The 71,610-nt window shown below is 53.0% G+C and overlaps 2 protein-coding genes across 2 annotated transcripts; both read left to right on the top strand.

Annotated features, from left to right (window-relative positions):
• The first annotated feature begins 13,128 nt into the window (after nt 1-13,128).
• Nucleotides 13,129-59,889, top strand: LOC119098010 (homeobox protein abdominal-A homolog). Its single transcript, XM_037220942.1, has 5 exons — nt 13,129-13,191; nt 21,457-21,727; nt 30,568-30,673; nt 50,050-50,191; nt 59,842-59,889. Exons 1-5 carry the CDS (start codon nt 13,129-13,131, stop codon nt 59,887-59,889), a joined length of 630 nt encoding a protein of 209 aa, XP_037076837.1.
• Nucleotides 59,890-60,994: 1,105 nt separating this feature from the next.
• Nucleotides 60,995-69,565, top strand: LOC119098009 (homeotic protein antennapedia). Its single transcript, XM_037220941.1, has 4 exons — nt 60,995-61,114; nt 61,616-61,778; nt 63,597-63,707; nt 67,400-69,565. The coding sequence occupies exons 1-4, from the start codon at nt 60,995-60,997 to the stop codon at nt 67,657-67,659; spliced, it is 654 nt and encodes a 217-aa protein (XP_037076836.1). The 3' UTR covers nt 67,660-69,565.
• The last annotated feature ends 2,045 nt before the right edge of the window (nt 69,566-71,610 follow it).

Here is a 71,610-nt window from a genome sequence, read left to right as displayed (position 1 = left end):
GGTCATAGTGGTCGAGGCCCGAAACAATGCCAGCTTCGCTGATTCTCTGGCTACAAATGCCAGGCCTTGCACGTTTTAGTTACCAAAGCATAGTCATTGTTAAATTCACGCGTAAACACTACATGCCAGTGCATATCTGTCTCCTACAGTTATCATTCAGGGATTGTATGTACTGAAAGGGTGAACCCTTTCTGTGTATACATTGTTTGCATCTTATGCCACAGAACCAGTTCACCGAACCATTAATACCGATGAATATCCATCCGTGTAAAACATTCCCATTGTTAAAAGCCAATGCATCTACCTGTATTTTGTTCATTTCATGCCGAACTTTTCATAAACATCGCGCTCTTGGTGAGCAACAGACAAGCAAGCAAATAAACAGGAACTGCCGTCCGACTGTGGGTTTATTCTGCGTTGGAGAATAAGGCTGCGTGTGCCATCACTGTAATTTGAGCGAAATTATTTGGTTTCTTTATTACTTGGTAAGCAAACAAGCACCGTAATAATATAAATAAAGGATGATGATGAAGGATACGAAACAGATGTCCATATTCTTCATACAAGGGTTTGATACGATTGTCTACAAAGGTTGACACTGAAAGTGTGACCAGCTACGTCGTGCGCGAGCTGGCGACTAGAGTCCAGTGCAGACAATTTGGCGTCACAGATGTGTTATGCTCGTGCAAGAAAGTGTTGACAAGGCTGAACTCATCGCATTTGATCGGACACAGCAGCGAACGATTCAACGCGATCAAAACTCTCGCGTCCACTTCACATAACAATCGCAGTATCTAAGCTAACAACCAGCTTCGAAATCCATTGGGGCTGGACTCAAGTAACCATATATTTGTTGAAATGTGCGAGATAGCGCTATTTTGTTATCTTGCAACCACCCTGGACCTAGCGTCGGAACGTAAGCTTTCTCGGTCTCATCGTTTTCGCGCTGTTTTAATATACGCGCAGCTGAGACGCAATGAACCGCTGTAATGACATTTCTGTAGCCGTATGTAATGCCCATTCGCCTTGATTGGACATTATTAAAAGCGTAAATCTTCCCGCTTCAAATACAAGGCGCGCGTCAGAGATACCACAACAAGGGGAGGGGGCGCTGGCTTCGCAGACTGCCGGCTGGGCTCCTCATGCTCTGCCAGCGGCGCGATGGCTTTGCTTCGCCTCCGTGGCCGTGCTCGACGTGATAGATGTGGCGGCTTCTGGCAGTCGGTTTGGACGGCAGGCACGCCGGGCGCCCGGCTTCGGCGTGCCTGCCGGCGGCGCGGTGGTTTACTGCTGCCTCTGAGCCGGTCCGATGCTATCAGAGCGTGCTTATGCACGCGGCGAGACAATGAGTGCCGCAGAGGAGTCAGTCACGAGGCGGGCTCGGACGGGAGGCAAGTCACGACAGCGTGATGGCTGCGTCCGGCCAGGAGCCGTGTCTTCTGACCAGGCGAGGGGGTTAGGAGCCTCCCCGTCGGATGGTCACTGCGTCCGGCCAGGAGCCGTGTCTTCTGACCAGGCGAGGGGGGTAGGAACCTCCCCGTCGGATGGTCACTGCGTCCGGCCAGGAGCCGTGTCTTCTGACCAGGCGAGAGGGGGTAGGAACCTCCCCGTCGGATGGTCACTGCGTCCGGCCAGAAGCCGTGTCTTCTGACCAGGCGAGGGGGGTAGGAACCTCCCCGTCGAATGGTCACTGCGTCCGGCCAGGAGCCGTGTCTTCCGGCGAAGTGGAAAGGATTTGAATCTCCCCTGGGATGGCCACTACCCACGGCTGGATTATGCTTGAGCGTTGCAAAGATTGGCACATCCCTTGGGACAGCGAGGGAAGAGGGAGTTGGGAGAGGGGCGGTGGAAACACAGCGTAATGTGAAGCCGTCGTCGGCGGGATCTCCGGCAGCCGGCACGGTGGCCGGAGTGAATCTGATAACTGCCCAAGTGCCGGCTGACGCTTTCCACCTCCCCATCGCTTGCAGTGGTCTCCCTGGCGCTGTATCTGCAGGGGAGGAGCTTAAACGTGCCGCGGAGCTGGGGCGTTTGTTTTCATCCGATCCCAAGTGTCCAGGGGAAATGATGGCATCCATAATTTAGTGAAGTTTGCTGGGGCAGAAACGGTCCGGACTGCTGACTTTACCTTGCAAATATTTGCCGGTTCGGCGTTCCAGGATCAGATCACGAGGATTTCAAACGGTTAAAGGCTCGAAATGAAAGTGCTGAAACCTAATGTGTAGTGTTCACCTCGCGCTTTTTTGCTCTGAACTGAAGGCCTTCTGCTCTTTGAAATGTCACTGGGACAGGGGTGAAGGAACCTCCAAGCATGTCTGGGGAGTCGCATGAATGATTCGCAAAGAAATTTGTCAATGCAACGCCATAAGAATAAGGTTAGCTAGATTTTTAAAGGATTGGAGCATTCGCTTCCTTTCCCTGCCCACGCGCTATTGCTTGAAAATAATAATAGATGGCTACATGGCTAACGTTGAAGAATGGTCGTCAGAACGGTTCAGGGTTAAATGGTTGTGCTGCGGCATGCAGTTAATGAAAGATCCTGAGATCGCTAGATGCTCCAGCAGCCTTGGTTAGAGAACGGCCCTCTGCGTCCATTAATTTACCGCATGCAACCGCACTTAACGTGTCGTCAAAGCTGTTACCACTCACCACTGTCGACCGTTTAGCTGCTAATGCGGTGGCTGGGCAATAATTTTCTGATTTGGGCTCATTTTACTCTGTGACTTATCACAGGAATGCCTTAGGAGACTATTGTATCCTTCGCTCCTAGCCTATCATCTGACAAAAGTGGCATTTCCAAGAAAGTTTTTGCTCATTGACCGTTATTTCCCCTTCATCGAAAACGAACACTGAACAGCTCTTGGTCCAACGGCCTCCGACACTAACTCCTCGTCACCTCACTTGGGCAAAACACAGGTTTCCCGTATCCTGGGGCGGGCACTTACCGTGTGAATTATTCAAGATGGCCGCCGCCGCGGTGCCAGCCCGTCCGGCCCGCAGCGGCCGCCGCCGGCCGGTAGCCAACATGGCGGCAAACACGGCCTGGCGGCCACCGGCGCCGCGCCGGAAAACGGAGCCATTTTGCCTCTGTTTAAAGGTAATTGCATGTTTGGAAAATTAACGAAAATGAGTGCGCTTAGATTCACTGCGCTTGGGCGGAGTTTTAGACCACATGCTGAAGTTATTGGCGCTAGATTTGGACCATATCAAATTCATTCCCCTCTAAAGTTTTGCGCAGGTGCCGCGTTTGCGTTAACTACTGCGCGTCTGGGAAACCAGAGGTCCGGGTTCGATTCCCCGCGGTACCCACCCTTCCTGCCAGGGTTAGAGGCAGGTGACGCCACATAGCCTCAGCAGCTGAGCGCGTTGTAAAGCCCCAATGACACTCGAGGGTTTGGCGCAATTACCAATAGACTGCTTGAGTTTACTGCAGGCACAGACAATAATGGGCTGGGGCTTGGTACCCCGTCCCCACACCCGCCTTATCAACCTCGATGTGAGGTTGAAATGAAAACAAAAAACTGTGTTTAATGAAAAATTGGACCACTCCTCCCACATAAAGAAGAATGTTTTCCCGCCAGCTGCCCGTCAGTTGTCAATGTCCAGTCCGTGACAATGCTAGTGTGATTGCTGTTCGTATCGTTTATGGACGTGTCACCCATATAAAGCAACGCACGGTCACACGTAAGGAATATATCATCATTCGAATTTGGAACATTCAACTGGCTATGCCCACCACGTTACTGTCATTTCCTCTTTCAAGGGATATTTTCAAAAGATACCTACGTCATCCAAATTCACCGCCGAGCCTTGACCAATCAGATAAGACGTCCAAGAGTGCCCTAATACGTTCCTATATGTTACACGTTGTAACACACGTGACGTAATGTAGATCAATGGCAGCATGTATACAATACACTAAGCAAACATTGTTACGGTATACCCTGACCTGATAAGTCTTGCCGGCCAATGACTGGATAATTGAGAATGTTATTCGTACGCCCGTGTATATACAGCTGGCATGTAATGAGTTTTGAACAATTAAGTTCTAGTGAATATAATCCAGCAGGTTACATAACCGACACAAGCGCGTCTACACCGCCTGACTGCTTTGATGGTAGCCGTTGAACCACTGCATGAAATCAGAATTTCAATTATTGTCGAAATAAATTCGAGTGAAGTATGTTTCAGAGGTAGTTACCCAAAATGTCGGGGCGCATTCAAAGGGCAGCAATCGAACTACATACCGCCATAGCATATATGGCCCCTCAGGAGCGGAAATTTAAACCCACGCACAAACTCATGCTAGGAATATTCGCCGACATGCAATTTGGTTGTAAAGGCAATTTTAAGTATTCTTCAGTGGCACTATTTGTGTTGTGCTCTCCAATGAGTAGGCTTACACCCCTCCTAAGGAGCGTTGCAAAGGCAATGATCCTTTGAACAGCCTCACAGCTATGAAATTACGAAGCTGTAAGGACCACATGCAAAAACAATGCAACACGGGCCTTAAAGTGTCAAGACCCGTGCGATGACAAATTCAATAGGTTAACCATCAGAAGTCAGCCGGCGAAATCCAACTTCAAATTGATAAAGACAGTTATATGTATTTCATTAATAGTATAAACAGTAGGATTCATTCATTTTGCAGCATGCGCAACCACCATACACCCTCGGATTTTCCTTGTCATATTCTCATTTACCAAAACGTTCACCACTTTCGAACTAACAGGCAATCTAACAGTTATCCCACTCAAACCAATAGGCAAAAGACCGAACGTACTTCAAGATGACCATCTTATACTGCGCCACATTGCACCACTGTTTACCGGAGCGACGGCAGGACGGCACACGGGCCGTCACGCGTCCCCCACTCCACACGGGCCGTCACGCGTCCCCCACTCCACACGAGCCGCCACGCGTCCCCCCACTCCACACGAGCCGTCACACGTCCTTCACTCCGCGCGAGCCGTCACGCGTTCCCGACTCCGCGCGAGCCGTCACGCGTTCCCAACCCCACACGGGCCGTCACGCGTCCCCCCTCCTCACGGGCCGCCACGCGTCCCCCCTCCTCACGGGCCGCCACGCGTCCGAGTACTGGGCGCCGGTACATCGCTGCGTGCGAGGCCTGCCCCACGCCCCTGTCCCATAAACCCTGGCCCTGAGCTGTGCGGCAGCCTGCCGAGCCGGCCGGGCGTGCGTATCAGCGCCGACGCTCGCCGCGCGTTTATAGCCCGGAATGTCTCAAGGCTGGGCCCGCACTAAACCCGTTCATGCCGCGCGAGCGTGGTGGCGAGGAGCGTCGCTTTGGCTCGGGAACGGGGTCCGAGCCGGCGTCTGGCCGTGGCGCCAGGCGTCAGTCGGGCTATGAGACGCGTCTGGCCGCGGCGCCAGGCGTCAGTCGGGCTCTCAAACGCGTCTGGCCGTGGCGCCAGGCGTTAGCCAGCCTCTGAGACGCGTCTGGCCGCGGTGCCAGGGCGTCAGCCGGGCTCCCAAACGCGTCTGACCGCGGAGCCAGGCGTCAGCCAGGCTCTCAAACGCGTCTGACCGCGGCGCCAGGCGTCAGTCGGACTCTGAGACGCGTCTGGCCGCGGCGCCAGGCGTCAGCCGGGCTCTCAGACGCATCTGGCCGCGGCGCCAGGCGTCAGTCGGGGCTCTCAGACGCGTCTGGCCGCGGCGCCAGGCGTCAGTCGGGCTCTCAGACGCGTCTGGCCGCGGCGCAGGCGTCAGTTGGGCTCTCAGACGCGTCTGGCCGCGGCGCCAGGCGTCAGTCGGGCTCTCAGACGCGTCTGGCCGCGGCGCCAGGCGCCAGGGGGGCCGTCGAGAGGCGCGACTGGCTGGCCTCAAGGCACCGGTCGCGCGCTGACGAGGTATGCATTTCTGAGCGCGGCAAGAGCTAATGGTGACAGCCGTGTGTGACGGCCTCGTTAGTGCGGACGTTAAGAGCATTGTCCTGACGATAATGGGCCGGGCATGCAACACTTGACGGTGCGTAACAATGGCGCGGGCGTCATATTGCACACATGCGTGCGGTAAGTTTCAGGCGCCTGAGGAAGTTGTTGCGTTATCATGGGACGCAACACAGCGTCACAAAATTTTGTCATGGATGGAAATGTGTGGGAATGATTGTTAGCGGCCTCTTTGTTTCACCAATTAACATTAGTGGAGGTGCCATTGGAAAACAGCAGAATGGTATATTTTGCGTGGACGGAACAGACCGCCGGCAGGCACGGATGCAGGCTTCAACACTGGCTAAAGCGACGAGGACTGAAGCAAAGGACGAAGGACGAACGAGGACGAAGGACGGGGACGAGGACGAAGCAAATTCGATGGGATCATTATCACCGAAATCAGTATGCCGTGATGTAGCTCAAATGCTGCGCAATTTATCGGATGTCTGGTGTTTTGCGGGCCACAGGCAGACCTGTCTTTCGATTCAAGATGAATGGGTCAACGATTGGTAAGTCGCAGCCTTTTCGGGTAGACCATACGTGCGTCGATGCGTTCTTAGCAAACTTCAATGTAAGTCGTAACTGGAGCCGATGGCTGTTAAAAAAGAATCGATCTGAATCGTGCAACCTATGCGCAGGCTGTATCCATCATTGTTTTCAAACCTGTGCACAAATTAGCTCTTTGTCTCAATTTTATTGGCGGAGATAGACATGTCCAATCAAGCCCTGTCAGCACGGCACTCATGAATGACGCCAGATAGTCATGGGCTGTCTTATCAGACTTAAGGCATGCCTAACCCACGTACACAAAGGCCCAGCTGATCCCGACCTCGCTACTACCATTGCCTTTACCTGCCAGGTCAATTTATCGCAGATCCCTCCCATATCCCATCCCCGCATCCAACAACATCTGAAATAGCGAAGGTCCAGGAGCAAATGGGTGCTGCCCACTCAAGTCGAGCAAAAGACCCAGAGGCAAATGGGTGCTGCCCGCTCAAGTCGAGCAAAAGTCGTATTAAATGAGAGCAAGTCATCCTCACAGCTCGACTTCCGCGGCAGTGCGCGTGGGGCATTTGCGCCGCCTATTGCTTTAGCTGCTACATATTGGGTTTATCCAAGGGTCTTAGTGAGCATTTTTTCTCGGAGCATTAATGTTTGTCCTAGGACAGACAACTACGCAAGAAGCAGGCATGATATATGAAGCCATCAGCTAATTATAGCAGCTCTGTACAAATGTGACGCACATGGAACGGGCATTCTTGCAGTTCAGGCCCAAGTAGGTTGGAGCATGGATAAATTTGTTGGCATATATATATATATATATATATATATATATATATATATATTGATGTGCATATATATATATAAACTGATATATAATATAGCTATAATGATAGCTTAATGAGTACAGCATTTCGGGCTTTGGCTATGTGCCGGTTAAGTTTCGCAATCCTTCACACGTTGTGCTTGACGACGTTTGTAAATGTAGAACGTAGTTAGCCAAGAGACATGTGCTGTCTTTATATATGTATATTTGTTAGTGTACATCGTCTATCCGTTTTAAACTTCCCTCTCAAAATGATTTTGCCACTCCACGCACCTAAAACATGCACATAAAACACGAGCGAAGCGCAGTCAGTAATAGCAAAACACACATGCGCTCTCACGCAAAGGTTATCTTTTGCAGTGTGAGTCAACACTCAAACTCAACCACGTACAGATATGCATTTGTCCGGCATTGCGTGATACGCACACACACACACACACATCACGCATATATATATATATATATATATATATGTGTGTGTGTGGTGTATATATACATACATATAGTAATGTGTATAAAGATATACATATCCCTGTTTATATGTTGTGGTCGTTTTTATGTTTTCTGCAGAGTTTGGTTGGTGCAGACTGAAGATGAGACGAATATGGACGGACTGGGGCTCATTGGGAGAGATACAAAGCTCTACACGCGGTTGATTTGACGATTTTGTGTCCTTCCTTGAAGTTTACCCAAAGAAACGAGCAAATTGTCTGTAGCCGCTATAAGGCCATGCTGTTGCCTGCGTCCCCGAAAACGACATCCTCGAGTTTCAATGAGACAGCTGCGCTCAATGGTTAAACAGCCGTTAACTAAGTTGCGCGTCAGCTTCTCCTCCGTGTTTGGTCTGACGCGCCGGCTCGGCGGCCTGCGCACAGCGGCCGTTGGGCTGGTCACGACACGTTAGTACCGCGCGCCCCTGGGATACGGCGCCAAATGGAGCTCCCAACGGCCGGCGTATGAATGGAAAGAGTGCGTGATGCACATTTACCACGCAGAAAGAAACTTTATTTGGGGCTAATTTATAATGTTCCCAACATCGGCGCAGCCGCTTTGCCGACCCCTGTGGCCACAATCTGCCTGTTCGCCACGTTTGCGCCCGTGAGGCACCAGTGCAGGCATCAGTATTAGGTAGAAAACGCCAGCAATAAACCTATATTTTTGCGATCATCTTTGCAAATGTAGGTGCAAATTAGCGTCTATGTTCAGTGCTTATTGCAATCCTGGCGAAAGTGAGGAGCCAAAAAACAATATGTGCACGATCAGCGCCTGCAGACCGGTTTACGGCGAGAGGATTGTGGCTGAATTCCCCCACGGCTGCGTTCTGATGCTTTAATATTGTACGGAAGCTTACGTGCTATAGCCGGAACACAGCTTTATAAGTATTCCAAGTTCGCCAGGAGCACGAGGCACACCTGTTTCAGACAGCTGATTCAGTGCACGCGAAAACTGCGCGCTCCTTGAGAATGCTACACGTGCTGGCATATACACATTGATCGGAGGTCATTCTCAGTGACATCGCTGGTTTCACTGTGTTGAGAAGTAACGTAGACATAATTTGCAAAATCACAAAAACGAGTTCACAAGAGCGTCCTGACGGCATGCCTTTCGTCTTTTGTTGCATTACAATTACGTTTTCATGTTGCATTGGGTTGCGTGGTTAAGTCACAGCATGTGGGGCGCAAGCGAGGCACGAAAGTTGCGTAACAGCACCGATCGATACGACATTTTGTGGCTATCGAATAGGGGGCTCGGGCTAACCTTGAAAGTCAATTTTGACATTTCGTGGTAAGTCATTCATCGGACAAAATGCTTTGGGTGAAAACTTTTCTAACCTAGCCGAAAATATAGTTAAGCGAGGGTCTTTAAGATCGCGAATAAATATTGATCAAAAATCATACAAAAACATTCTGACCCATAGCCCATATGGACAATATTAAGAAATTCACAGGGAATGCGAGGATGTGCTACGACACAGCCGCAATTAAAAACCACACATATTGACCACTGCACATGGAGGCGAAGTTGAGAAGGCGGCTATGGCGGGTCTCGCCACTCTCACCACGCAACGCCAGACATTCGACGTCACAACGCCCATTGCCTGCACCGTATATCCACGCAGCACGCGTCCTCACCGCTGACTGGCACCGGCACGCGCTCCCCAGGCTCACGCACTGGGGATGCGGCCAGTGCGTGACGGCCGGGCATCTCGTGTTCGGCCGCTGCCAACTGCGTCAGCTCTGATTTAATCGGTTCAAAATGGCCGAGCGGCGCGACGACCAATCAGCGCGCGGCTAGGCAGTATCGACCGCGCTCGGCCAGCCGGCCGTGCGTGCTCTGCCCCGCTGCCGCCGCCACCCCCGCCGATGCCGGACACCGCTTTTGTCTCGGCGCCGCGCCACGACCGCCGCGGGTATCAAAAGCTGTAGGTGCTGCGGACAGAGGGACGTTTGGTGAGCCACCTACCCGGCACGGCGTGTACGGAACAGGCCTCCGTGCTAGTTAGGACACATTACTGGATTAATGCAACTATGGCGAAATTTGATGGAAATGTCATGGAAGTTTCTTGTCGGACGATTCCATAAAGATAATTAGAACGTATTAGGTGCAATTTACGACCAAAAGTGATGGGAGTCTTCCGAAATTCTAGTATCGTGAGGACTTACACGACCTCTAAATCAGGCCTAATGAAAGGTTAACCCTCAACGATCAAAATGTTATACACACACCCAACGGAGAAAATCACGTGGGATAATTATGTCAATTATTTTATAGAAAAGCACACCACTAATTTTTAGGCTCGGACTCGGAGTGAAATCACGCCCCTATGCTCCAGGCCACACCGGGTCTGCAATCATGGAGCCCGCCGCGGGGCACAGCCTGCCAGCTGCCGCTCGTCGATCTCACAGATGCGGCGGCTGCCGAGGAGATTTACCAGGCCGTCGGAAAGGCCGGCGAGATTTAGCACAGCGCTTTCGGAGTTGCAAAGATACGTCGGCCCGTTTGAAATATCGGTGAATAAATCGGCCGGGCTGGGGCCAGCCGGGGCGTTACTCTGGGGCCGGCCTGTCCGGCGGCCGCCGGTCTCATGTCCGCGGGCCGTCGGATGCCCAGACGAGTCCGGCTCCCGTCCCTTCTGCCCGGCGATTGGACATCACCGCCGACGCTTCGGCGGAGGTAGACGCACATGACTGGGAACCACCACACATGGCTGCCATGACAGAGACGACCACCGGCGGCCACGCAGACGGCCGCCAGTGGACTGAAGAGGCGACCAGTTGGGCAGTGGAAGGCTAGCGGCCGCTGCCGGTGCTGGGCGTCTCCTGGTAACGTGTGCCCGCGCAGTCATACCGTACCCGCGCAGTCATACCGTACCCGCGCAGTCATACCGTACACGGGGGGTGACGTGGGTTGTGCGTAAGGGATGTGACGCTAAACCATGCACCGTTGCCTCTCTAGAGCTCATTCATTCACATATGAACAGTTCATCTATGATAATCGATCTAGCGTCCTCCTGGCGCTCCTCGTGCCAAAGGAAAGAAAGTAATATTTAACCACTTTGGTTATCATCGGGTGCCCAGAACACTGCCAGGCTGCTGGGGGGGGGGGGGGGGGGGGGGGGAGGGGAGGCGAGCATGGTTCACTAGGGCAGAGGCCTCCGGGAGAGATGGTCCGCCCGCTATCATCGGTGCCTGCAAGAGACGGGTTTGGAAACGTAACAGTTGAAACAAGTGTTGGAGGGGACGAAGGGGTTGCTAGGTTACATGGATGGACTTGTAATACAGAGGCCAACACATGTGCTTGAATGTCTCGTTCAAAATTCAGACCGCGCTGTTTTGCCTCTCTTCCCAAAGTCGACGAAGCTCAAGACTTCACATGTAAAATGAATAAAACACACAAAACAAAACAAAGCCAATAATACCTATTAAATAGGCCTTACACTGGCAGTCAAGTATCCAAAAATTACAGTATGTGTCCCAGTGTTATCCCTTTTAAATAATTTGCCGACACGTAAAGCTTTACCCATTTTATCACCTTTTAGCAAAAAAATCGCTGCAATCGCCTTCCATTGCTTTCTGCTGCAAGGCTGGGTGGGGGAGAGAAAATCACCTCCGACAAGCAACGTAAGGGCAAAATAGACGATACCATTCATTTATCGCCTTCGTACGCAAGTTGAAACAAGACATACGGGGACAATTTCTTGACATTCGGACTGGGCCATAGCCCGGGCGTAAATTGCAGTCCCAATATACTGTTGAAATGGGTCTTACTTATATTGACCCAAAACGCAAGGCGTAAGCAGCAGCCATGCGCCTCCATATACCAGCAGCCGCAAAAGGCCTCCTGATTCCAGCAGCCGCAAAAGGTCTCCTCATACCAACAGGCGCAAACAACCTCTATATACCAGCAGCCGCAAAAGGTCTTTATAAACCAGCAGCCGCAAAAGGCCTCCTTATACCACCAGCTGCAGACGGCAGCACTTGTTCATCTTAAGACAGTTATCGAGTAACAAACACGTTATTAATGAGCACAGGGCTTACATATTTAAACCTGTCTGATCCCAATGAATAAAGGCTGAGGAGCAAGGAGCCTGATGATGTTTGATAAATCACTGGCGCTGTTAAGCCTCAAGATTGGCATTGGGGGGAAGAGCCTCGACAAAGCAACTTATCCTGGTCACATCTTGATCTCTCTGTCTCTCTATATCAAACTTTCATGAGGTACCCCAGGAATACGCACACCTGCTGGCTACTCACGAGCATATGGTCCATTGTTACGTGCACCTACTGGCTACTGGAGCGAATGGTCCATTTGCAACACGCTTGAGTCCACACCGTATTTTCGTCACATGAGGGATGTGTCTCACCCCATGGATTCGGGAAGGCGAATTTAGCTGTAACATTCGTGCCTGTGCACTTATTTGTTAAACATCTGCTGCCTCCGCCTCTGATGCCGCTGTCTCGGCCTTTGGCCTATGCTACGAATCGAGGCATAAGGCGAAAATGGGCAGAAGTCAACAGCGACAGTTATATAAAGGTGAAAGATCAAAAGCTTAAATTTCGAGAGATACAAAGGTCCACAGGAATAAGAGTGCAATGAAAGGATGGACGGGCAACTGGTTAAAAGACAACAAAGAAGCAAAATCCGTCGTAAAATAATAAAAACGGAAAACCGTGAAGAAGTGCACCTTAGCCCACCAATGGGGATTGGAAATAAGCACGGATTGGCCCCTGCCGCATTGAAGGGTTTCTCGCCTTTGTCGGACCCCAGACGGCCTCTACCAGGCCCTAGTGTCTTCCCATTGTATCTAAATAATTGTCAGGACTCTGATGGAGGTCGTCGTCGAATGGCCATCATAAAAGTTATCAGTCTGAAATATCATTATACTGCTGCCGCCTACGGATGACCATGAGTGAAATCAAAGTTTGTTATTGGCATGATACCCTCATTTTTAGATAATAACAACCCAGAATTTAACAGCGACATGCAACTAATGACTCTCGATTAGCACCCCTGCGGTGCCACCCTCGGCCCAATGGGACGTGATATAACGTCCTGTAGCTCGGTTCGTGTGGTTCATTGCCAACCGCGAGTGACGCCGTGTAGTGAAGAAGCTCTGAAGGGCGGAGGTGGTGCAGGGCATCCGTGCCGTGATGTCCCTCAACACGCGAGCCGCGCAGTGAAGAGGCTCTGAAGGGCGGAGGTGGTGCAGGGCATCCGTGCCGTGATGATCACCAAAGGCTTTGGTCCCAGAGTTACCCCTTCATATCCTTGGGGTCCGATGATATTTATTCACATAGAAATGATGTTAACAGATGCTTTGTATCCCAATTTGATTTGATACTTCTGATGATGATTATCAGCGAACTTTGGCTGCTCTTCACCGATGATGGGAGAAGAAGGCGGGGTAGGAGGGTTAGAATAGAATAGGCTAGAAAAAGGCAATGGTCTCTTAGTACAACCAGTGATTTAAACACTCCCAAAGCCTTCTCGTGCAATCGGCGAGCGCCAGACAGAATGCAAGTAACTCCAGAAAAAAGGATGTCACGGGACGCCGTTCCTCAGGCCGTTCATACAGGAGCGACATGATAGTGGGCCAGCTACCTCGAAACAAGACGAGACAAGAGTGTTCTATGGGGCTTGGGGGATGGTAAGGCGACTCCAGCAGACTTACTGTCTTCCTTTTAGAGAAAATTGAAGCATGCCTCAGGCTGGAGTAAAACGATCTTGACGTTTGAAGGGGAACGGCCTTCTCTGTTTGATTGAATCTGAAATTTCGCTGGATTTTATGTCGGCCGATGAGAGAAATGTTGAAATTATGGAAATCACTTCTTAATGCGTCTCCGAGTTATGTCCAGAAACTTCACTCATTATCTCAAGGCGCGGCATTGGTGTTGTTTGGCTCGGCCAAGACATCCTTTACTACGCGCAATGGAGCGGGGGAGGGAGGCGAACTCCCTTCCGTTTTTCGTCAGTATTTCCAGAGTGAATGCCAAATATGCATGCTGTTGTGTGTGCCTGCAAATGGGTACCTAGCGTGTCTTTAAAATAACTAAGGACAGGATTGACAGGTACGTTTTCAAAATGCGGTCCGTCAATTTCACAACACGGCCAGCGCGACGTCCGAGCGTGGAAGTTGGTGCTAATGCATTCCAGGAATATATGCAGTAAGAAATGCTCTTGACAACATTGGCATGTTTTTCAATGCATTTTTAATGCATTATAACATCAAGTTCATGGTGGCGTGGCCGAGATCGTTTCATGTCCAGTTCGTAAAAGGTTGACTGAAGCAATCTTGGGCCACCTCAACGTTGTCACATGCACAAATGCCGATATGTGAGTCATGTCCTTGGTCGAAGTTGTACCCTAAGCTTAATGGCAGCTCGTGTTTACTGCTCTTGTCAAGCAATACGTGTGGATAATTCATCAATTACCGATTGCGCCCTTAAGCTGTTTCTACGGAAAATCAGCTGCTGCCGGCCAAGCGCGATGGCATTACAAAACATTCAAAATTTGAAATTCTAGACCTCACCTTACCTTAAAGATATTGGTCTGGGGATGATTCCCACAATATTGCTCTCTATGTTATCCACCCGCCGTGTGAGTTTCGCCACTCCACCTTTCACAATTATTAAAACGGCAGGAGAAGACCCGCCCCCTGCCCCCATACGCTGCGTAGGATTATGAACAGCCCTCCCGCTCATGATAAAGGGATTGGGCATATTTAACAATAGTTTTCGACCAAAATATGTAGAAACTTGCAACGTGCCATTTTGCCTCATTTGCTTCGTTCTTATCTTGGCTTTTAGTATGGTGCTGCAGTCAAAAGCCAAAACAATATGGTGCCTCGGGTAGTTGACTAGTTTCTCCGAAACGGTTTGAAGGAGCTGGTTGACGCCTTCTGGCTTTTCCTAGCATCTTTTTGACTTATTGAGTCAAAAGTTTGGGTTAATTATATAAACAGGGAAATTCCAGGGCTTGGTGTTGTGAGGAACATGCATTGAAGTTTGGTGACCAAGTTTGAAGACCAAAGGTAGGCATCCAAACTTGTTTTGGAATAAGGTGGGAAACCTTCCTGAAAGCACTTACAACCTGTCGTAGTATTACACTCAAAACCTAGCCCTAGCCAAATCTGATGACATTTTTTAAAGATTATGCTGAGCCATTGAACATTTTGTTTTGCCTTCCCGGCGACAGACGTTCCTTCCCAGCTCCCGCGTGGTAAGTGTTGCAGTCTCACTATGATGACTTGAGCGAAGCCAGAGAGCTGGCCCGCACGTAACTTCTCGGGCGAGACGACCATTACATTACTGGCACAGGGGTGACCACACCGCAGCCGAAAAGGCAGTCGGTGCGTGCTCTGGCGACGACTTTACTTCCTAAGCTCTGAATCAGCACCTGACATGTTGGCTTGCCCCTTCATTGTGCGACCATTCGGCTTTCCACAAATCTTGAAATGTTGGTGCGTTGGAATGTTATCTTCGACAACGATGGCTTTGCCTTAATTAGCCTTGCCTAAGTGGCCATTTTATCCAAACAGTCATTCATGCATGCCGTTTAACCACGTTCGTCCTCGTGCATTTCTTCGCTTTTCTTGACAATGCCACATTTCATTGACCTGAACACTTGCGTGTTATCAGAACATTTCAAATAAAATATGAATTCCAACAAAGTAAAAAATGTAGCGATGTAGCATACTACGGGTTTGCACACATGCAAGGGCAGGTTTCGAACACCGCTTGAGGGGAGCAACCCTGTCTTGGGAGGCCAAAATCATGATTGTCAAGATTTAAAATTGACAAATGAAAAAAATGCCAAAATTTCAGCTCACAGAGGTGTCATGCTTAAAAAAGCACACTATTTTTATTTCCTTTGCGTAAAGAAGTGTTCTAAAACAAACTTTGCTTAGTCAAAGGTGCTCAAAATTTCTTGTAAGTCCAGAAACGTGTCATTTTTTGCCCAACTTGACCTATTTTGGGTTGATCCGATGCATACCGATATCCTCGACTGGTGGCGACACACCTTACGTGTTGGACTAAGGCTTATTTGATTTGGCCCACCATCCCCGATACAGTGCATCTGTCGCGATTGCGATACTGAGCTCTTTTTATACGCATGCTCAGCGTACGGCTACATTTTTATTAAAGCAGAGAACGAAACTAGCTGACATGCGGTGTACATCGTCACGCAATCCTCTGACGACGGTACAGCGATAGAGATATAGGCGCGAAGAGACCTAAGAAGCCGAGTGCTGACGATGATGATATTTAACCCTCTTAACACAGCGATCAAATACACGCAATGTTGTGCAAACCGATTGGTTCGAAGGCAAACCAATAAAAAATGGCCGAAGATCTTTCCGGGGAGCCTGGTCGTGGTGGGTGTTCAGCATTGGACAACTAAGACTAAACAAAAAGCGCGGGGGTAACAGCAGACTTGTTGCCTGTTATGCCAGACTGCACGGGGAAATACGTACCCTTCACATATTGCGAGAGCTCGGTTGGGCTTGTTGGGCTAATTACATGCGCCAGGATCAGCATATGAAAAGGCGGGTTATCTCTGGTTTCCTCTTCTAATTTTGTGCCGAATATGAAACAAAATATCCTCAACTGTCATGTAGCACTTGTTTGCTTATAGTTCCTAATAACAACTTAAAACTTTTTAAGTCGCAAAAACATTATGATCCGGTGAAGCGACCGCTGAACGATGTGACGTCAGCAAATGAAAACCAGAGCTGGCAGCCAGCCAGCGGGCGCCAACTTCCTTCGTTCATATAGCGCTGCTTTCCTTTGTTGTGTGTAAAGTGATATAGTAATGTTTTGTGGGTGCTGAGGGTTGATATCTGTCCAGTTGGAAGCTGCAGTCAAGCTTGGGAAATTCCGGGAAAGTTGGCACGGTAAAACTATCAAAACGGTTGTCATTTAGTCGGAAAGTCGCAAAATAATGGCGATTTCAAACATGACTTGTGTGACTGCTGCCCCATCTACCATACAGCATTCCCAATTCATGGCTGCAGCGCGCTTGCTTCAGAGACGAGAGAGGCTGTGAGCGGTATAGCAGGCCGTGAGCGGTGTAGCAGGCCTTGAGCGGTATGGCAGGCTGTGAGCGGCATGACAGGGTGTGAGCGGTATGGCAGACTGTAAGCGGTATGGCAGGGTGTGAGCGGTATGGCAGGCCGTGAGCGGTATGGCAGGCTGTGAGCGGTATGGCAGGCTGTAAGCAATATAGCGGGCTGTGAGCGGTATGGCAGGGGTGTGAGCGGTATGGCAAGCCGTGAGCGGTATATAGCAGGCCGTGAGCGGTATGGCAGGCTGTGAGTGGCGGTTCAGTGGAGTGGCACTGGTGACGTCATGTTCATATGGCAGAGCACTGGTCCAGAGTCAGGCTGCAGGGCCGATTTCCCTGACGGTCTAGCTGCTCCAGAAGTCAGAAAACAGTGGTGAGCCACTGCTGGGCATGGCCCACCAACCACATCTTGCGCTGATTTTTAATGCGAAGATCACAATTGTGTGGCGATTTTGCTGTGACGACCACGCTTTTGCTATACTGAGATGTAAAACGTCTGCATCATGACGCGACATTGCAGTTCATAAAGGAAGTCCAAAGCGCGGTAAGCATGATGCACGACTGCAGCCCCCGCAGGACTGGCAGCTCCCACTGGCCACCACAACATTTTAATGATTATTTGTATACATTTCTCTGGGACTAACACATACGTGCTATGTCAAGCTGGCACGTCAATTTCTCCAGTCATCTCAGGGGATCAGGGCTTTTCAGTGTGATTCATACTGACAAGTAGTAAGGTCTTAGGTCATTTCTGCATTCAGCAGCCATACACAAAGACATCCTGGATATGTTTGGCAATGAGGTCTCCAACGTATATGGCACTGGCATCAGCCATCAGACCTTAGGCCTAGCCACTGGTTTGTTGGTCCTGAATAACGTGCAGAAGACCATCGAGATCACCAGTGGAAACCAGACCTTCATTACTGCTAAAGATAACATAGAAAGTAGCATCAGCAGGTGTGACACTTTTGAAACTGGCGGCGGCGGGCGGGGTTGGGTCCATGCGGTTGAGCAACCGACTCCGAAACCTGATTTTTTCCCAAGTTCTCTGCCACCTTAACTTGCATTGCTGATGTCTTTTTCGTATTTGATTCAAGTTTTATTTGTCCTGCTTTGGAATGACTTCCCATCTCCAGGTAACGTGATTATGCATTTTTGCAATACTCAAAATGGGTTAGTTCAAAGAAAAGAAACATCACGGTATTTCGAGCCCTTGGGAGCGATGAGAACAGGCGCCCTCCATCATTCGTCGAAGTTGACCCGAGGTGAAAAAGACTGTTTTATGCAGAATGACGTGCCTGACATGCAGTTGAGAACCTGCAGAAAAGTTTTGGGTACACTACTGTGATATGCCTAAAAGACAAGCAAGACTATTCCTGTCTTGATTGATAAATCTAGTACCTTTAGTAGTCACAATTTTATTGGTGTGGAGCGACTGATGACTACCTGCTGCCGCTGATCATGTTTTACCATCCCATTAGTATTTGAACACCACCAGAGTCACGACCGTGTGAAGAATATTCTTGCCACTGTTGAGAGAAACATCGGCTAACTTTTATCTGGACCATCCTGTACTTTTAAAAGCTGCTACATATTGCAGTCAAATGCTTTTCATCCCAATCCAAGGTGTCATCGTGTGAAAATCTGTTAACAGTTTGCAGATTGGCCTAACACATGAAAAAGCTGGCAAAATAACACCTTTGGGAACCTACAGAATGCTATTTGGTACAAAAGGAGCAGGATCATGATAATTATTCGTCTAGGTCTAGGAAGTGGCATAGCCCAGATGCCACCCAGAACGGGGCTGAAGCATAACAAAGGGCGCCACTTCGTCGCATATAGGCCCTGTTTTTTAATCTGCGGACCATCCTAAGCTTGTAATGCCGTTTGATGCTTGAAGCGCCGTATGTTGATGTTTCAAACTTTCTACGGCAATCGCGCCCTTATTCGCCGTTTTTCACAAGACGAATGGATTGGAGGCGGGGGAGATGAGGGGGAGGGGGAATCGGGGACACCCCTGCGATTTCCAAACCAAAAGTAATATAGACTGGCGGGAAAAGCCAGTGGTTTGGTCTCAGCGAGATCTTGGGATGAGTTATAAGTGTTGTGTTGCTTCGTCAAGAATTGGCCCCACTAGCCACAACAAAGGTGAATTTTTCCCACATCCTGGGATATTTCAGCTTGGCGCACCAACTTATAAAAGTCATGCATCGCTTTAACATATGATTTATGCATGTTATGTGCATGTTTAGTTCAATTTTGAGTACGCAGGCATGTAGGCTTGTGTGATTTGAGCAAACATTGGGGACGTGAGTGACCGTAAATACCACCGTGTCTTTGGCACCGCCGGCGATCGGCAGACCCTTCGGCTGCCACCCGCCGGCCGCACCGACCGCAGATCTCCGTGCAGGGTCGTAAGCAAAACATCTCTACTCGGAAGTCAGAAATGACAGATACGTTTTTGGTTTAAAGAAACACGTGCAGTGAATGCTCCAGGGAATGGTGAAAAATTGGCGGCAATTTCACACCACATTGGGAGAGATGGGCGGAAAACCTACCAGAGCAACGGTAGAGACGGTTGGTATGCCAAAATGCACTGGGGCCTTCGCTGTCATTGGGCCCCGCCTTCTACAAGGGGGAGGGGATGTGACACGACCACATAAACCCCACTTCATTGGCTACACCACTGGTCATGCCTGTCAGTCCGCCCGTCTTTAACCCTCATGGAGGCTGAATTGGTTAAAAAGGTTCCTTTATCGGAACACTTCTTTATCAAACGTTCCTTTATAATTCTGACATGTCGACTCATGGGCTCAGCAGGTCCGGCCAGCGACTCCACGGTCTTCCGTGTGGCTTCGGTACACTGCACACTGTGTGCGGGGTGGGGGTGGGGGCTGTCTGTCTGGTCAGGATGACTGAGCGCTCCCAGGCCCTATTCGAGCGGCTCTCAGGCCCTGTTCGAGTGGGCTGTCTCTCTGGTCAGGATGACTGAGCGCTCTCAGGCCCTGTTTGAGCGGACTGTCTCTCTGGTCAGAATGACTGAGCGCTCTCAGGCCCTGTTCGAGCGGGCTGTCTCTCTGGTCAGGATGACTGAGCGCTCACAGGCCCTGTTCGTGCAAGCTATCTCTCCCGTTATATTTACTGAGAGTTCTTAGGCCCTGGTTCGTGCGAGCTGTCTCTCTGGTCGGAATGACTGAGCGCTCTCAGGCACTGTGGTGCAGGCTCTCTTCCATCAAAATTACTGAGAGTTCTGAAGCCCGGTCCGTGCGGGCTGTCTCGTTCTTCAAAGTTACTGAGCGTTCTTGAATTGTTTAGCGTTGTTGAGAACTACGGTAAGCCGTTTGGTAAGTTTTTCGCGCCGACTTCCTGCTGATGCTGCTGCCATTCGATGCCATCCGATGCCGTCCGATGCCGTCAAGTGCCGTGCCGAGACCGGTGTATCCTTGTACCCCATCCCCCCGACTTGTGTACCTTCGTCCTTCCCCCGACCAGTGGTACTCCACATGCCCCGCTGATCCCATGCCGTCCCGCTACCTCACCAGAGGGTCTTGTTGTTTTCCACCGAGCTACCAATCTGTGCAACCTGGCACTGCCTGTTACCTTCCTCTCGATGGGAGTGGGGGAGCTGCCTGTTACCTTTCTCTCGATGGGAGTGGGGGAGCTGCCTGTTACCTTCCTCTCGATGGGAGTGGAGAAACTGTGCAGGCGAGGCAATGGCTCATTTGAACGCGTTTTAATACGTTGTGTGACGTATGAAAAATGACGTTATCAAAGCGATTGTAATTTGTGTTGCCTGCAGCAACGTACGTGGTCACGATTCGCATTCTTTCATGGATCTGTGCGTGTTCAGTCAGCTAAGTTTTCTCCTTTTGTTTTCAGCCTCGGAGCGCGCCAATTACCCCCGCCTGGCTGCAAAGTAAGGAATTGCCTTTAAGCGCGCTTTCCTCTCCTGGCCCTGGTCGCCCTGCCCCGCTGCCTCACGCGGCAGCCAGTAATGCCCGGTCCTGATCAACACCAGTCCTGTTCGACAACTTCTGCACTCGCCCCTGGCGGCCGGCCCACCCGCGTATCTTGCCCTGTTTCACGGCCTGTGCTACCTCAGTTGACTTTTATGCCTCGAATTACCCCTATTCTACCCTTTATGACCTATCCAAGTGTTCGGGATAGCATGCCGGGGTGCTGACGACGTAACGCGAACGTCGGTGGGCTCCTTTCACCTAGCGGAGAAAATGTGTACTCGAAGTGTGGACAGTGATCATCAGGGTATTCACCAGGACTAGTCGACGAGTTGGTTTTGGTGCAGATGCTGGGATTCGATAACCTTGCTTTATTGATAATTGAGAATGATATGCACTTCTTATGTGGTTGGCTTGTGTATTTCATTATCTCATCACAGCTAATTTGCAATCAAAGTGCGCTTGGTCTTATCGGAAATTTTGAATTTAATCGTGGACTTATTAACACCCAAGCTACTCGTCTCCGCCCAGTGCCCATGCCCTTGCAGTGCCTTGCGTGACATTTGCACGCCCTTGATAACGACACTGTGTCTGAGCGTCTCTCCCCGCGTGCCCTCAGGTCATGGTCCGCACGGCCTGCGGCGACGCGGGCCGGCAGACGTACACCCGGTACCAGACACTGGAGCTGGAGAAAGAGTTTCACACGAATCACTACCTGACTCGCCGGCGCCGGATAGAGATGGCGCACCAGCTCTGTCTAACGGAGCGACAGATCAAGATCTGGTTCCAGAACCGACGCATGAAGCTCAAGAAGGAGATCCAGGCTATCAAGGAACTGAACGAGCAAGAGAAGCAGTCGCAGGCGTCCAAGTTGGCTGCGGGGGTAGCAAACTCCGACGAGAAGCCGACGCAGCAGCCGCTGCTGGGCGGCGCCGACCCAGCGTTGGCCCAGCCGCCCAGCAGCGCCGCGATGCCCAGCGGCGCCGCGCCAGCCCCGCCTCACCCCAGCTCAGTGGCCAAGTAGACCTGCTCCTACTGCGTCTCACAGGTGAGGCCACCCAACCAACAAAAGCGCACAGGTCCCTCGCAGCGGTATTCTGAGTTGGACCAGTGTCCGGTGGTGGCACGTTCTGGCTAGTTATTTTCTTGCCTGACATGTGGTCAGGGCGGTTCACCGCCACAGTGTCCCACAGACGGGCCCCTCTCCTCGCGCCAGCGCTCCATCTGAGAGTCGCGGCGTCCGATGCCTCGCGGCACCGCGGCCCTGTTCGAATTCACCCGCCGTGGGCCGGGCCAGCGCCGGGGCGACGCGCAAGCACATCGCAGGGGGCGGAGCTTAAACGGAGGGAACTACTTTCAACATGGCGGCCAGTCGATGGTTGGTGGCGGCGACGGTGGTTAGATTTGGAGATTCGGCAAGTTTGTTTGGATAATGCTTCTAGTGATACTGAGTTCTTTGCGTCTCTGAGTGAAAGAAGCAGTGAGAGATAGGCCTGGCAAGTACGTTCTGAATGTGATAGTGGCGTCACAGGTCAAGCTGAGACGTTGCGCAGTTAGTGTGGGCGCACTGCTTCGAACTGAGCTGTGCCGAGTTCCCCGAGACGCCTCTCTCTCCGTGTAGAGGAAAACTGAACGTATTGCGTGGCATGAATGTATTTCAGGGCAGTGAAAGCCACGACCAGTGTTGACCTAATGCACTCAAAATGCTGTCACAGCTTGTGTAAGACACGTGAATACGATTGCAAGTATAGTAAGGTTGGGAATTTCGGAGTTCAGCTGTTAATTTTGTCTCAAGTGTACCTAGATGATGAATTTCTCCTTGATATTGGCCTGAAAATCTTCAAAGAAATCTTCGGCGTAGTTGGTTGTCCAGGTTTTTTCGTTCTTACCAATGTGAAAGATAAGCCAAATTTGGATGCTCCTCAAGATCTAGTCATGAATTTGTAATGAATTGTACGTGAAAACGTAAATGTGTGATTAAAATATAAACTCACACCAAGTTAGGTTTAGTGCAACCGATTGCACACCCGATTAAAAAAGTTATCTTAATAAAGACACAGTTCTATCTTAAAACGTGTCTCACGAAATTAAAAAAGTCAGGCATGTCATATCCGTGTTTGAAGTATTGAGTAAATGAACAACCTTTCCTTTACCATATTGCTGTGCACTCACAAAATTTGACATGCTCACATGCTTTTGTAAAGTACCTGTAGGTACATTGTTGAGTGATGCAGGCATGCGGGCAAGACACCTGAGTCAGTGTTCATCCCAAAATTGTGCGGATCAGTGTCACACATATTAACCTTGGCTGCAAACACGTCAGGTTCGTGTTGTATTTATTTTCTTATTCAATTCATTAACACTTGAAGTGATGCATACCAGTCTTTGCAGCCAGTGCAACTACTTATATGTGATGTATATCATGATAAACAGAATTGGCCGTCTGGCTTCAGTGACAACGTTCAAATTCGATGTCCTCTGAAGCTGAGCGACACACAGATAGGTGGCGACTTGAAGCTGCCTTGGGGCTCACTCACGCGCTCGCAAGCACAGAGGCGGCCCGACCTTTTGTGTTTGGCGCGTGCCTCGCGCACGGAGCGAACGGATGTACCCGGAGTTGAACGGAGGCCTGGGCTCTGGGACCGATGTCATCGCCACAGAAGTCGGCCAGACGAATCAGGCGTGCCGAGTGATGGTTTGGGTCATATTTGGGCATCAGATTGCACTGGCGTTATCTGTACTGTTCTGCCATGATGTGCACTAGGAGCATGGCCGCAGCGGATTGTATTGCCCACATTCAAATAAGATATGCCGCGCGCTGTTACCAGACGGACCGTTTCCGATCCACCGTATTGCATTTGCTGAGTGGGTATGATTGTCAACGTCCAATTGACAAAAACGTCATTTCACATGGTAGATTGCAACCGATTCGCATCTTACAGATAGCTGCCGACGGCTAAAAGTGTGATACATGTCATATATATAATATATATATATATATATATATATATATATATATATATATATATAAACCATCGCGGAACGAATGGGCTGGGGGGCCAGCTCGTTCCGATGGGGGGATTACACACGAGCCGCCCAGCATTCCAGGGCACACGCGTGACGTCATAACGTCACTGGACAGAGCGGCACACGCGTGACTGAACATAGTGGCACACTCAGAACAGGACGGGTGTCTAGGGCAGGAGTGTAGAACGCTCATCGATGCTGGCATTTGATGGCATTCGTTTTCGGCGATGATTTGCTGCTTGGCAGTCAATGTGCGCGTCGTGCCCACCGCCCCAGATCTGTCTGGGAGCGTTCCTGACTGAGAACGGACGTCTGGCTTAGAGCCACCGTACCCTCCCACTGTGGCATATCACAAGGCCCCGTGGCCGGCCCCCGTACGTCCGCCTACGGGCAGACGTACATGGCCCCGGCTGGCAAGATCGGCTATTCATTCGCTGGTCAGCATGACACGATTTCAAACAATAAACGCACAGAACTGAACTTGCTGGACTGGACCGTGGATTAAGCTGCTGTACGCCGAGCTCTTGGTTGATGAAATGCTACAAGTCAGTTAGTGCACCACTTAAGGTGAGTGGCGCCACTTTTTGTGGCAAGAATGAAATAGTTCAGTGACTTCATTCTCCCAAAGATGCACTCGCCCAGGCTTCGTTGCGGATAGCAGGTCACTTGATGACAGCAACAAAGGCCTTCAGTTTCCGGTTTTTTAGTATAATGTGTGTTGGGTTCTCATGGCGAGTTATCGATCTTCAGTATAGGAGGAGGTACTTGCTAAACAAATAACCAGTACCTCCTGGTAAATGAAGGTCGGTAACTCATCTGAACATCTGAGCTCACTGAACACATAATACAGAGTTAAGTGAGTTAACTCCCTCTGCATGGGTCAGAGCATCCGTTAAGTCGTATTTTCCAAAGCCCTTTAGATTACTGGTCCAGATGTCGCGCAAACTCATCTGGCATAGGCTGGCTGATGGAGGGACAGTTCAGTTCCCACAGCAACAAAATGTCTTGCTCGATAGCATTCGTTTCGTGCGAGGCTGGATGCGAAGAAGAGCGTATAGTAGGACACCAAACGCTAGAACACCAAACGTGTTCAATTCACTCTTATGATTGATGAAGCAGCAGACAATAACATGAATGTCATACCATCCATTCACAACCATCTGGCATGACAATTCCTAGTAGCCTTAGCAGCCTTCCTGACCACATTAGAGTTTTTACACAGTTGGCGAATATTGTGAGAAGCTTGTGTTGAAAAGGTGATGAAATAAGCATCCTTCAACTGGTATATTTTCTGATTATGATAGATGGAAAGGATATTGGCGCTAACGGCAACACGCTTGCCATATCTACATTATGCTCTTGTCAATTTTTTCTCCTTTTTCCCGCATTCTCCTCTCGAAAATAGGACCCCTACGTCGGTGAACATACGGAACCTCCAAAAGCATAGAGCTGATATAACATACACATTCGCACACATTACAATGAAGGCCATAGATGACGCTGCTTGTTGTGCATCCAATTGCGCGATCATACTTACACGACATTTTAGGTCCCTTTGCTAAATGATGTCGCTGAAAAATCCGCCGAAAAATGAAGCAGGCTCTTACGAAATATATATATGTATATATATATATATATATACTTATATGTATATATGAAATGTATATATATATATATACGACAATTATATATATATATATATATATATACATATACATATGTGAATTTGTGAGCGTGAATTTGTGCTACATGCATCTTGCATTAATGAACAGCTATATCAATAGCATTAAGGCTGTGTACTTCATTATGGCGATCTAGCCACGTGTTATGATAACGTGATGTTTTACCGTCTCACCTGATCAGTGCGGCGCTCCGGCGACGCGTGAGGCACTGGAAAAACTGTGTCACGCGGCCGACACCGGCTGTCCACTCACGAGACTGATGTCGGCCAGCCAACGCAGGTTTATTGTACCGAGCGGCGCGTACGTTTGTTGGCACCCGGTCAGTTTTATTGAGCGCTCGCCGGGCCCGCGAACGGCGGCGCCCCTTCCTTTCACTCGCGGCCGCCGGCCTGCATCAGTGGGCCGCCTAGGCAGTAGTGCTGTGTTTTTGTAACTCAATGTCGCCAAGCAACGACGATTCATACGCGTAGGACAGGCAGATGAGATAGTTAATTTTCACATTTTTCTAAAGATGTTCAAAAGTTTTGAGGTGGCGTTGAGCAAGTGGCTTTGTTGTAATGGGTTTGGGATCAGAGTCTTTAGAAACCACGGCTACCTGCACGGGTCCTGATTGCATCCCCCCAAAAAAACAACAGAAATTCGGTTTGCGGACAACTTTTAGCTGAAATCGGTTGACCCGCCACTCAATGCTACAACATGGCCGCCCAGTTTCAGCCACACCATCATTGCCAATTGACAATTCTGCTCCACAAATGAGTGACAAAGTGCGGTGTCTAGGGCGCGACCGCCTATTTTTACCATAAATTAGCTAGTGTTCCACACCCTAATGCTCTAAGAACTGAGGTACAAAGACGACAAATGTACGTGAATTAAAAAGATCATGTTAGCTTCCTCCCAGGTTTTAAACTCAACCATAGCCAGGTTTCAAATTACCCAAAGACCCTGCAAAGAACTGACGGTTGAACTTATCGATAACCGCCTCGTCACTGAGTGCATCACCTGGGGATAGTCATATCACTCTTTCTGCTGCGTTCCTTTCTGCAGTCGGTGGACTCTTAGTTGTAAAGTGAAGAAAACCTCTTTGCCTTTGGCCTTACGTCAGGTGAAACAATCTTTGCCGCGCACTGCCCAACACATTACTACTGACAGCATGCTTGTGATGAGGGATGGAGTGTCAGGGATGGGGGAGGCTCATGTGTTTCTCCATGAATTTTAGCCCTCTTTGCTGCGGCGAACGGATCTTTTTGTCTTTCATCGTTTCTCCTTGGTTTATTATCAGACGAGCCCTTTATGCTTATTTAAACAGTGTGTGCAATAGCCATGACCATCAGAAATATCCAAGCGAGGGAGGCTTTCTGTGATATTGAACTTTTCCTCATTTTCTTTTGCGTTGCACCAAAAATTTCAGCGGTTGAAATCCACGTTAAGGGGCAGAGCCTTCACAGAATAATAACTGACTCTCCTGCCTCTAGTCACATCATGCCCCCTGTTACTTCTTATTATGAACAAGTCATGTCAGGGCCAAGAAGTACCCGCTTCTAGACCATCGTAACACAAAGGGATCGCATCACTCAAAATACAGCCGTGATGGTGAACAATTAGTCAAACAAATTCAGATGCCGTCATGCGTTCGTAATCAAGCGTTCTTTCTAGGACTGGGCGTGGTGAGATTAAGTCGTGAGGTTCTCCACGCCGAAACAAAGTTTGAGTTCCTGAGTTCGCAGTAAGCTGATGTGGAACGAGCTCATCATAAGCTGCTGTAATGTGACCTGGGTCTGGCAGGGCGCGCGTTGGGCATGACAAAATTGGCTCTGAACCTGTAGGAGGCACCTATCGGATTTCCACATCACACCGCAAAAGGTGTAATCTGGGAGTGCTGCGACGCCGTTCAAAGAGTCCAGCTACCTCCTAACGGACATTTAGAAGAGTCGCGTCGGAGTAGGGGCACCATGAAGTCCTCACACCAGTTCTTTTTCCCCGCCTTACAAGATCTGTGCTCGAATCGGATCTCCGCCTCGATGGGTCTCCCACACAGAGGCTCGTGATTTGCTAGATGCAATCTGCACCCAACCAGTTCAGCCGTCCAGTTGAACATCTCCGACGACCACACAGGCCGCGTTGATCAGGTGCCTCCGCCGGCTCTCCGGCTCCCCTCCCCTCTCCCGACCCCACTCCCTAACCGGACACCCGCTCGGCGGCGGCAGCGCTCCGGTACCGCCCCCCCCCCTCCCCGGCACGCCGACCGCGGCGGCGGCGGCGGGAGGGGGGGGGGGGGCGACCTTGTACAGCATGGCGGCTGACGGACCGCTCAATTACAGCGTCGTGCCGCGCGCTACACGAGCGCGCAGCGGGCCCGGGCCGGGCCCGGGCCGGGCCGGCGCGCCAGCCCGGCCGGCCGAGGCGAGGTCGCGCCGCTCACAGCTGACGCACCTGGCCGGCTGCTGGAGCGGCGCCGGCAAGGCTGGAGAGCGCGGCGCCGGAGGCCGCGCCGACTGAGGAGCGCGCCGCGGACGCCGATCCGCGTCTGGCCGTGTCAGCTGGAGACGCTCGGACGCCGGCTGGAGAGGCTCGCACGCCGGCTGGAGAGGCTCGGAGGACAGCTGGAGACGCTCAGACGCCGGCTGGAGAGGTTCGCACGCCGGCTGGAGAGGCTCGCACGCCGGCTGGAGAGGCTCGGAGGACAGCTGGAGACGCTCAGACGCCGGCTGGAGACGCTCAGACGCCGGCTGGAGAGGCTCGGACGCCGGCTGGAGAGGCTCGGACGCCGGCTGGAGAGGCGCGCAGCGGCCCGTGCGGACTGAACCTCGCCTGAAAACAGATAATGAGCTTGATTATCATCCAAGGGCTGGAGGAGCGGTTTGATGCTCTGTACAACGAGCTTGATGCTGATCAATTCTCCAGTTTGGTGCATGTGTGCTTGTCGACTGATCATAACATGTAATCAAGTTGGGAGCACCAACAAGTCATGGCTAAAGTAACTTTGTCCACAGCCGACAACGCTTGCTTCTGCATGACGGTGGGTTCTTTCAGCTCAGTGGACGGGCGTTTGAGGCTAGCTTGTCTTCTCATGACCCAGCTGACGTCAGCACCCGGTTTGGCTCCGCTCATACCAGGGTCAACTGGTGAGGGGGCGGCGTCCAGGTCAGCTCAGAGGCCTCCGACAACAACCGAGAATGCTGTGAAGATCCCAAGAGTAAATCCAGGATCCAATAAGGTGCCATGTTAACAAGAGTCATGGATCGGACCCTGCAAGTTTTTTTGGACCCAGGCACATGTCTGGTCACGAGGCAAAACAAGCCACGTGTGCCATGCAATAAAACAAGTCAGTCGTTAGTGCTCACTAGAGCAGAGGCAGCGGCGCACCAAGACGCCGCCAAAACGCAACCACGGCCCGAGTACGTGAAGCGAAGTAGGAGAGGAGCAATCGCGCCCAATATGACGGCCCGAAATTCGGTCACAGTTTGGCAACGGCTGATGTAGCGCCTACCGGCCTAAGACTCCATCTTCTCCGGACTGCCATCTGGCAACTCCGACAGGCCGGTCGGCATCTGACTGAACCTTCTGGCCGGCGCAAAGCCACAGCCTCCGGACCGACGCAAGGGCACAGCCTCCAGCCCGCTCAAAGCCGCAGCCTCCGAACCGACGCGAGGGCGCAGCCTCCAGCCCGCTCAAAGCCGCAGCCTTCGGAGCGGCCCACTCGACCGTCTCTCGCGGAGCTTTCCCCGAAGACGTCATCGGGCCGCCTCGACCCGGCTGATGATGTCATTAAGGCCGCGCCGCCGGCTCGCGTGACCCGCGCCAGTCACATCCCTCTGGCTGGGCTTCAAATTACCAAATGATAGGTTGAAATTTTGGCCGGCAATCACGATGATGAATGCCACTGCTGTAATGGCGGCCGGGGCGGCGGCGTCCGACGTGGCCGGCTGTAATTGGTTAGCTCCGCATGGCCGAAACTCATTAACGGCGGATTTCTGTGCACAGGGGTGGCTAATCACACACCGGGCACATCGGCTGCGCCGTTAGGAGGCGGTAATGAAGTGATATTCGATGTTTTGTCCTACAAGTTTGGGTTTCGGGTGGTGTGCAGGTACGCAGTGGCATGGCATTGGTGCAGTCGTGTGAACGATGTAATCGCATGTCAACACAGAACAGACTGGCCATGGATTGCAGGATTCCCGAAAACGTATGGTGATTTTCCTGTTTTGTTTTGGTTAAGACTAAATGGATCACCAGAGCAGAACCACCGCATGAAATTTTGCCTGGAAACTGGCAATGAATAGTTGACTTCTTTTCCGATGGGATATATCCGGGGTTTTGTAGCCAGTCCTTGAATTGAACTAGACTGCAGATACGAAGTTTCCCAAAATAAGTGTGGGGAGGGGCTTAACATGGAAAATGGCTAAAGATGCCCTAAGTTAGCCCAGAAAATGCTTGGCTTACTGTATTCTCAAAGTTGGTAAGGGCTGAAGTGTCCCCCTCCAAATGAATAAGAAAATAAACTGCTGCTGATTGGACCAGAAAAACTTCAGACGACGACTGCACGTCAAACTGATGGCAGCTGATGGTGCGCTGCTGGTCACTGCACGTCAAGCTGATGGCAGCCGATGGTGCGCTGCCGGCCACTGCACGTCGAAATGATGGCAGACGATGGTGCGCTGCTGGTTACTGCACGTCGAACTGATGGTAGCCGATGGTGCGCTGCCGGTCACAGCAGGTCAAACTGGTGGGAGCCGATGGTGCGCTGCCGGTCACTGCACGTCGAAATGATGGCAGCCGATGGTGCGCTGCTGGCTACTGCACGTCGAACTGATGGTAGCCGATGGTGCGCTGCTGGCTACTGCACGTCGACCTGATGGTAGCCGATGGTGCGCTGCTGGCTACTGCACGTCGACCTGATGGTAGCCGATGGTGCGCTGCTAGCTACTGCACGTCGACCTGATGGCCGGCCGACACCCACCTGTGTGTCGGCTGGGGAACGCCGATGTTAAGGCTACGGTCTAGCCACAGATGGCCTGTGGTTTGGGCCGCGAAACAGTCACACATGGCGGCCCGCCCGCCAGCCGAGCACGGCCAGCAGGCCAGTCGATGGGCGGCGAAACAGTCACACATGGCGGCCCGCCCGCCAGCCGAGCACGGCCAGCAGGCCAGTCGGTGCACCGCCAACAGGTCAGGAGTTTTCAACCCCAGACCAACGGCGGGTCACTCCGAGCCTCGGGTGGTCCTCGAGCGGTCTCTGTTCGGCTCACCCCGGATGTGACCTAAGTGATGCTCCGTGACAGCGATCACCTCAAGCCCATTGGATCTGGTACCTTCTAAGAAGCTTGTGCAATTCTTGAATCAATAATGGATCTTAAGTAGTCTGTATCTGCAAGCCTGTATCTTAAGTGGTGCTTAGGAATAGAAACCACGCATGATTAGGGTCAGCACGCTAGATAAGTGATCTAGAGAGCTAACAGCCCACACGAGTTGATGCTGGGCTAGGTTCCTAGAAATTGTATTCAACACGAACATAAAATCCCGCGCCTCATTTGCCGCCTAAACAACTTCAGTATCTTAGCTCCCACCCTGATATGGATGGGAATGGTGAATGGGGGTCGGTGCGAGCCTCCTCGTAAGTTTTTTAGAATACCTTTGCTGCATTTTATGCAATCGCGCCCGAAAGTTCAGTAACCTATCGGGCATCCATTGTGCGTGTTCGACACTAAAAACATGCTCCTAGCTTTCCTAGTTGCGGAGCAGCGGCGGTTTTTGAGGCACATCACACGGGGATCTACGGCCGCCGCGGGCGACGGGCGACAGCCGAGGATGCCGCGGAACGCGCGCGGCGGGGCGACATATCACATTCACAGGGCCATAAATAATACATGTGTGCTCAAAACACACTAAAAGTACACCAATGCACTCGGAATTGAACAATGAATACGACTAGGTTGGTATTTGTGTTTGTTTGCTTGTGTTTGTGTGTTTATGGCCCTATAAGGCATGGTCTCGTATGTATGGCGTAAAGCTGAAAAGTATGATATTTTGGAAAAGCTGGCCTTTAGCCTGGAATAATGGGATCAATTACTAATCTTAAAGCATAGAACTACTAGCAATGGCGAGATCTCGCTAAGACCAATCCACTGGTGTTTTCTCCATTAATTCTATCTCCATGAATTTAGAGACGCCGGGAGGGAGTTCGCACCGCCGTCCCCATCCACCCGCGTCATGAAAAACGGAGAATCGGGGTGAGGGTTAACACATCTCATGCTGATGGTACACACAAGCTATTATCTCAATGCTGTTGTGTAGGCATGTTTTATGCCCAATCGCATGAACAGGTGTTGGAAATGCGGACGTTGTTCATATATGCCGTAACGAAATCCTTTGATGGAATATGTCAGCATCATGCTACTTTCAACGATGTTTGTGTTGCCGCAATTACGCTTACCGATGTCACATCTGCCATTTACAAATGTAAGAAACTTCTAAGCCTGACCACGTATACAGGTTATTGACCAGTTCATGCTTAAGTATGGTTCATAAGAATTGACTTCGGTTTTGGGTCAAATGTTCGCTACTCTGTCGGAGTTGATCATGTAAATAACGCTGACGGATTAATCCTCTCCACGTACATGTTCTGAATTTGACGTCTTTATCTGCTCACGCCGAATGGAAAACAGTTTCTCGCTGCGGCATGATAATGCTAGACGTTTGGCTGTGTGCTATCAACCAAGACCTGAAGCCCCTAACATCCGTATAGTGCTGTTTACAAGTCAAAGACCTACTTGTTTACATACGGTCCATAAATAAACGGAAACATTATTGTGCATAAAGCCTCTGTTGGCTGGGAATCCGAAGCGGTAAATCGTGCTCATCTACAGGCTTGCCGTGTTTGTTGAACAAGCACCTGTCCCTGTAACACGATTAGATTGTGTTCAAAGCTCGGCGTTTGCTCTCACTCGAGGTGTAGTTTTATGGGATGCTCCCGGGACACTTTATAGCCGCAGTGGCTGGAAACAGGTCGTAACGGGTTTACGCCGAGTCGTTAAAGCATAAACGTCGAACGAGTGACAACAGACCCGAGAGACCGCTGCAGACTGGTGACGGCGCGTGTCCGCGCGGCCGGAGAGCGGACCGGACCGGGACCACGGCACGTGCTGGCGGTCATCACACGGATCATCCAGTCATGCTTGGCGCCACGAGAACGCGGCCAGATGATCTCATCGTCCCGGTGGTGGCCGGTGCACCTCAGACAAGTTTCGCCCCAGGCACTGGTTGCATGTTATCCAAACCACGGAGAGAGGTCTGCCAGCACCCCCAGACTATGGCTCCAATCTGCCCAGGGACCGGTCCTTGCCCCAGGCCGCCACCGGGCGCCATCATGGGAGTGGTGCAGGCCGTCGCGGGTTGCCACCAGGGGAGTGGTGCAGGCCGTCGCGGGTTGCCACCAGGGGAGTGGTGCAGGCCGGCTGCCAGCCGGCGCTCGGGCACCCTGCTGACCAGCCAGAGGGGGGGGAGGAAGGGGGCAGCCGGCGCTCGGACACCCTGCCGACAGGACAGGGGGGGGGGGGGGAGGCCGGCACGGGCAGGCCGACTTTGCCGACAGAGCCTCTCGGCTGCAGTGTGGTCGTCTGCAGCTTATCATGACTGTGTAGACGCGGCGACACATGCGCATAGTCGTAACGCGTGTGAGCACCAGTGAAAGCGGCTCTTCTTGGGGACATGGAGGTGCAGCAACCTCGTCATCATGTTAAATAGAGTCATGCAAATGGAAACGATATTATGCTTTTGAGGACCGACGTAAGCGTTCTAAGTCATGTTTCTCATTGGCAATGCCGATAGTAATTAGCACATTCATTTCTCTAATAATGGTCTTTAAAAAGGGCTTGGACAAATAGATGACTAAGTTGTTGCCAAGTATGCGAATGCTACCTTTTACCCTGGCCGAATAGGTCATCCTTAGTCCTAGTAATAATGATTCATGCGGTTATGGAAGACATCTGGCAAGTCAGTGCCACTTTCCCACATTCATCCAATGCAATTTGATTTAGTGATATGTACTGCGCATGCATTCAATCTACTGGTAATTCTTTTGAAACGTCCGATCTGGTTGCTTCAAAAAATGAGATAAGGCGCAATTCGTATTGAATACTCCACCACATGTGGAAGTGGTCTGGATTGTGGGTTGACGGTGTTATACGTCCACATAATCGAGGACAGCCGTGGTGTCAAGAACATTCCGCAGATATGTGACAAGCTTGTGGGAAACGTAAGTTGCACCTTATTTTCCATGGAATACCAGTGAGCCATGTTAGTCTTTTCAGACATGGTGCAACTCTGCCTCTCTCCTCCTCCTTCACTCCTGCCGTCCCTGCTTATTCACATCAGGCACAGCCTGGGTGCAGGGAGGATCGACTGCTGCCTTTGCGGTGGACATTCCTATGGATGCTCTTCCTGGTTATGAATAACTGCTCATTACATCGTACCGAAAATTATGGCTTAAACTATTCATGCGTGATGCTATCATGTGCGCCATGCCCTAGATAGTCCAAAAAACATCGACCACACGCAAGGCTAAGCGGACAGGATGTTGGGCTGCCAAACGCAGGGTGTCACAATCCCATTGATATGAATCCATATGGGATCCTGGACCTGCGCTTGTGATCCATGCGCATGTCTGGCCACACGGGCGGTGTTTGACCGCACGCGAGAGTACTTAGGGCGTTGTCGTCCTCCAGCACAAGGCCGCTGCCATTTGTCGGCCCGCATTTAGCAAAGAGCCGTCGAGTTTTCATCATCGCAAAGAGACACAATCAATAAAGATGCCCGAAGATCCGTATCATTTCTACAAACCCTGGGCATCCGTAGACGATATGCAGGCGTGATCAGGGGGCTGGGGCAACTGAAGCCAACACTGCTACAGGCGTGATCAGGGGGCCAGGGCAACCAAAGCCAACACTGCCACAGGCGTGATCAGGGGGCTAGGGCAACTGAAGCCAACACTGCCACAGGCGTGATCAGGGGGCTAGGGCAACCAGAGCCAACACTGCCAAAGGCGTGATCAGGGGGCTAAGGCAACTGAAGCCAACACTGCCACAGGACGTGATCAGGGGGCTAGGGCAACTGAAGCCAACACTGCTACAGGTGTGATCAGGGGGCTAGGGCAGCTGAAGCCAACACTGCTACAGGCGTGATCAGGGGGCTAGGGCAACTGAAGCCAGCAATGCCACCATGCCTGGTTTTACGGAGCTCAACTCGTCATTTGGCACCGCGTATTGAGCTAGGCCGGTTTTCATGACAATGCCACGCAGGCGGTTTTTAACTGCACCCAAGAGCGATGTTCTGAACGAAATATGGGTACCAGCCAAGGCTGGGGCTGACACATGATAATTCGCTCTGGCGTTGCTGCTACAGTGTACTGTCGACGCCCCAGTTACTGCTCGTAACGACGAAGGGAACACGGGGCCGGGCTCAGTGTTCTTTTCAAGCGCGAACACGGGTAGTGCGACTCCCAGCCGGGGCCGACAATGACCCAGACTGGACTGCCAATGCGTCGGCTGCATCGTGTACCCTGAAAAATGGCATAAGTGAGCTCCCGATAAAACTACTACGCTAAAACAGTGAGACATACAGCGATCCTGTAATTGAGCGGAGATTTCTAAAGCGTCTGGGAGTTATCGACTTTTCAAGAAGTTGCGACGAAATGAGGTGACATCTGGGACAGATAAAATCTTGTACAACAAATCGCAATATGCGGCATAGTTAAGCCTCTGAACGTAAGCAACAAACACAAAGAAGTGAAGAAAATGACGAGCGTACCTTGGGGAAAAAATTAATGAAATACTTTTTCTACGAATGCTCAAAATTCCTCAAAATATTGAGCAAACAGAGTCAGCGTTAAGTCAAAGGAGATAAATCTCACAACCTCCAAAAACGGGATTATGCTGATCGCCTACGGCTCATATCGTACAGGTCCGCTAAAAAGCAGGCGCCGGCCCGAGGGCTACCGTCTACCGAGGAACAGTGCACGCCCAGAAGCCTGCATATGGATGAAGCCTGCAGTGAAGGTCAGCAGTGGATACCAGAAATGAGGAGATTGGGGATAACAAATAAATAGCCGAAAATGGCAGCGAAAGAAAAAAGTGCTTGTTTGTGTCTGGGCGGGCGGGCGGTGGCGGCCGGGGGGACTGGAAAGCCGGGGACAATCTTATCGTGCCAGCAGCGGAAAATATTGTATAGTAGCTGCAAGATCAAAACAAGCAAGCAAGTAAAAGCCTTCACAGGTAAGACTTAGGAAAGCAGAGAGTATTTGTAGAGAAGCAACAATGTTTGTTTGTTAGCGGATGATTGAAGATGGGCTAGTTGAGACATCATCCTTAATTTGGACCCGTTGGTTAACTTATCATAAATTTGACCGGTCGACTTGGTAAGCAGAAACAATGACTTTCCATGGAGTGCGTCATTATACTTTTTGTCTGATAAGAAAATATATTTCCAAATTTGATGACGTCATTTTCACACAAAAACTGTTTTTCCTTCACTGAATCACAAGATCATCCCCCCAATCCGATGCCATTGCTGACGGATCACGGCAAATCTTGTTCGTCCATCAGTGCAGTGCTTTTTCAGTTTTTGTTGGTGCATGATGTTAAGACAACTTGGTTGATCAGTCGGCATGTTAGTTAGCCTGGTAGGAGTTGGAGCTCTGGTCCTGCAAAGCAGTATCTAGGTATTTTACCATTTGGCAAAAATATGTCAGTACTGTTTGCATTATATCTTTTACCAGTTTAATATGTGGATGGCTGTACTCTAGTAATTATCCAAACTATGCTACAGAGAAGTGACTGTTGGGTAGGTGTTCGGAACATACTGTCAACAATGGTCGCCGACCATCAATAGACAGTGAGACAGACGGCTGTGTACGCAGATCGTAAAGTGTCGAAGCAGGTTTGAGGGTGGACAGAAGATAGAAGAAAAAGCTCACGTAAGACTGCTTGACTTTGCCAACATAATCTGCGCGGCTCGCCTGTCAATTCTGTACTGTAAACTCTGCGGCTGTTACTTAGATCCTCTCTATTATTGCTTACTTAGGTAGGTAGGCTTAGGTGGAGTAATAAGCAGTCTTATTGGTTATTTCTCACGAACGCTTGGGCCACGGGAGTTGCCGGTCAGCTGAACATTGCCTCCCGGGACGCTTCGCATAACTGATGCTGGCATCCAGATTCACTGACTAATATTGACCAGCGCCGCTCAGTTTCATTCAGTTGCCCGGGATCCTAACCTCAGAGCAGGGACTTCTGGTATGACTCACGCAATGCGCCGACCAATGAGACCCTCGTAACTCAGTGACGTAGATGGCAGCCAGACGGGCAATCGGGTTTTATGACGGCCCTCAGTTGAAAATGGCCGCATTTCTGGAAACGTTGGCTCCGGTTTGTTTTCACATCTTTCCGTCAGTCATTAAACTGGAGCAAGGCCGTATCTAGGCAGAGAAAGGGGGTGTAGCCAGAGGTAGTGTGGAGAGGAGGGGGGACGTGGCTCTACCATGGGTTAAATGCTAGGGCTCGCTGCTTTTATAAGGCCTGATATCCATGCAGCGTTGAAATGTCATCGTATTATGTCGCAATATTCCACCATCACATAATGTAACACAATGGTGGTGATGTCAAATATCGCAAAAGTAATAGGTGGGGTTGGGGGGGAGGGGGGGGGGAGGTGGAGTGGGAGGAGGCGCGCCACGGCCGGAGCCAGGGCTCCCGCGTGGCTGATGAGGATGAGGATACGGTGAAGAAGAATTGGAGGAGACTGAGGGTGTCTACCCTGCGGTCTATATTGCCTTGTGACCCCATCGGCGTCATCGTGAAGTTTCCGGCCCTGGCAACACCGCCGCTGTTGCCTGGGGCTGCGCATTGCGGCAAACTCAACAGAGAGTATAATTATCAGCTTCATAGTCACTGCCGCCTTCCTCTCGAGGGCCCTCCGCCCTCCCCTTCCCCTGCCCCGACCCCACACAACAAGTCATGGGGTTGCCGACACCCATATACTAAAACGGTGGATGTGGGATTTATGCGCCAGTAGCCACCGACCCTGTTTTCAAGAGCTCTAGGCAACCCCCCCCCCCCCCCCCGCCACCGCTTTGTGACGCGGGTAGCCGCAGCCAGCACTGTCAACCATTTCTTTGTTTCTATGTAATGCCAATGTAATGTTATTCCGTGGTAGCCGTGGGACGCGCCGCCCGTGCCAGCCGTCGGCGGCGTCTGACGGCAGTACGCCGGGCAGACGCCGTTCGGCGAAGCTCGTCGGCGGCGCCGTCACGGAGCCGGCGGCGGCGGTGGCGGCGGCCAACGCAGCGACGTCACGCGAGGCGGCGCCGCGCGGCCGGCGACGACGCCATAGCCGCCGCCGGCCGCCGCGAAAGGCAAACAGCGGGCCCTAACGCGGCGCAGTCACGCGGCGGCCGGGAGTTCGTGGAAGCGGGGCGGCGCGGCGGCTGCGCGCGCCGATGGCCGCTCCTCTCTGATGAACGACGTCCCGCTCCGGCCGTGTTCCCTCTGAGATATGGTGCTGTCAATGCGGCCTCATTAGCCCGCGTAATTATTTTAACTGTGCTTAGATTCAATTACGGGTGCAATTATTGCTAATAATGCACTCGTTTGCGTGCGATTATCGCTGGTGGAAAAATTGGGTACAAGGCATGAGGTTCGTGCAATTTTAGCGTAAGTCGTCTGGCCGTGCCATGTATACAATGGGCCGGATGTAAGGTGGGCCGCCATTATAGTCTTCAGGGCACAAACGTGTGGATCGCTCAGAACGAGTGGAGGAAGCTGAAAGCGGGCTTTTGCTCGGTTTGAGTTTAGTAGAGTCAACTGGCACTCCGATCCACAATGCGCAGGGTTCACTGCAACTCTAACATTTACAAGTTTGGGTCGGCTCCACACCTGGTACCTGCTACTAAAAATGAATGGAGTCGCTTTTTACACCGGCCCGAGAACACAGCCCAATTTTGGAACCGTTTCCAGGTGAATTGACTCTCCCTGTTTTCTTTTAGGTATTATTCCGATAGACAGCTTCTGACATTGTTTAACATGTAAGTACGTAGCCGGACACCAGGAAGGAATGTGCGCAGATCGATCGACTCATGGTCAGCACAGGCCGGCCGACTCATGGTCAGCACAGGCCGATCGACTCATGGTCAGCGCAGGCCGATCGACTCATGGTCAGCACAGACCGATCCACTCATGGTCAGCCCCGATCAAACGACTCATGGTCAGCGCAGACCGATCGACTCATGGCCAGCACAGACCGATCCACTCATGGTCAGCGCAGACCGATCGACTCATGGTCAGCGCAGACCGATCGACTCATGGTCAGCGCAGACCGATCGACTCATGGTCAGCACAGACCGATCGACTCATGGTCAGCACAGACCGGTCGAGTCACGGTCAGCACAGACCGGCCGACTCATGGTCAGCACGAACCGGCTGGCTCATGGTCAGCACAGGCCGATCGACTCATGGTCAGCGCAGACCGATCGAATCCAGCGCAGACCGATCGACTCATGGTCAGCGCAGACCGAACGACTCATGGCCAGCACAGACCGATCGACTCATGGTCAGCGCAGACTGACCGACCCATGGTCAGCGCAGACCGATCAAATCCAGCGCAGACCGATCGACTCATGGTCAGCGCAGACCGAACGACTCATGGTCAGCACAGACCGACCGACTCATGGTCAGCGCAGACCGACCGACTCATGGTCAGCGTGTATGCGAGTGCCAGGACTGTTTCAGAACCGAGCGCCAGCCCCGTTCGTAGCACCTGCACAATGCAAGCGGACCACATACAACACAAACATTCATAGGCGCTGTACCTAACGTATATGTGGGCTATCGATGTCGCCTGTCCTGGCGCCGAAAACAGCTGCGGCCCAGCTGCCTACAGTACAAATCCGTTGGTCGGTCGCTGAGCTTGTCAGTACATACTGCTGGGGGGCATGACGTGTTCACACTCATGCCGGCCAATAAGATGTAAAATCAGCATAACTGTCCTGGTCACCGGACAGTGGAACTATATTCAGTAGTGTAGTGTGAGTCAGCGAGGTTTTTCCTCGCGCTGGTGATTTGTTTCCGCTCGGAATCATAGGACGTTGGCGTGGGATATAACTCGACACTCTTCGTGCTCACTACGTGGCTTGAGCTGTGACTGTGACAACATTTTGCTGGACGTAGCCGGTGCCATGGGCATTCCCACATCCAGCCGCCAATCTGCTGGTGGCATTGGCCGCCTCTCTGTTGCTGATGAAGTTCTGGGCCGAAAGGCGAATATCATGCACATTGTAAGTTGAAGTTGAATTATTTAGGACAAACTAAATATTGTAATGTCAGGATGAGAAGTCGTGAATGTGCCCGGCTATGCTAACGCAGTGTGATAATACACACGTGTTTAATACGTCCATATAAGCTCAAATGCTCAACTGAGATCTAACGTCAAATCGGTATAAAACATTATGGATTGGTACGGATTTTGCTGGAAATATATTTGTTGTGACGGATTAAAATGGGAAAGCTTTAGAGCTTGTAATTAAAAAGGAAATGGCCAGGTCAATTCAGAACAAAATTAGTGGATTGGATGACAATAGATCCCGATAATTCGATCCCTGGGTTTTTAAATGACGTCCACTCTTCTCTGTGTAACACAGCGTTCCACCTTCCGCCCTGAGCTGTCCAATCATCAGACATGACATGGTCGTTCTTTAACGATGCACTCAGCTGGTGAGCCTACGTGGCGTCGTCTGCCTCTCACCCTGGCAGGCAGGGCTAGTACGGCAAGGAATCGAACCCCGTTGCTCTGATCTCCTAGGCAGCGCAGTTGCTAACACAAACGCGTTAACCGCTACACTATCGGCACCCTCTTCAGACATTGCAGACGTTCAGTTCAGATGGTGAGGTGCCTCACACGCTCTCCAGTTTAGGGAGACGAGTCGGCGCCTGATGCCGCAGCCTTCTGGCCCCTTCCGAACCGCAGCGGCAAGAGCGCCGATCGCGCTCGCCACCGAGGCAGCACAGACACCGAACGTGTCCGTCGGCCAGAAGCCGCCCGGCCCGTGCTGGAAAGAGTGCCAACGAGCGGGGGATCATCTCGGGCCGCGTAACAGGCCATGGGGTGGCAATAAACGGGCCAGACAGCGTCTATGTGACTGCCACGCGGGCCACGTCATAAAACTGGCCACCCTCGGCCTCACCGTAGTGGCATCACAACAGGCTGTGACCCGAATCAACGGTGCTAGGGTTATAGCGGCTCGATTGCCCGGGAATTTATCTGTCGTCGATCTCGGGCATCCGTTGAGACAATTGCTGTCGACGTCATTTAATCAGCGGCACAAAGAGTCGGGCTGAAATCCACAGGCCGATTTCAATGTTCGGCTTGAGTACACTGGCGTTCCTTTAGCAGTCTTTGACCATTACATACCTCTAAGATTAAAGAGAGAGGTAAAAGTGGTAAAAGTGCGATAGACCGGCTGCGATCTCGAATTGCTTCCGACGACGCTGCTTGCCTCGCACAAGGAATCTAAGCCAGATCTGTGCGGATGCCCGACCGGGGCTGCCAGCCAGGGCGGCCGTGCGACAGACTCAACCGCCCGGGGCCCCCAGCCAGGGCGGCCGTGCGACCCGACTCAGCCAGCCGGGGCTCCCAGCCAGGGCGGCCGTGCGACCGACTCAGCCAGCCGGGGCTCCCAGCCAGGGCGGCCGTGCGACCGACTCAGCCAGCCTGGACTCCCATCCAGGGCGGCCGTGCGACCGACTTAGCCAGCCGGGGCACCCAGCCAGGGCGGCCGTGCGACCGACTTAGCCAGCCGGGGCTCCCAGTTAGGGCGGCCGTGCGACCGACTCAGCCAGCCGGGGCTCCCAGCCAGGGCGGCCGTGCGACCGACTCAGCTGCCCGGGGCTCCCAGTCAGGGCGGCCGTGCGACCGACTCAGCCAGCCTGGACTCCCATCCAGGGCGGCCGTGCGACCGACTCAGCCGGCCGGGGCTCCCAGTCAGGGCGGCCGTGCGACCGACTCAACCAGCCGGGACTCCCAGTTAGGGCGGCCGTGCGACTGACTCAACTGGCCGGGGCTGCCAGCCAGGGCGGCCGTGTGACCGACTCAACTGACCGGGGCTGCCAGCCAGGGCGGCCGTGCGACCGACTCAACTGGCCGAGGCTGCCAGCCAGGGCGGCCGTGCGACCGACTCAACCGACCGGGGCTGCCAGCCAGGGCGGCCGTGTGACCGACTCAACCGGCCGGGACTCCCAGTCAGGGCGGCCGTGCGACCGACTCAACGGCACGGGCTGCGGCAAAGGACGGCCGATCAGGGTGGCTGATGAGACGAGACTTTGTGGGGATGCAAAATGAACTGGGGCTTACGAAGAGGCGGAGCACATTGCGTAAAGCTCAACCGAAGTTAAAAGTTACCATCTACCAAACCATAACCCTTACGCCAGCTGCAACGTTCAGCAAAAACGCAGGATATGCTGTCAGCTCACAGGAGTTTAGACTGAAAAGGAGCATGACACTCTTAACAGGGACTGTGTTAGTGAAAGCAATCATTAGCAGCCTGCGCGGATTCGCCGAGGCGAGTACTTCAGACGGTGGACCTTTCCTGCCATCTAGGAACAACAAATAGAACTATCTTTCGCTTACCGTCCGCCAGGGCTCACCTCAGCTCGGCGCTAGGATGTGGTGGGAATGTGTCAAAGGCACAGGCAACTTAAGTTTATTTCTTCATTGGTCATTTTGTTTCTGTTGCTTGCAGTCAGGTAGGGTGTGACCATTCATGTGTCATCGATATCAACGAAGAATTATGCAATGACAGCCATGTTGCTATAGGCCATAGTCATAGGCCATATCAACGCTTCTTTCGCAATTCTCGCCTCATCCTGCCTTTCCACCACGTCCCGTTTATTCAGGGTGAGCTGTATGCACCAGCCATGTCCCGAGCGAAGGCCGCATACTCCAAATAGAGGTGCCTGCACCTGTGCTGCCATCTGTGCGCCGATGTTCGGCCCGCACAGGGCGAGATATTGGCGCGGGACTCTCGGGTGCATTTAATCTTGCCCCACCATTATCCGCTCTCCTTCATTTCATAGTTCTGTAATGAGCACTTCTGGTCGAAAGCGCTTTAACAAGTCCTCGAATATATCAGAGTATTATGGCTGTGCCTGCATTTTTGATGTTGTACCGTTAGACAACTTCATTTGTCCCGAACAAACTCAGTAACATCTGGATTTGCAGCGGCTGGTTTCTCACCCCTCTTACATCTCCTGTCTTTGTAAATTTCCCATTTTTCAGTCGCCATTGCACGTTAATTTCGCATCTATCAATTTCGTTCCGCGTCAGTTATGTCAAGATTGATGAGTGAACATGACAGTTGTTGCTCAGCAATAAGATATCACATATTTCGGGAGTTTCGCTCCCTTTCCTGGGCAACTTCAAGCACTAATGGTAGTACTGCCACCGTACAAGCCCCTTGTCATCACACCTGATTCGAATGGTCGTACGGGAGGAATATACCGCTGACTGAAATCGCACCGCACTGATGCCGTTTACGTTCCTGTTGCACGCGCAGGCGGCCTGCTGCTTCGGCGACAAGCTGCCCGCATGCTACCTCTTAACGGCTTACGCCGCGCGTCGTGCCATGCCTGGCCGCCAGAGTGCTCGCGTTCTTCCGGTCCTGGCCAGGGTTGCCCTGTAGCGTAGAGTCTGCACCAGCGTCCGCGTCGAAAATATTGCGCCCGAAGGCGTCAACCTGAGTGACGTCATACGTCAAAGGCGAGCCGCGCTCTGTTGGGGACTGAGGTCGAGCACAACTGCAGAACGACGTTCTAGGATCGCTAGTGCTGTAAGGCATTGTACTTGAGAGTAGATCGATGGCCTTTAAGCTCTAAACGAACTGAGTAGTTTGTTGCTGAGGACATGTTAGCCCGAGGCTAGTGAAGGTTAGAAGTCTAGTTGGGGTGCGAATTTTCGGCGTTCACCACCATAAGTTGGGTAGAGAGGGAAGGAAGAGAAAGGAGGCGATGCCACTGCCCTACACCTGCCTCTGCCGGCGCTGGACTGGTGGTTTTGAAGACTTCCTGCCAGTGTGACGCCGGCGCTGATGATGGCGAATGCCGATGATGCATACCGCCAGCCAGACCTCCTCTGGCCTTCACTCATCCACTAGACCACAAGTCTTGAGCAGACAACAGGTCAGGTCATTTAGAACTTAAAGGACAACTATCCACTCACAACTGCAGAACACCCGGTTGGACTTTCACGAGTAGAATGAACATCGCAGCCAAACAGCATAAGTGATTGGTAATCGTATATTTGGTTTATTTCGGTTAGCTAGTAACTAAGAAACTCACCAAATTATTCACAAGTCATCTAACATGTCGCCTTGGTCCGTATTTGGGAACGGACGGGGGGGGGGGGGAGTAATCGGTCATGGTGCTTGAACTGAAGGTGGTTTCTTAGCGATCTGACACTGGCCTGTGATGTATATCGCATCGACCCAAAACAGGAAGCTGTATGCTTAAGCATTGATCAGCTTAGTCATTTGCGTTCTCATGACCTTTGTCCCCACTCAAGAATATGTTATCCCACTCCGCGCGAGGCCCCATTTCTGTGTGGAATGCACTGCAAAGGCTTGGGAGAGATCGTTCTTGCCAACAGAACTATTAGATCATTATGCATTCCTTTCATGCTGTTCTTCCCTCTCCATTGAGCCATTTTTACGCGCTGCTATGCGCTAGTTGGGCGCTTTGCGGCCCATCATTAGATGCAAGACGAGCCAGAGCCGTGATCTCGTCTGGCTGGCCAGCGAGCACTGCTTCATGTGTGTAGTGCGTGCTCCAACCGCGGAATGACGTGATGCCCCAGCCCATCAGAGCCCCAGAACCTCTTCATTCCGCGTCTGTTTGCAAAAGAGGGCCAACCCAAACAAGATAATCCACCCAGAACGCAGAGCGCCATAAATTGTCGCTGAGAATCATGCCTGGATGCGTCATGCATAAACACATAACTCCTCTCCCGTCATCCCACCACATGGCGGGGAAGGGGCAGGGGGACGGGGCCAAACACAGCCGACAGACGGAGGGGCGTAACTGTGGATCGCTCGTGCTCCTCTCGGTCGGGTTCCTTCGTTCGTGGAGGACATGTTACGAAGCACAGCAGTGCATTCCTTGACCATCAGCGAGACCGCATGCTGGTTATGATAACAATACAACAGTCTGCCGTGGGCTCAGAAACCAGACAGGAGGAAGGCGCTCTAAAGCTGTAATTGTTGGGGCTTATGAAATGTCTGACTTTTTCCATTCTATTTTCCGCCAGATTTGAATTATTCACAGGTCATGTCTCTCACAAGATCACGTTTCCAAAGCTGAGTTGAAAACTTGCCCCAGTCTTGTTTCGGGCCTGAGTTATGTTACTCTTCGCCAGGCGGAAGCCATTTCCGTTCGCGTCGTTGGCCACGGGGGCGGCCAGGACAAAGGTCATCATTCCTTGCGGCATCCCGTCGCAACTCACGTCCCGCCCCGCAGAGGGACATTCGCAACTCACGTCCCGCCCCGCAGAGGGGCATTCGCAACTCACGTCCCGCCCCGCAGAGGGACATTCGCAACTCACGTCCCGCCCCACAGAGGGGCATTCGCAACTCACGTCCCGCCCCACAGAGGGACATTCGCAACTCACGTCCCGCCCCACAGAGGGACATTCGCAACTCACGTCCCGCCCCACAGAGGGACATTCGCAACTCACGTCCCGCCCCACAGAGGGACATTCGCAACTCACGTCCCGCCCCGCAGAGAGACATTCGCAACTCACGTCCCGCCCCACAGAGGGACATTCGCAACTCACGTCCCGCCCCGCAGAGGGACATTCGCAACTCACGTCCCGCCCCGCAGAGGGACATTCGGCCGTTCCTCACTTCATTGAGGAAGGCCAGCGGACACCCAGCCGGCAGCGGGCCAGCTTGCTGAGCAGGCCTTCCGCCGTCCGCGGCCCTCGAGCGGCGGTCGAGATGGGGGCTCCGGGCGAGGAGGGTTTAGCACAGGCCTGCGGCTCGCGTTCACTGGCGAGCAGCGTCCCCCATGTACACATGGTAACCAGGCCTGCGGCTCGCGTTCACTGGCAAGCAGCGTCCCCCGTGTACACATGGTAACCAGGCCTGCGGCTCGCGTTCACTGGCGAGCAGCGTCCCCCGTGGTTCACTGGCGAGCAGCGTCCCCCGTGAACACACGGTAATCGTGCCGGAGCTGCCTGCGGCGCTGAAACAGATAACCGACCCAAACACTTGTGGCGACGGCAGCATTATCACTGAAATGATGGTCTGAACTTCCCGGTGATCCGACCTCGCGTCTCACAAATCGTGAACCAGTCGACCGTGTGTGAAATACTACCAAACGTATGGAAGGCAGCCACGTTTACCACTTCACAAATCAGGCTCTGTGTGGTTTTAGGGCGTGTGAAATACCTTGGTTATTCAAACAAGTATAGGCTATCACGCACTTCAAATTTAATTATAAAGCAATCTATTCTGCCCACTGTGGCTGAGGCGACTGAACGCGTCATTTACAATCAGCGTTGCAATGGCTGTCGTGCTGCGGCTGTATGGGGCGGAGCTTCCGCTGCCATCAGGGACCCACATTTTGACTGGCTGGCGGCTGTATGGAACGGAGCTTCCGCTGCTATCAGGGGCCCAAATCATGACTGGCTGCGCTGTGTGGAGCGGAGCTTCCGCTGCTATCAGGGGCCCACTTAGCGACTGCCGCGGAAGGGAGGCTCGGCCGTTGTTGAAGGGAGGAAACCGACTGGCGTAGGCCAGAGATTTCTGACATGGTGAAAAGGTTCGATATTTCTGTTGTATACTGCGTTGTACCAGCATTGTCACAAAAGCTATCAGTGGCAACCGTGCACGATCAGTTATGATCATGCTGGGAGCCGCGGCATCGTGCTCCGCCTTGAGCTAGAGCTGTACAACGAGGGCCGGTGGAGACCCTGCCATCCAACAAATCCATCAACGTAAAGTTTTACGCTTTGAGTTCAACTAGTGGCCATCCAGTTCAGGTTAAATGCGATGCTTCGGTACACAAAGTTAAGAATTACGATTTGAGGAGAACCATAGCACAGAGCAGGGCAAATTCGAGACAGATAATCACAAACACCTGTTCCGAATCGTGTGCGGTGCGGGCTGATCTTGGCAAAACCAGACTAAAAATGTCATTGATCTTTCTGCAGCGACCTGTGTGCTTATCCATCGTCCTTCTTTGCCAGTCCAGTGCCCAAAAATGGATGTAACTTTGCCAGCTCCGGGCCCAAGGGTGGATGGAACTTTGCCGACTCCGTGCCCAAAGGTGGCAGTTAGTACCGATGGACATCAATCGACTCGCATTTCGTGTGCGAAAAGCTCTGCAGGCTCTTACAGATGGCACTGCTACTAATCACATGACAATGCCTCGGGCCAGCTGTTTCCAAGCCATTTTGGCGCCGCCTTTTACGCCTTTCTGGGTCTCAACGGGGCCGGTTGAGACGGAGATACTCCATCGCTTAGCCCGGCGAGGGCCGACAATCCAGTGACGTACCGCCCACCAGCGGCGCTCGGGTCCCTGGAATACAGGGGATGTCCCTGTCAGCTGCCGTCCACCAGCGGCGCTCGAGCCCCTGGATACAGGGGATGTCCCTGTCAGCTGCCGTTCACCAGCGGCGCTCGGGTCCCTGGAATACAGGGGATGTCCCTGTCAGCTGCCGTCCACCAGCGGCGCTCGAGCCCCTGGATACAGGGGATGTCCCTGTCAGCTGCCGTTCACCAGCGGCGCTCGAGCCCCTGGATACAGGGGATGTCCCTGTCAGCTGCCGTCCACCAGCGGTGCTCCAGTCCCTGGAATACAGGGGATGTGTCTGTCAGCTAACGCTCACCAGCGGCACTCCAGTCCCCGGATTACAGGGGATGTCTCTGTCAGCTACCGTCCGCCAGCGGCACTCCAGTCCCCGGATTACAGGGGATGTCCCTGTCAGCTACCGTCCACCAGCGACACTCCAGTCTCCGGATTACAGGGGATGTCTCTGTCAGCTACCGTCCACCAGCGGCACTCCAGTCGTTGCATTCCAGCGGATGGCTCTGTCAGCGCTCCGTTTCACACGGTACCCACCGACGCGCTGAACATCGTCCCTCGCTTCCCATCCAGTGTTCCACAGATGAGGAAGGATCGACGCCCATATTTAACGAGCGGACACTCGAAGGGAGGAGTCGCCCGACAACTCAATATTCCGGCGGCGAGCTACGACCCCATTCGGTGGGGCCCGGCAGCCGAGCGGCCCAGAGCGGGCCGAGTAGCCCGTCAGCGCGGCAGACCCCTGGCTGATTGCGGGGGCGCTGCTGCTCCACGCTCCGCACGACCGAGCTCAAACTCCTGGCGTACAACTCCTGTTCTGCAGGTCCTTACACATACACGGCAACATCTGAGTCGTAATGCAAACCAGGGATGGAAAGAGCACATCTTGTTAACACAACCTGATAATTAGAGTGAATTCACGTCTTTGCAGTCTGCCACATGCCCAATGGCCGTGATGCTTCATTTCAGAAGGTCGTATGCTCAGCTGCACTGAGTGGGCAGCCCTGAGACCAACGCGTGCATCGCAGTAGTCTGTGCACATGAGTGCTACAGTATGTAAACCTGCACATCCTGCGCAATACGGTAGATGCATATTGCGCAGTCACGATCGCCGCAGGGCACTAAATGCCGTTGGCCACGTGACGGGGTGCCGTCAAACACACACCGCGGGCACCGCAACAGGGGCCGGAAGGCACTGGCTGTTTGTCACGGTGGCTGGGCGCCTGGTTAGAATAGGTGCGCACATGACGACACCTCCCCCCCTGCTGTCACTGGCGCCCCCCGGGCAGGCGGCTGATTCAGATACCGTGTGTTACCTGGCCAGTTTGTGCGCAGCTCGGCGCGTCTCGTCGTGCGCCACTGTGCGCAGCTCGTCACGTCTCGTCGTGCGCCACTGTGCGCAGCTCGTCACGTCTCGTCGTGCGCCACTGTGCGCAGCTCGTCACGTCTCGTCGTGCGCCCACGTGACGAGCTGCGTTCCTGGTCAACAAAAGCCGCACCACGTCTGCTTTCGGCGGTGAAGCTCCGCGTGGTGGCTTCGGACTCGAGACTCCAAACAGTGGCGCCTTTTGTCCCTCCGCCGCCCGGTGCTCCTGGTTTACGGTCCCAGAGGAGTTCGGATGTGCCGCTGTCTGCTCTATGACACGCGTCCTTTCCGACTGACGAATGATCAATATTTACCACAGCTTCCAGCTAGCTACTTGCCATTTGCTCTTGTTGAATAGACAACTCTGCCATCACAAGCTCGGCAGCAAATGCACAGCCCAGGGAACAAACCGAACTGCAGTCATCAACCCCAAATCGCAGCCTGCAATTAGCTGCAGCCGCAGCAGCGACCGGCTGATTTAGTAGCATGCTGAGCGGATGCACTCCCGACCGCCCCCGACACGGCTGCATTCACGGCCGACAGCGACGGAGCCTCCTGCGGGCGCCCGCCAGCCGTCAAGGCGTCGGGCACGGTGACAGGTGGCCTCTCCCCCCCCCCCGTGCCGCTGAGACAGATCTCGGCAAGGCTGATCATGAGATCCCCTGTCGCGGTCACCGGAGGGGGGGGGGGTAGGTCACTGGCCTCGCTGGCTGACTTGTCCGCTAGGCCTCCGGCCGGCGGCTGGCGGCCGCACTAGCAGCCAGAGGCTGTTCGCCGCTGACAACCGCGGGCGGCCAACCGACTCGGCGTAAAAAGTACGGTTAATGTTGTACTTGACCCGGGAAGTCGCTGGGCGGACGGCGTCAGGCGGCGGCCGGTGGTGAGCTGGCGCCGGGAAGTCACACCTCACGGGCGCTACGACCCGCGGGGTGGGCGCTGGCCGGCGGTCCGCCCCGGCCAAACGGGCTTGTGTGTACGGCCGCTGCTATCGAGGGGCAGGGGGTCACGTGACCCATTCGGAGGTTGTGTAACAGGAGTCCGATATGCAGCAGAACTGGCCATTCGGACAGAGGCGTTGTAGAGTTCTGAAATCAAACGGCATGCAAAGAGTGGACAGTTATCTGGATTTTGACCAGGGTAACAGAAGACCGTTATCAAATTTGCAGTTTATTGAGAAAAGATGATAATAAGTTGGAATTTTGATCACGTTTTATAAATTTCGCTTGACCATTGTTTTCTAATATCGGTAACCCAAGCAAACTAAATGCTTCTTAGACCCGTGTACTTTTGGAAGACGTTTAGAAAGATTCCCTGGTTAGATGTGCCCGGCTCACCAAAAACTGTGAACGATTGACTTGGCATAGGATGTTGGCCGGCACAAACCTTGACCACACGCCCGCGCCTGTGTTAAAACCCACGACGGCGGCTGTCGCCATTGCGGACAAAATGTGGTGTAGTCGTTCCGGCACTGCCGCCAGCGCAGCTCGACTGCTCGAGTGGTCCCAGGTGATCGGCGAGCGGCGGACTCGTATGCGTGTTAGTCGTTCCGGCACTGCCGCCAGCGCAGCTCGACCGCCCGAGTGGTCCCAGCTGGCCGGCGAGCGGCGGACTCGTATGCGGGTTAGTCGTTCCGGCACTGCCGCCAGCGCAGCTCGACTGCTCGAGTGGTCCCTGCTGGCCGGCGAGCGGCGGACTCGTATGCGGGTTAGTCGTTCCGGCACTGCCGCCAGCGCAGCTCGACTGCCCGAGTGGTCCCAGCTGGCCGGCGAGCGGCGGACTCGTATGCAGGTTTACCTGCAGGTTTACCATTGGCCCGCGACAGGCCGTGGCGAGCCGCTGGTGCCCTGCGCTCTCCACGCGGCGCGCGGGGCTGGCGGGCGCCGTGTCCGCCCTGTGGCCGATCGAGTGGTGGGGACAGCCCGCCCGGCGGCCACGAACCTTGCAGTCTGCCCGGCTTGGGCCGCCCACCAGAAGTGATTGGAGTTGCAGATGGCGGCGGCGCCTGGCGCCCAGATGTGGGGCGGTCCGTAGTTTGTGGTCACTAATAGTGCCAGGAAGGAAACGGTCATTCAGATAGGTTGAGTTGCACTTAATATGTGTACAGCTGCCGCGGGATGGCGCCAGCTCAGTGGCTGCGGTTTAGCCGATCAGCTGTTATATCCTGGAAATCCAGCGGGAAACATTGCACAAACGTTCGTCGGTCTCGCGTCGAACAAAGGCAGACCAGCTGCAGACCCCCAGAAAGTGCTCATCGCCCCGTCTGTGGAGCCGAGGCCAGAGTGTATCGGCCGCTGGTTACAGTGCAGGCTGTATGGTGAGGTCCCAGACACCTGCTGCCTCTCTCTTGCTGTACGCACGTGAAAAGTGCAAAATAACACAGGTCTGTTGATGATCTGATGGGACTCACAAGTCAAACGGCATAGCTTGCCCTGCCTGTGGTGACATACGAGGCCTTCGTTACCTACATTTACCCGAGGTTGGAGCATCAATAGGGGACGAGACGGCCCAAAGCCCTTACATGTCCGTAAACAAGTGAGGCTTAGCTTAAAAAGGGATAAATAATCATACAAAACACAAAAAGCTTCAGTAAAGATCGAAGCGACAAATAATAGCACGCGGAGCGAAAATCGTTTTGAAAACAATCCACGAAGAAAGGCTTTTCGAGTGGTTTTGTGGCTTTCGCGTGAGCTGAACTGGGCGGTCTACCCGTCATCATCAACTTATGCATAATCTACAAGTACCTCCCCCGCTATGCCAGAAGACTACTTCTGTTCGGCAATAACCCCGACGTCTCCCTCCGCCCGAGATTGGCTCAAGCCCTCCCTGATAGTCAGCCGTTAATCCAGTCGTCTCTCAAATAACCCAAATAAATACATAAATAACAGTGGATGGTAAAACAGGTGCCATAAACCCAGCGACCCGTTCCCTAACAAGCAGAACCGTGCACAGCTGCGTCATCCCGTGGCGTTCGTTTCACGCCGAAACGGGCGTCGTTTTTAATTTGGCATGAAGATGCACAACACGTTTTCGATGCATGACGATATAGCAGTGAAGGAAGATGCAGAGTCACGTTTTGTTCTCGCTTGTGGGCGCAAAATGCACTTACGTCGCATGCAAATTGCCAATTAACAATCCTCAGTCACATCTACTTCAAAAATTAAGATGAAATATGCTTATTTTTCAATGAACTCAAAGCCTAGGGTGACAAGTAAAGCTACATATTCTGTTGATGACGACTTAAGACAGATTTTGTCATCCCGCGTTGTTTGCAAAGTGTTTTGTAATACACTTCGACCCTTCTTTCTCAAGTTGTTTTAACTTGACAGTTTCGCTGCGAAATCATTCTGCTCATACTTCACGGTTGCGTGCTGATGAGGGTTCATTATGCACGGAATGAACCCCAAATGTAGTCTGCCCACTCGCCCACTCAGTTACGACGTGCCAACAGAAGTGTGGCAAGCAAAGTAAGGCATGACTGCTGTACTGCGTGACCAAGATACAGGGAAGGCCGAGGGGGGAGCGGAGAGGGCCATGGTTCCCCAATACTCATTAACATCACCATGACGTGACGCCTGAAAATGACATATTTTAGGGAGTAGTAAAGCTTTCTCGCTGATAGGGACGTTTGCGCGGCCGACCATGTACCGCATGCTGTTCCTTCTCGCAAGGAGGCGACCCGATATGTGGTCGTCTCCAACACAGGAATTACCATGAATTGTGGGAAAATGCGGTGGTAAAATACACAATTGCTGGTGACGCAGGTTACCTCAAGCATGCGGGCTGAACACGCAAGTTGGTTTTTAACCCAGGGATGACCAAGGCAGAGTGGAAACGAATAGGAAAGCATACTGAGACTAAGGAGTAAGCAAGCGGTTTCGTGTAGCTGAACGTTTGCGGTCTACACTCCGACTGGGAAAAATCGCTTTGTGCAGTCACATAATCAAGTCTACTCACTTGTCAACTCAGTGACTACATACCAAACTGAAATGTGTTAAGCAAAGTAAGTCATGGCTTCTCTATCCCTTCACCAATATGTGGAAATGGCGGTTTGTGTGTGGGGGGGGGGGGGGAGAGGCGGGGGCGGGGGAAGTTATAAATCCAAACCTGAACGTTTTCGAAGCAAGCGTTTTGGTGAAACGTGTTCATGATCACGTTTTTGTGAACAGTCAGTTTTCGTCACGAACCGGTGACAAATCTTTTGCACATGATCAGGGTTCAAGGTAGTGAAACCCTATCCAGCACCTTCAAACAGCAGCTGACCGAGCAGTGGCCTCACATGGTGTGGGGCTGAAAGATTGACTGAGCCGCGGCCTCACATGGTGCGGGGCTGAAGGATCCGGAATTATTTCCGCTGCCCAATCCAACAGAAGTGATGAGCAATCAGCTATTGACAGTCTGATTTGCAGACATCCGCTGCAGCGCAGTTTATGCCATTTGGTTTGGAATCTCACGAGCACACATTTGTTAATAATCAGACAGTTGTCACGACCTTAGTGTAACAACTTAAATTGAATTGCTCCATCCCAGCCCCTGTTGGTATTTTACAGCCCGGTTCATGAGCTGGCTAAGAGGCTAGGTCAGCGTAATCAACAATTGCTTACGAGGCAGCTGTAGAACGGCTCGCAAAGCTGTTATCATGAGCCAGGGCACTTTGGGTTTAAAAATGACCCAAACGCTACCCTATCCCGCCCCTCTAAGACCTCTAGCAGCCTTACAACTTGGCAGAACATAGACATTGGAGGAGGATGTCTTGACTGAAAAGTAGGGTCACATTTAGAATATTACTCACGACTCAGTTCCCCTGAAACTTTAAAAGTGAGAGAGCTTTAGACATTTAAGCTTAAGTAGAAGAGCCAGTGCTAAAGACCTTGCATTTTGGCTGCCCTGAAATGTCATAACTAAGAGAGCTAGAAACCGGTCGAACAAAGGTTAAGCAACGTCAAACTTTAAATAATGTCGGAAGTGCCGTCAACTTCCCTCCCCAACTGATTTGGATCAAGATGCATTTTCAAATCAATGTGACACTCATAGTACTTTCTAGTCTTTCTGTTCAATGACCTGATCTGACTTTCAAAATGCCAAAGTGAAGAAAATCTCTCGAAATTATTTCGAAATTCTGACTGACAGCCGCCATGAAAACTGCCGTCGGCATCAAGTTTTGTGCAATAGGTTGATCTCGCCATTTAAGGTCAATGACATCATGTTGCTTATAAAGTTAAGGTGGGACACCGGTTCACGTGCTTATTTTCTGAACAGACATGGTCTTGGTGTGACAGCGACTCATACCACGATACTAAACTTGTTTCCGACGTCTTAAAGCTTGTCTCTGAGAACTGTACAGTTCACTTACACATCTGGAAAGCTGTGCCCAGACCAGGGGCGTCCGACAAGAACCACATTCACAGGCAATCTGGTGTAGTTGATCATGCTGAGCAACATCCACATGGTGTAAAGCGCAAAACATAACGCCGAGTATTGGGACTCTGTACCATGCTACGATAATATGCTGAGAATGCTAATGACTTCCTTTGAAGCCTGCTTTCACAAAGCAAAAAGCAGTTGCTCCAGCATGATGAATAACTTCCGTCACTTATCTTATTCAGCGAAGAAAGGCATTTCCATCATTTGTGTTAACTGATGTCGTGGGTTCGTTGCTTAGACCATGAAGCGGAAATTAGCTGTGCAATACAACGCGGTTCATCAACGCCGCTTTGCAACGAAGACGGGCAATTAATATTCCAGTCAATTCGGCCGCGATAGAGATGTTAACAGAAATTCATGTTGGTGCACTAGGTACAGCTCTACAAATGTGGCTGACCAGAGCTTTGCGATCTTACTTCTGAGTATACATATATATATATATATATATATATATATATATATATATATTACAACAACTTTAAAAGTGCATTGCAGGCCGAAGGGGGCGCTGTGTTTTAGGCCGCAAGAATGACGCGCAAAACGTGCCCCTTCCAACGTCAATTGTATGAATTTATGTTGGTTGATCAACATTTGGCATTGTCAACCGAAAAGTGCCATTGATGAAGTAAGAATTTTTTTGCGATTTTGCAAAGCAGCACGGCTGAGCTAGACTGACTGTTGGCTGCGGTTGAAGACTGCGGGGTGCGGTCTGCAGTGGTCTGTTTTGCCCTGCCGTGAAAACGCGCGGGCGTTATCGGGACGCTGTCATCTTAATGAAGCTCAAAGCATGCCCCGAAAATAAGCCTTTCTCACCACGTCCCCCCAGACTGGCAATATCTACCAAACAATGGGCAGCGTAGTGTCCTGCCGCGCACCATCCTGCCGTACAGTGTCCTGCCGCGCAGTGTCCTGCCGCGCAGCGTCCTGCCGCGCAGTGTCCTGCCGCGCAGTATCCTGCTGCGGCTGCTGCACAGTGGTCTGCCGCACCGTGTCTTACCACGCAGTGTCCTGCTGCGCAGTGTCCTGCCGCGTGGTGTCCTGCCGCACAATGTCCTGCCGCAGTGCCCTGCCGCACAATGTCCTGCCGCACCGTGACCTGCCGCGCAGCGTTCTGCCGCACGGTGGTCTGCCACGCAGTGTCCTGCCGCACAATGTCCTGCCGCAGTGCCCTGCCGCACAATGTCCTGCCGCACCGTGACCTGCCGCGCAGCGTTCTGCCGCACGGTGGCTGCCACGCAGTGTCCTGTCGCGCAGCGTCCTGCTGCGCCCCGCTGCACAGTGCCTTGCCGCGCAGTGTCCTGCCGCACAGTGCTCTGCTGCACAGAGCCTTGTCGCACAGTGTTCTGCTACGAAGTGTCCTTGCCGCACAGTGTCCTGCCACACCGTGACGCTCCGCGCAGTGTTCTGCTACACAGTGTCTTTGCCGCACAGTGTCCTTCCGCGCAGTGTCCTGTTACACAGCGCCCTGCCGAGCGGTGTACTGCTGTATAGTGTCCTGCTGCACAGTGTCCTGTTGCGCGTTGTCCTGCTACATGGTGTCCTGCCGCACAGTGTCCTCACCGCGCAGTGACCTGCCACACAGTGCCCTTACCACGAAGTCTCTTGCTACACAGGGCCCTGTTACGCAGCGTCCTGTCGAACAGGGCCCTGCTGCACAGGGTCCTATGCCCTAATCCATGTTTGCATTTCTGCGATCCTCTCGAAGATGTTTGTTGACGTGCTCATATACTATGCAAGCATTCGTTCGAGTGACTGCTGCTGTCGTGGTTATAAAGCTCATACAGGTTTGCGATGATAACCAGGGTTTAATGCCAGTAGGTGTCTTTACCTTTAGGGTTTATTTATTCAGCAATCCTTGCACTTGACTGACAAAAACGTTTTTGTACTGCATTTCAGCGTTGGTATTTCTGGCATTTGAGCCTTGGCGACATCTGTCCAAATGTCGATTATTTATGGCGGCTGTCGAAAACAATTCGCAGGGGCCAAGGGTGTCAAACATTCCGACTTGTTACGCTCGTATGCACTTCCTTACCATGGTACACCATATTTCTGTGGAAGTTTCTCTAGCTCACGTGCGTTTTCCCTGTTAGCGCAAGCCATTAAAAGTCAGATTGTGCGCCTCTCCATATCTTGGTTTATCTGCAGAATTCCTGATCGGGATGCAACAGCATTCCAATAGCCCAGAAAATAACCATCCGGCGTTTGGCATTTCGTACAAAATGAACGCAAAAAAGGCACACGCATTCCCAACATTTTTGAAAAATTTCGGCTTTGGCTACATCCATGCTAAACTGCCAACAGTTGCGTATATGGCTGATTGAATGGTGGATGGCGTCGACAAATACGGACTCCTGATGCCACCGGTCGTCCTCCACGCGGCGCCAGTCCACGAAATGGATCGCTCGCTGATTGGTCTAGCCGCCGGTCACGTGGTGCACGATGCCGCCGACCCGTCGGACCGGGGACAGACTCCGACAGCCATGCCACGACACCGGGTCATGAGAGACGCCTGCCGGCGGCCGTTGTTGTCAGTGGCGAGTGGTGTCCGGACGTGGGCGGCGCGGTGACGAGCACGGCGTGGGCACGGGGCGCGGCTGGCACCGGCGGTGAGTGGGACCGGGGCGGGTATGACCGGGAGCAGCTCTGCCCGGGGCTTACGGGCGCATTCGCTCGGCGCGGCGGCAGGGGGGGGGGGGGGGGCTGTTTGGTGCCCACCTCCGGTGCTGGCTGGATTTGTGATGATACGATACAGCTGATGGTTATTTCAGTTTGTTGTTTATTGGTCAGGTCATATGAGCTGCTTCTTGCGAGGTGACCGGTCATACAGAATTACTACTAAATACAGCGTTTGATAGCGTACAACAACATGCCATTTATTAGTGTATCGATGTGATGTTGCACAGTACAATTCTGCACTAAATATATAGTAATGCGATATTGACAGGTCCGTTTGCGCTGTGGACATGTGGAATCACGCATGCAGTAATTAGCAGGTAATGCGATATTGACAGGCTGTTTGCGCTGTGGACATGTGGAAGCACGCATGCAGCAATTGGCGCGGAATGCAATATTGACAGGCCTGTTTGCGCTGTGGACATGTGGAAGCACGCATGCAATAATATGCAGGGAATGTTGACGCGCACACGTATTTCGAAGACAGAGGTAGAGAGGCAGGTAGTCTATACACCTTTGCTTGAAACAATGACGTAATAACCGACATAGATTAAATCCCTGCGCACTTGTTGTCTGAGTCCCAACAGGAAAGGGCACCGTAAAACTATCCATAACAGAGAGCCTACAGGTGCAGCCAAGACACCGCTAGAGCGCCAGAGCGATCCGGCTAGGCCAGTGGCACATGTGAAGGTCTGTAGACCCCACGTCACGGATCACCATTGGCGCCAGAGCGATCCGGCTAGGCCAGTGGCACATGTGAAGGTCTGTAGACCCCACGTCACGGATCACCATTGGCGCCAGAGCGGTCCGGCTAGGCCAGTGGCACATGTGAAGGTCTGTAGACCCCACGTCACGGATCACCATCAATGTTGCATTCGACGGCCCCGAGTCATTGATGAGCGCCTGTTGGTGGTCGTTGCTACCTAGGCAGGCCATCACCTCCGAACAGAGCCGGCTGAAACAGCATTTGGGTAGAATAAGGCAGGAGGCCCATGGAGCGCCAAACAATCGGCGGAGGGGCAGAGCCACAGAGCAGGCGGGGGCAGTGGTGGCTGAGGATTGTATGACTGGCAGAGACCAGTGCCTCCACCGCTGGCCCGCTTTTCCACGCGTCCTGCCTGCTCTTCAATGCAGGGGGCCAGCGGCGAACCCAGCACCTAATGGCCTCGCGGAAGCTCTGCATTGGGATATGTTTGCCATGCTGGAATATTGCCGGTCCCAGTGTGGACCGTGATGAGAGGCGGCGCTCACGATGATGCCGCATTTGGAGGGGCCGCCAGAAGTCATTTGGGGTGGGGTGAGGTCAGTGGAGGACGAAGGCTGTGTCAGCAGCTCGATGTTGTCAGCCAGAGTTTCAGTCAAACAGCGGCGCGATGAGGAGGGGCGTTGTCGCGGGAAAAAAGAATTGGACGCGCGTCTTTGCCATGCTGTGCGTGGTAGTCGCCGGAAAAAGACGTTCATTCATTTGCTCCGTCGACAATCATACTGATACGATGAACTGTTCCGCTGGTCATTCCGATGTTCTGAGGCATCTGCCCGATTGTCATACGACGATCTTTCATCATGGCAGCCTCCATTTGTGTGACGTGGACAGATCGGTCTGTACCTCGGGTCTCCCAGAGAGTGGTAAACCCCTCACGTTCGCGCTACTCTTCTCCAGACCACACACCCACCTACCCACCTTTTCACTCGGAAAAATTGTTACTGCCATAAACTAGAAGAGTATCTTTGTGTAACTCCCCATGCTTCTAGTTTTCCGGTGTAATGCAGCTGATGATCGGACGCTACAAGCTTGCGTCGAAAGGAACACAAAATTTCGGGTATGTATGCACGTGAAGCAAGCTCCGAAATGGCATTCTTTCCCTCAAATTAATCACGATTTCGTGCTGAAACCCTGTGTCTTAGGAAAGTGGATTAAAAGGTTACTTGAAAAAGGTTACGTGCCAGGCCACGTTATTTTTTCATAGCAATGAAATGGAACTTATTTTTAGAATGAGCCTTGTAAAGAAATGCAGGACGTATCTGTGTACACAGACATAATACATATCAGGCATTTGGAGGACCAGTCATAAGCTCAAAGGAGGTGGACCAACTTTCGGAGAAAGGTTTTTGTCCGGAAAGATGACGCCGACGCGTCGTACCGGGGACCGAATTCAGCGATGAATGTGCATTTTTTTCGACCAGCATGGTAGGAAAAGACAAAACCTACTTCCGGGAAAATTATGAGTAAATGTTCCCAGACTATGCAGTGGCTGCGTCCATGGCTGTGTGCTGCTGGCCGGTAGTGCGCACAACCTAAGTATGTTTATTTAAATAGGTCATTGCTTGGCGAGGCATTCACGTGGGAAGTGGGTTTCCCATCGGCGCAGATCTTGACAAGCCATAATGACAATGATTTCTCAAATTCGGACTGGAAATATCTTGGATGCACGTTTAGTCCAGAAGCCCTCTTGAATCGGAGAGGCTGAGCTTGCTGACGGCGGGTCGGCGCCGCCCGCAGCCCTCGCTGCTGTATCGTAAGCTCGTCTGGCGTTCTTGGCGGCAGCCAGTTTGTTGTGTCGGACACCACTGACCAGCATGCAGGATCAGGTTGCACGATCGGTGATCAGTGTTCCGCCAGGACTGGGTAGCTGATCGGTGTTCCGTCAGGACTGGGCAGCTGATCAGCGTTCCGCCGGGGCTGGGCAGCTGATCGGTGTTCCGTCAGGACTGGGCAGCTGATCGGTGTTCCGCCAGGACTGGGTAGCTGATCAGCGCAGGAATGGGTAGCTGACCAGTGTTCGGCCAGGGCCTGACCGCGCCGTCCGAGCGAACGCGCGCTTGACTGGTGTTTGGTTGACGGGCCAACTGTCGCTCAGGGGCTGATTTCACGCCGACAGGGGATCGACACGGAGCACGGGGGTACATATGACCATGCGCGCGCAGCCGAAGCATGCGCTGTGTGTCGTCCGGCCGCGCGATTGGCTGCAACATCTGGACTTAGCACGTGATTCGTCGAAACAGCTGATGAGCCGGCTGACCAATGGTCGTGGTCGCCAACCGAATATGTTTTCCAAAATTTAGCCCGGATCTTTTGATTGCGTGAACTTATGAGATCAAAGCCCATGATCTTCTGAGATCAGCGCGGCAAAGGAGCGCTTACCGCGTGAGCTCCGACCTCGCCATGCTATCATGGAATTCCTGGTCAACGGTATAATTTAGTGGGAAAAACTGAACCTGCCACAATGCTCGATACGGCCCGGTCAGCCCTCTCCCGTTAGCGCTACTGCTACCACCGGTCGCAGCCCATCGCGGTCAGAGGCAAGTAGCGAGAGCCTAAAGCGATTCAAATCGACCCCCATCACGTAAGGGTGAATCGGAGGGCATGCACTCCAATCAGCTGAGCTATCGGGCAAACGTAGCCGAGCGCCTGGCGACTGCCGCCTCGCTTTTGTACCACAGGCAAGGAACGGGACCCATGCGACCTCGTATCTCTCAAGTTCTGACCTTGTTCGCCTGCACCGCCGTACCGGAGTACACGATCTCTAATTTTCGCGCTCAAAGTTCGCTTAAAGCGCTATACACACTAATCCCTCGGTCTCCAAGCGACCACGTCTTAATGAGGAAGCCCTGGCCTGTAGTGATACCAGCATACAACGGTTATCACCCTGTCATCACCTTCTGTGAAAGCCGGCTCCACTCGCCAACGTCTGTTTTGCGTTGAACTGGATGCTCTGTGATCCAATCATCGTCTCTTAGCTTAAGTGGTCTCGTATCCGACACAGGCATGCCATGTGCCACGGTTTTGAACGCCGTTTATGGCTTGGCCGGGAGCACGCCTTGTGATCTGCAGCCGCCTGACGTCCGCACATGCGGCGTGGTGCACCGGTGCACGGCCGACGAGCCGGCGAGAGGCTGCATAATGGGCACCTGCTCACCAGTGCAGACCGCCGGCGCGATGCGACACCGGTACGCCACTCTCTCACAGCGTCCGGGTGGCTAGGCAACGTTTCCCAAGACCACTCTCCGCATCTCCCATCAGCTCGTGGCGATCAACAGCAGTTTGACATCGGCCCAGTCTCCGCGAGCACGCCGCCAGCACCCAGCTGTGCCGACCGTGGCGGGGGGGGGGGGGGGCAGCTGGAACTGGAGAGGCGTCTGCGGTCGGACCGCCCGCCTGCCGACGGTGCGTGGCCGGCGGCTGGGCTGGTGGCGGCGTTGATTTACACGCGGGGCCGCCGGCGCCGGCAAGCAGGTCGAGTGTGCAGCTGCGGGCCGCCGCCCGCGCCGGCGTCATTAACGCCAGCGAGGTGATCTATGCGTCTGCCCACCGCGACCGGAACACAATTAGTCGCAGTCTAGCAGGCGCGGACAACGGAATTGGGCGCCTCATGTTTGCAATGCTGGATTCGAGACAGCGGTATCATACACAGGATGTATTTCACGCGAGCGGCTGACGCTAACTGGTGGTTAGAGTACGAGGACTGGTGTGAGGCGACCAGTCGAGGCGTGGACAGGGGTGCCACGGTCCGCAAGGGCTGTGCGGGCCGGACGGCGAGTCAAGCACCCTGCTGAAGTGTCACTCCAGCGCCAGGTTACGCTCGCACCGATGGCATGCACCACTTTAGTGTCCTGTACCTCCTCGTGAGAACGCTTAAAAGACAAGGCTAATACCGCCTGAAGAGGCTCAGGCTCATATTTCTTAACATCATTTACCAAATCACTCTTTATGATTATTACTGTTCTGTACTATCAGCATTTTTTGGTCACGGAATACCAATAAGGCAAGCTTTACGTACCTGCCCGGCCAGCGGAGATAGACTACACCGGCCCCAGCCAGCGGAGATGGACCACACCTGCCGCCGGCCAACGGAGATGGATCAACACCGGTCCCCGGCCGGCGGGAGATGGACCACATCGGCTCCCAGCCAGCGGAGAGGGAACAGGGACCACACTCACCCAGGCCGATGGAGGAGGACCACGCCCGCCCCCTGGCCGGTGGAGATGGACCGCACCGGCTCCCGGCCAGCGGCCTTGGGCCACACCGGTCCCCAGCCAGCGGAGATGGGCCACACCGGCCCCCGGCCAGCGGAGATGGACCATGGACCACACCCACCCGGGCCGGTGGAGGAGGATCACGCCCGCCCCCGGCCAGCGGAGATGAACGACACCGGCTCCGGCCAAGGGAGGTGGACCCCATCTCCCCCGGCCAACGGAGGTGGATCACATCCATCCCAACCAGCGGAGGTGGACCACGATCAAACGTGGCCGACGCCCGTCGGCTCGTAAAAAGAGCCATTCATTGACCAGCGGGGATGGGGCCTGTGCGCGCGGCCGCTCGGCCCCTCAGAGAGGGTTTTGGGGACGCATGACTTACGAGACGGACCGAGGGCGGGGAAGGATTTATGCCTCCAGTCCCGGGAAGTTTCTAATTAACAGGAGTTCCACGCTCTGGAAATACATGGCGTCCGCTAGGAAGCGCATAAATCACCTGCGCAATCGGCGGTGCAAGCCATTTGCGACTGTGCACCGTGGAAGTATTGACCCTGCTGAAGCCTTTAATGGGTGTAACCGCTGGGTTCGGGGCGCGAACTGGCCATTTATTCTGTGGTTGAGAGCGCAGCTAGAGAACGATACACCACGTGTTAGCACATAAACTATCTCAGCTGCCCAATCTGGTCTTGTGTCTGCTTTTCACTATATTTTTGTTATCACTTGTAACGCTGGTCAGGTGCGTCCATCCATGAACTTTGTTCAGAACATCCCGAAAGTGCTGGCTGATCGCGTCACCGGTGATCGGTGACCACGAGATTCGAAACTGTCATCTGCGCATCGTTAGCCGATGATGTACGGGTCACTAACTCAGCAGGTAGCAAATCCGGCTGTACCGAGCTCAAGAGGGGCCATCAATTCAAAGCGTGGCTTACAGCCAAGCCATATGTTCTGTGTCCAGACTGTGGTCGGCCAACGAACCGCGTTCTATTCTGCACGCCCGTCAAGTGTTTTCTCTCATATGTTGGTATAGCAAAATGCCAGATGTCGGCTATGTTTCACGTTCAACGCTCTCTTAGTCATAGGCCAGTTTTCTCCAGAATATCCTGCGCAGCTATTCATCTTGGCAACCCGTCCTAGCAAATGAACTACTCAGCCGCCTGCCGCTTGAAAAGACAAGTGGCGCGCTGATTTGTATAAGACGTTTCTCCGGATGTGGCCGGCACTGACAGCGTCCGTTCTCCCTGTCCGCAGGCGGAGCGCCATCACGGACGGGAGGCTGCGATGCGCGGCGTTCCGTGCCGAAGTGATCAGTAGTGTTGTGTGTAGCGCGATATCGCCGGCGCAGTGCAACGCCTAGAATGCCGAACGACCCGTACCGCGAAACAGACTACCCGCTGCCGGACGCGACCCACCCGTGTCCGGGGCGGGGCTTTGACTTCGTGGCCATCCCACCCGAGTGCCCCCCGGCCGCGTCACGCGGCTTCTTTCAAACCATGGAACCGCCTCTACCGGTCCAGCAGCTTCGTCACCACCAGCATCCACATCAACAGCAGCAGCAGCAGCAGCAGCAGCAGCAACAGCAGCAACAGCAACAGCAACAAGCAACAGCAACAGCAACAGCACCACCACCACCACAACCCCCACCACCAGCAGCAGCAGCGGCAGCAGCAGCAGTTGCACCAACAGCAGCTGCTCCAGCATCAGCAGCGGCTGCAGGCCCAGTCCCCTAGCGGCAGCAGCAGTCCCAGCCGCCAGCCGCAGCAGCACGTCCCGTGCCACGGGCGCGCCGCCGCCACAGACCCCCGCCAATACGCGCCGAACAGCTCGTGCGGCAGCTCAGCGCCGGGCCGCGGCGGCAGGCCGTGGTGCCCGCAGCCGGCGGGCGCGGCCGAGGCGTACGCGGCCATGTACCGCGCCGCGCCGGCCGGCCCTGCAGTCGGACCCCGGCTGTCCGCAGTATCTGGCGACGGAGGGCGAGCGCCCCACCGGTCGCGCGCCACTGCCCAGGGGCAGCCGCGCCCGACCGCGGTCCGTCCCCCAGCCGGCCGGCTCGGCGGTGACGGCTACCTCGCGCAGGACGTGTTCGGCCGCGGTCCGTGCCCAGCCATCCAGCAGCCAGGCAGCCTCTTCCCTTGGATGAAGGCGCAGTTCGGTGAGTGCTATGCGCCAGCGGGAGCGGGGGTCACGAGCTTAACTGACGCACCAGCGGGGAGCGGGGGTCACGAGCTCAACTGATGCACCAGCGGGAGCGGGCGTCACGAACTCAACTGATGCACCAGCGGGAGCGGGGGTCACGAGCTCAACTGATGCACCAGCGGGAGCGGGCGTCACGAGCTCAACTGATGCACCAGCGGGAGCGGGCGTCACGAGCTTAACTGATGCACCAGCGGGAGCGGGGGGTCACGAGCTCAACTGATGCACCAGCGGGAGCGGGCGTCACGAGCTCAACTGATGCACCAGCGGGAGCGGGCGTCACGAGCTTAACTGATGCACCAGCGGGAGCGAGTGTCACGAGCTCAACTGATGCACCAGCGGGAGCGGGCGTCACGAGCTCAACTGATGCGCCAGCGGGAGCGGGGGTCACGAACTCAGTTGAGGAGTATCGTGAACGCGGTTCTGTGATGATCGTGAGATCTCACCAAATCCGGGGGTGCCACTGGCCACGCCGCGTGTGTCCTGAAATCATTTGAATGCAGAAAGAGAGCGACCGATCTCGATCACCCGCGCAACTCAGCAGAACAACGCCTCCTTCCTGTCCGCCCCGACGCCCTCGACGGTAGAGAATCGCGCCGCTCGTCCACGGGGGAGCCTAGCAGGCAGGGGAGGGCATCGCTGCGCCACTTTTACCTTCTTTTTCGTCTTGCCAGCACACGCCAACCATCACTCAGGTATTGCGCCTCATATCCGGAGGATTACACTTCAGCACAAACCACTTAACTGGTATACATTTGGCGTTTCGAAATTTTACGTCCCAGTCCGCATTTCATGACAGCTTGAGTGCTGGCACAAATCATGTGCTTCCTACTTTGATACGGGATCGGACGACTGGTCTAACTGCTCCACAATATCGATTTTGAAAATCAAATACATCACACACCCGGCTGGTGCGCCCCTCTGTCGACCCGCTGGCTGTGTGTGCGTGGTTTCAAGTGTGGAGGTGTCTATGTGCGGCCACGAGTGTGTTGCCACAAGTGCCGGAAACCGGTCTTGCACTATAAACTATTCGTGATGCTGAAATGGGCCACAGAAACTTCCCATTGAATTATTAATTTTTATGGAGGGTTTAAGGCATCAGGTCGCGATAAAACAAACTAAAATGGGCCTGTCGTAGGCGCCGTGTCGGTCCACGGTGAGCGCTGGTCGCGGCTACGCTGTGTCGGTCCACGCGCTGTGTAGGTCCACGGTGAGCGCTGGTCACGGCTACGCTGTGTCGGTCCACACGCTGTGTCGGTCCACCGTGAGCGCTGGTCGCGGCTACGCTGTGTCGGTCCACGCGCTGTGTAGGTCCACGGTGAGCGCTGGTCGCGGCTACGCTGTGTCGGTCCACGCGCTGTGTAAGTCCACGGTGAGCGCTGGTCGCAGCTGCGCCGCATCCACCGACTCTAGTCCTGGAGTGCCGGCCGGTCCAACAGAAACGTCGATTGAACCAGCCAAACGTCAGACTCGATCAACCAAAATCGAAATGTCGATGGCATTTGGGGCCAGCATGAGGTCATAAAATGGAGAGGCTGTTAAAAAGTTGTCTCAAAGACATTGCAATGCTGAATGCTGTTAAAAAATACGCTGCCAAGTCATGTTTCTTAGTAGCGGAAGCCAGCCATGCTTCTTACCAGCGGAAGCTAGCCATGCTTCTTAGCTGCGAAAGCTAGCCAGGCTTCTTACCAGCGGAAGCTAGCCATGTTTCTTTGCAGCGGAAGCTATCCATGTTTATAAGCAGCAAGCCTTCGACACGAGACTCCGAGCGCGCCTGGGCGCTCATTACGATACTAACGGCACCACAGGCACGCCGTTGGTTTTCAATAGGCTAATGACCATTTCAGACTAAAAAAAACAGTGTTAATATTGTACCCCGCAATTGCATGGCATGTTTCGTAAGCCCCCAACAAATAATAATGCTAATCGATATCCTTCATAGCCAGGCGAGCTACTGGTTACTCCATATGATTTATACACTGTGTCACCTCAACGCTGGTTGTACGTCATCGCCAGGCGGAGCTACTGGTTACTCCATATATTTATACACTGTGTCACGCTCAAAGCTGGTCAGACGTCATAGCCAGGCGGAGCTACTGGTTATTCCATATGATTTATACACTGTGTCACGCTCAACGCTGGTCAGACGTCATACCCAGGCGAAACTACTGGTTACTCCATATGATTTATACACTGTGTCACGCTCAACGCTGGCACCAGACGTCATAGCCAGGCGGAGCTACTGGTTACTCCATATGATTTATACACGTGTGTCACGCTCAACGCTGGTCAAGACGTCATAGCCAGGCGGAGGCTACTGGTTACTCCATATGATTTATAACACTGTGTCACGCTCAACGCTGGTCAGACGTCATAGCCAGCGGAGCTACTTGTTACTTCCATATGATTTATACACTGTGTCATGCTCACGCTGGTCAGACGTCATAGCCAGGCGGAACTACTGGTTACTCCATATGATTTATACACTGTGTCACGCTCAACGCTGGTCAGACGTCATAGCCAGGCGGAACTACTGGTTACTCCATATGATTATACACTGTGTCACGCTCAACGCTGGTCAGACGTCATAGCCAGGCGGAACTACTGGTTACTCCATATGATTTGTACACTGTGTCACGCTCAACGCTGGTCAGACGCCACGCTCAACACTGGTAAGACGCCATCGCCAGACAAATCGTCAGGTCACTGCTTCCTGGGCTATGACCTGTATATCATACATGCACTGGAGAGGTGCAGGAGGGATGGAACTTTGAAGCCAAACATTCTTTATTACTACGCTCTGGGTATCGTGTCCAGCCTCTGCGCCTTTGCCGTTGGCCGACGTTCGCCATGGTAGCTCCGCCAGCGCCAGTAATTGTCGCCGACGTCGCCAGCAAGACGTGCGCGGCTGTCCGGACGCTAAACACGGCTGAACGACGTGTTTAGCGCGCCACAAAGGTCGCTGTGGTGCCAGGCTTGATTTACGACTGCACCGGTTCAGCGTGTGTGTTCTGAAACCCGTCTAAATGACAGCGTTCGGCTAAGTCGCGACGGTTTAAGGGGAGGATGCAGTCGTGTCCAGTTGATCGAGCGTCAATAAGTTCAACTCTCGTAGGTTTGGCTGGCGACGTAGGTGATACACCCTTTGCTACTTTTGCTGCTCACCATCTGCAATTTCGCGATGTGAATGAGGCTGTAAAGATTTGAACGGCCCATCAAACACGCCGGCAAGGCGACATATGCGGTATCTCCCTGCCATCAATATAATGGGAAGAAATTCTCTCCACTTTATACCCATTGTATCGATTTCAAGTTAAAGAGATGTGTGAAACGCCCCCTTTCCCTCCCACCCAACAAGCGACGTTTTATTGTTTTTGCAGGCTTGGTAAACACTCAGCTATTCGTGGATCGTTTCGTATGCTCCAGTGCCCTCAGGGGATTCTGTGGCTCTTCGAAGACCATGCGATCCTAGTCGTACTTCAGTGGGCCTCTGTCTGGATAATGTAACATGTTATTTCCTCGCTTCGTCTCGAATCCTCGTATCGTCTTGTTCTACCCTGCGTACCTTTTTACAACGGTATGCGCGCTATTGCCCATATTTCGCACCACAGTGCACCGACAGTGACGGTTCGCAACGTTTTTTTTTTTCAGACAGGAAGCGTGGTCGGCAGACGTACACCCGGTACCAGACGCTGGAGCTGGAGAAGGAGTTCCACTTCAACCGCTACCTGACCCGCCGGCGTCGAATCGAGATCTCCCACCAGCTGTGCTTGACGGAGCGCCAAATAAAGATCTGGTTCCAGAATCGGCGCATGAAGTGGAAAAAGGAGCATAGGACGCTCGACACCACGGACGACAAGGCGGCGTCGGTGGAGGTGGCAGATGCGGAAAAATCTCCGGGTGGGGCGTAAATTATCAGCATTTCTGCGATTGCGGTGGTGAAATATTATTTGGCTACTGTGTAGGACAAGGCATGCTGGCGCGGGCTGGTGGTGCTTGCTGCTGGCCCAGTGATATTCGGCCGGTCGTTCATCGGAGCCGCGGATGATGCTGTGGAAACATTCGGTCCCGATCACCAGGTTACTGGCACCTCGGGGCCCGTCATCGCGTCATCAGGTGACGTCATCGGTTCGTCGGTGCTCGTTCGTGTTGTTATGAGATCGTCAGCTGTGGTGTCCAGCGCCGGGGGGTCAGGCAATACTGTGCCGCCTGCAGTCACCCATCGTGTGACATCATCTCCCCACCGACGGCTGGTGACGTCAGACGACCAGAGACGTCAGAGACAGACGTCAGGCTGGGCCCGACGCCGTGCGGCCTTACATCCGTCTGGACCGCTGGTGAGGCTGTCCAGCACGCTCGCCCAACTCACACCGATACTGGACATGACGTCTATGACGCCGGCTTACACAACACTCCTTGCACGCCACGTGGCAGAGGCTGTACACACCTACACCGGGTGGGGCGAAACGGAGAGCCAAAGCAATTTGGAGTCTTTTGTATTCGCACGGTGATGATATGTTTAAACCATTTGTATTTTATACGCAATTTAAAACGACATACAGCTTTCACCATCGGGTACGCTTGAGAACGGTTGATCTTCGCCCTCTTCGTTGGGAGGGAGATCATCTCGACCTGGTCTGACATGTTCGGACAGTAGGTGGCAGCGACCTCTCCCAGGGTCACTTCCATCCGTGCGTAGGACCTTACGCGAAAGGTTATGTATGCCGGTGCCGTGTGCATTTGTGCTTCGTCCAATTTGTACGGAAAAAACGTATCACGCAATACTGCATATGTGATTAGGAACGGAATACGTAACTGATTGTGTGGTATACCGATACGTAATACGTTTCCATACTAGCACCGTATTTTAGAACGCTTTCACTTGGTTGTTTGCTAGCCACTAAGGCCGTTTGTAGGAGGATGAGGTAGGTGGCTAGGCTCACTGCACTGTTGCAGTGTTCAACGCACTATAAGTGCATTCGTCTCACTGCAATTTTTGAATATAGGATATGCTTGTGATATACGAAAAGCGCTGGCCAATGCGCCCTTTCACACGAGGCCACCGTTGGATGCATTAGTTTCGGCAGGCGTCAAACGCCTTTGCTTTTTGTGATTTGAGTCTCTGCCGCTGCGCAGTGCAATGTAGCGTCGCTCGCTTGCTCTCCCAAAGATCGGCGCGCGCGGCGTCCTCCCTGCGGTGCCTAGCACGCGTTCTCTCGCGCTGCCTCGTGAGCCGGTCACGATCAGCGCCCCAGGCTGGCAGCTAGGTTGTTACTGTGGCGGGATGATCTCGGAGGCGAGGACGGCGACCACACCTATCGTGGCGGACTGCAGCGTGCGTGGAATCGGTGCGGTGCGGTGCGGTGCGGTGCGGTGCGGCGCCCGCTGGACGGTGGCGACGGGTTTGAGCAGTGCGTATCTGATGTGTGGCGTGGCGGGCTGGCATTGAACGGTGCTTGCTGTCAGGCGGGAGGCGGACGAGCCATCAGGGGCCGAAGACATCGGACTGTGACAATCGTGTACGTAACATTTAGTACAAGCAATAGCTACGACCTGTTGGCTTCCGACTCCGCGCCGGGCTATTTTCTGTTCGGCGATTTCCGCGCTGCACTCGCTCTGGGGTCACGCGGACCCCGTGACTCACCCCTGACGGGGTGTGGTTTAGCTGTGTTATCCGCGCCTACCTGACGTTTCAGAAATGGTATTTTCGTTCCTCGCCGCACAAAAACGCTCTCCGTTGTTGAAAAAATACTCTCCGTTGTTGGTTTCAATGCACGATCCATGAGAATTATGTCATCACGGCGTCGTTGTTTTCATTAATTTGTTTCACGATGTCTATGTAAATAGTGTTCATTTTAATCGATAAAACAAACTGAAATGTCTTTGTTTCGTTCGGCGTCGGTAAGCAACACAAACCGAGCAAACGGGTGAACGAAGCTATAAGCGACCCATCCATAGACTTCCGGGAGACGGGAACTGGTTTGCAGAAGGCGCATCCATAAATACATTTCCTGTGAAGGGGAAGGGTGGCTCGAAGGCGGGTAATCGAAGCGTAACAGAGAGGGGGGGGGGGGGGGGAGGGGAGAACGTCTTTGGGCAACGCAGTGGCGGGTTCAGTTGTAGTGGCAGATTATGCTATGATATTTTACAACATTTCCAAGCCCTAAAGATGGATACAATTGGCTTCCTCTTATGACGAGAAACGCGTCCGATTTTGTTCCGCACCTCCAACTCACTTAGGGGCCAAGTGGACGCCAAAGTGACGTGGACGTTACAATAAGAACAAGCGTAACCGGGAGAGGAAGCTTGTGCCCAAAGTAACTAGTGCTTAAGGAAGAAGGAGTTGCGTTGAAAAGTTGCCAAAATGCGTAGTGTGATGTGTGGACGGCTCTTTACGTATATGCTAGTTTCCCCAGGGAAGCAACGGTTCACGCCAGTACGGCAGACATCATTCCAAGATCCTAGCTCAGGCATCATTCCGGGATCCTAGCTCAGATATATTTCCAGGATCTTAGCTCAGGCATCATTCCAAGATCCTAGCCCAAGTTGTTCCGGTACGGGCATGTGTAGTGTGGTTGTTGTGTCTAACCGATCAGGGAATCTTGGGATTGGAGAGAAACACAGACACCACAGTGCATGTAAAGAGAAAACAAAAAACGGTGGGGCAGGAGAAGTGGAAAACGTGTGCAGCGTATTGATGAACCGACCTGAAAATGTCACTTATCCGTTCGTGCGTCATCACTGCTGAATGCATAGATAATGGCTGGACCAGTATTTCTGTCTCAACGCTACTTTTGAAATTTTCAACTTTCATACGATAGGTAGCGATCTTCTCGAAAAGTCACCGCGATTGGGGGCGTGTGCAGGAGCTCGCACTGGGCGTGGGAGGACACAGCCAGAATTTCTCACTGACATCCCAGCTTAGCGCGTTCCCAGCGTGCAAAACTTATTGCGTACATGAAACAACATGGCGTATCGCAGCTCTTCAGTTTCTGTTCGTTTTCGCGTCAACATTTAGTTGTTCAGACAGATTTATGCACTAGATTTATTAAGAGGAAGGTGACGTGCTCTTGGCGGCCATTGCGTGGATACGTCCCAGACTGCACATGGCCTAACGAAAGACCGGCGGAAACGCTTCTACATCCCGGATTGTAGCTAAGCAAAGTGCTATGCTTGGGGCCCAGCCTGTCTTGACGCACACCTCTGGGCATATTTATAGCTACCAAGCTTGCATGTCGCGATTGTAACCGAGAGAGCATAAGAGCAGTCACATGCAAACATACTCGTTGTTATGTTACCGCGGCCACCGTGTGAAGTATCTTCTCGCAGCAGGGGACCAGCCTGGGGGTTCTTGGTGTCCAAGCTATCTAACGTTGGCATGTTACCGCGGCCACCGTGTGAAGTATCTTCTCGCAGCAGGGGACCAGCCTGGGGGTTCTTGGTGTCCAAGCTATCTAACGTTGGCATGTTACCGCGGCCACCGTGTGAAGTATCTTCTCGCAGCGGGGGACCAGCCTGGGGGTTCTTGGTGTCCAAGCTATCTAACGTTGGCATGTTACCGCGGCCACCGTGTGAAGTATCTTCTCGCAGCAGGGGACCAGCCTGGGGGTTCTTGGTGTCCGAGCTATCTAACGTTGTTATGTTGCCGTGGCCCACCGCGTGAAGTATCATTTCGCAGCGGGGGACCAGCCTGGGGGTTCTTGGTGTCCGAGCTATCTAACGTTGTTATGTTACCGTGGCCCGCCGTGTGAAGTATCTTCTCGCAGCAGGGGACCAGCCTGGGGGTTCTTGGTGTCCAAGCTATCTAACGTTGGCATGCATCACGGGCCAAGCTGCATTATTCAAATCATGGTAGGACACTC

Source organism: Pollicipes pollicipes, unplaced genomic scaffold (assembly GCF_011947565.3).
Source record: "Pollicipes pollicipes isolate AB1234 unplaced genomic scaffold, Ppol_2.1 Scaffold_4740;HRSCAF=5597_pilon_pilon_pilon, whole genome shotgun sequence".
NCBI lineage: Eukaryota > Metazoa > Arthropoda > Thecostraca > Pollicipedomorpha > Pollicipedidae > Pollicipes > Pollicipes pollicipes.
The sequence above is the reverse complement of the archived record's forward strand: the minus strand, read 5'-3'. Positions and strand labels throughout refer to the sequence as shown.

What these genes read in the sequence shown, in the direction of transcription:
- LOC119098010 (XM_037220942.1), top strand. Translation starts at nt 13,129, where the DNA reads ATGATTATCAGCGAACTTTGGCTGCTCTTCACCGATGATGGGAGAAGA. An exon ending in GCAGCAGCCGCTGCTGGGCG is followed by an intron (nt 21,728 to 30,567) that starts GCGCCGACCCAG and finishes CCCGCCCGCCAG; the next exon opens with CCGAGCACGGCCAGCAGGCC. An exon ending in AGCGGCGGACTCGTATGCGG is followed by an intron (nt 50,192 to 59,841) that starts GTTAGTCGTTCC and finishes CTCTCCCGTTAG; the next exon opens with CGCTACTGCTACCACCGGTC.
- LOC119098009 (XM_037220941.1), top strand. Translation starts at nt 60,995, where the DNA reads ATGTATTTCACGCGAGCGGCTGACGCTAACTGGTGGTTAGAGTACGAG. An exon ending in AGGGCTGTGCGGGCCGGACG is followed by an intron (nt 61,115 to 61,615) that starts GCGAGTCAAGCA and finishes ACCGGTCCCCAG; the next exon opens with CCAGCGGAGATGGGCCACAC. An exon ending in TTGGATGAAGGCGCAGTTCG is followed by an intron (nt 63,708 to 67,399) that starts GTGAGTGCTATG and finishes TTTTTTTTTCAG; the next exon opens with ACAGGAAGCGTGGTCGGCAG.